General features: G+C 43.3%; 1 protein-coding gene across 4 annotated transcripts; it reads left to right on the top strand.

Annotated features, from left to right (window-relative positions):
- The first annotated feature begins 28,708 nt into the window (after positions 1 to 28,708).
- On the top strand, positions 28,709 to 49,304 carry Patz1 (POZ/BTB and AT hook containing zinc finger 1). 4 transcript variants are annotated; one of them, XM_047561996.1, is made up of 5 exons: positions 28,709 to 30,931; positions 32,379 to 32,442; positions 39,598 to 39,769; positions 46,235 to 46,307; positions 47,753 to 47,932. In XM_047561996.1, the coding sequence occupies exons 1-5, from the start codon at positions 29,661 to 29,663 to the stop codon at positions 47,784 to 47,786; spliced, it is 1,614 nt and encodes a 537-aa protein (XP_047417952.1). In that variant the 5' UTR covers positions 28,709 to 29,660; the 3' UTR covers positions 47,787 to 47,932. The 4 variants fall into 4 exon arrangements, with proteins under 4 accessions (XP_047417952.1, XP_047417950.1, XP_047417953.1 ...); XM_047561994.1 differs by having other exon boundaries at positions 28,710 to 30,931; positions 46,170 to 46,307; positions 47,753 to 49,304; XM_047561995.1 differs by lacking the exon at positions 46,235 to 46,307 and having other exon boundaries at positions 28,712 to 30,931; positions 47,753 to 49,294.
- The last annotated feature ends 22,451 nt before the right edge of the window (positions 49,305 to 71,755 follow it).

Below are 71,755 nucleotides of genomic sequence, written 5' to 3'. Positions count from 1 at the left end.
CCAGTGCCTCAGGTGTGCTAGGCAGGCTCTCTGCCACTGAGCTACAACCCCAGCCAGCCCAGGAAAGGTTTTATTCTTTTTTTTTTTTTTTTTTTTTTTTTTTTTTTTTTTTGGTACTGGGATACTGCCCCAGCCCTTCTTGATTTTTTGTTTTGTTGTTTTTTCAGTTTGAGACGGGGTCTTGCAAAATTTCTAAGGCTAGCCTCAAACTTAAGATTCTCCTTCCTCAGCCTCCTGAGTCGCTGTAATTACAGGTGTGCACCTGGTTGTTGTTTTGTTTCCTAAATAAGCATTTTATACCTTATCACAGACACTTTAGTAATTGAGAACTAAATACCTGAGTCTAGTTGATGGAATCAGAAGTAACAATATAATGATACATGAAAAACATCTTTTTTTTGCGCATATGGACAAGTACTCTATCACTAAACTATGTCCCCAGATCCTGTTATCATGATTTTTTAAGCAGAGCTTCCAAACAATAAAATTCCCAGGATACTGTATCAAGAGAGGGGGAAGCCCTCAATAAAGGAGATGAAGGATAGTTATTAATATGGTTTGCTAAATGTAAATGTTTTGCTTTTAGAAAGCATATTCTCAAGAATGTTCATATATGGGGCACAATCAAAATCCCTCCCTACAAACATTGTCTCTTAGAGGAAAAAATAAAAGTACATAAAAATCTTCACTAAATTAAAGCCCAGTATGGAAATAACTAAACCTCAGTAATACAAGATCCAACAAGGCAATTGTCAAAAAATAAATAACAAGGTATAGATTCAAAGGAAAAAGTGCTCATATCTGGTTTAGGTCAGAAGAGAGTTCAGAAAGAGATGAGCCTGGGAAGATGGAAATGAAAACTGATAAAAGAAAACATTCCTGTAGGGGCATGGTGGCACATGCCTGTAATTCCAGCAAACTGGAAGGCTGAGGCAGGAGGATCACAAGTTCCAGACCAGCCTCACCCCTAAGAAATTTAGTGAGACCTTGTGTCAAAATAGAAAATAAAAGGGGTTGGTGATGTGGTTCAGTGTTAACTTCTGAATTCAATCCCTGGTAGGAGAAAGAGGAGGAGGACCAGGATGAAGAGGAGGAGGGGAGAAAGAGGAGGAGAAGGAGGAAACATTCTAGCATTTCCAGCACACAGATGAGAAAAGACAAGGGAGATAGGGGTATAGCTCAGTGGTAGAGCACTTGTCTAGCATACAGTGAGGCCCTGGGTTTGATCCCCAGCACTGCAAAAAGAATAAAATATGTGTATGTATGTTTATGTGTGCATACATAGTACATACACACACATATATTTATACATACATATATAGAAGCAAAGCCAGGGCAGGGGAAAGCATATACTTGCAAAGTTCCCACTACAGACTAGAGAGAGACACTAAAGAGAGAAAATATATTCTATAGGGTAAGGAAGTCCTAAAACAGAAAATTATTCCTGAACAACAACATCCTACACACTTGATATCATGAAAATGGTTGACACTGTGTAATGAGACTGAAAGGCCCCAGCTCCATGCCTCAAACCCTGAGTCGAGGCTGAGCCCCGCTCCCGTCCTTGGCGGATAAGGTTTCCAGGCTACCGCACATTCCTCAGACAAATATCCCTCTTAAGCACAGGGGCCCAGCAGTCCTGTTTGTCCTTGAGACAGTTAGCAGCACAGTTACATTGATAAGCAGGAACCATGAAGAAAAATAACCTTACCCTTAGATGGCCAATAAGAAACCTGTTACTTACCCCGCGCGAAACCTGCCCCTTCACCCTATAAAAACCCTGTACCCCAAAGCCCGGTGTGCCACTTCACCGAAGCTCCGGCTGAGGTTTTGCTGCGCACCCGCAGGCGCCTGTGTACCTAATAAATAGCCTCTTGCTTTTGCAGCCAGTGTTCGCGTGATTTTCCTTGGACAGGGGGACGGAGGGTCTTTCAAGACAATAATAGGAATTGCTATAGTTGTGTGTTATGTAGTAATAATAAGCTGTATTTGGTATTTGCCTGAACTTGTAAAACTAAAATAAAGGTGCCTGGTGACAAACTTGCTGTGTGGCAGGATGACACTCCTGAACAATGCCGTATGAACCTTAATCTATGATTTGAGTGGTGGCTCCTAGTATAGTCATGTTCTGGTCTTTATCAATGAAGACCAGAGCATGACTAGGCTGAAAATCACTACTTAAACCTCTGGACTTTTGGAACAAACTGTCAGCAGCACCGTGACCAGAGGACTCCACATCGCTCTGTCTTTTGACTGCCCAAGCTGCTGTCCACTCCATCACTAATTACTGATCAACCGTTGTCACCAAGGCCAGGCGACTGACCACCTCTCCTGCGGTGACAATTGCCACCCAGCCTCCAGCTTATCAGACACCCAAGGACAGCCAAAGATACCTGAGGAACTGAGAGAAGCTATAGCTGAGAAGAACCCCCTCAGTCTTGCTGACTGACTTCTTGGCTAAGAGACGTTGCATTGAGTAAGTCCATGGGGATTGGACTCCAGGTGAACAAGCGAGTGAATCTTCAGTGTATTTGTGACTTGCTATTATTAGGAATGTTAAGTTGAGTGTGCATTGCATGAATAAAATCCACTTGTTGGAACCAAACTTGATTCCTCTCTTACTCACTTACCTGTCCATAATAGGTAAAAAGTGAAAATAATTCAAATGTATGTCGATAGATAAATAAAATGTGGTATGTACAATGGAATATTATGCAAAATTAAAAGAAACAAAGTGCTGATACATGTTCAAAAGTACTACAACATGCTCATGAAAATATGCTAAATGAAAAAAAAGATCACAAAGACTACATATTGTACGATTTCATTTCTATAAAATGTACAGAATAGGAAACTATTATATAGAGATAAAAAGTAGATTAGTGGTTGTCTAGGATTAGTGGGAATGAGGAGGTTGGGTATGACTCCTAAAATGGTACAGAAATTTCTCTTTCTCTTTCTTTTTTTTTTTTTTTTTTTGTACTAGGGATTGAACCCAGAGTTGCTTAACCACTTAACTACATCCTTTTTATTTTTTCTTTTTTGAAACAGGGTCTCACTAAATTGCCAAGGCTGGCCTTGAACTTGCAATCCTTTGGCCTCAGCCTTCCCAGTCCCTGGGCTTACAGTCAAGCACCACCATGCCTGGCTAGAAATGATTATTATTATTTTTTTGGACCCGGGGATTAAACCCAGGGGCACTCAACCACTGAGCCATATCCCCAGCCCTATTTTGTATTTTATTAGAGACAGGGTCTCACTGAGTTGCTTAGCACCTCACTGTTGCAGAGGCTGGCTTTGAACTTCAGATCCTCCTGCCTCAGCCTCCCAAGGCACTGGGATTACAGGTGTGCACCACCTCACCGGGCTAGAAATCTTTTTAGGAGTTGAAAATATTAGAAAATTGTAATATAGCTATACAATCTTGTAATATACTAAAAGCTGTTGAGTTGTAGTTTTAAAAAGTGCACTATTTTTCTTTAATTTCCAAATGGTCCAAATAGTAGAGATTACAAAGACTGGATTCTCCGAACATAATCCAATAAAACTAAATATCATCAGCAAAGAACTGGGGGGCAAGAATGTAACCTTCTGGAAATTCAGAAAGACTCTTTCAAATAGTAAAAACAAAAAATACAATTTCAAATTATCTATAATCTTATGAATAAAACAGTATGTACCAAAACCATAGGAATACTGCAAAACCTGTGATGAGAGTAAACTGTATAGTCATAAAAATTTTTATAATTTTTAAAAGGATTTATGAATTAAATGTTTGAATTAGTTAGAAAAGGAATTTTGTAAACCAAGATAAACTAGAAAGAAAATACTAAAAAATTAAAATATAAAAGTAATAAAATAACAATTTGTCAAAAAATTCTTGAAATGAATTGAAAGCACCAATAAAATAGAAAGGAAAGATGTCCTGACAAACCTGAATAGGGAGAACAGAAAGAAAGAAAAATTAAGTAGCAATCATGAATAAGAAAGACCAACTGGGCATGGTGGCACATGCCTACAATCCCAGCAACTCAGGAGGCTGAGGCAGGAGGATTGCAAATTCAAAGCCAGCCTCAGCAATTTAGCAAGGCCCTAAACAATTTAGTGAGACCTGTCTCAAAATAAAAAATAAAAAGGGCTAGGGATGTAGCTTAGTCACAAAGTGCTCCTGGGTTCAATCCCCAGTATGAAAGGAAGAAAGGAAGGGAAGAAAAGAAAGGACATAACCACTGAAAACAGCAATTTAAAGCGTTTTAAAAACAAGAAGAAACTGGCATGGTAGTGTTTACCTGTAATTCTAGCTACTCTGAGGCTGAGGTAGGAAAATCCAAAGTTTGGTGCCAGACTCAGCAATTTAGGGAGACCGTGGGGATGCAGCTCAGTGGTAAAGCACCCCTGAGTTCAATCTCGGTATCAATTAAAAAAGAGAGAGAGAGAGAGAGAGAGAAGGAGAGAGAGAGAGTTACAAAAAGATGTTGTATATAACTTTCTGTCAAATAATTAGAAAACCTAGGGGATTTCTTTTTCCTAGTCAAAAAAAAAAAAAAAAGAGAGAGAGGGAGAGAGACCCTGAGACAGAAGGATCTCGAGTTCAAAACCAGCCTCAGCAACAGCAAGGTGCTAAGCAACTCAGTGAGACCCTTTATCTAAATAAAAAACAAAATAGGGCTGGGGATGTGACTCAGTGGTCAAGTGTCCCTAAGTTCAATCCCCCAGAAAAAGAGAGAGAGAGATAAGGCATAAATAGGCCAATAAGTAAAAAATAAATGGGAAGACAGGCAAGGTGTCGTATGCCTATACTCGCAGCTACTTGAAAGACTAAAGCAAGAGGACCGTAAAGTTCGAGGTCAACCTGGGCAACTCAGCAAGACCTTCTCTCAAAATAAGAAAGAAAACTGGCTGGTGGGACAACGCCTATAAAGTTCCTGCTCATCCCTGTGGGAGCTCTCTCTTTTCTTCTCACTTAAATAAATCAGACTCCTTAAAAAAAAAAAAAAAAAAAAAAAAGTTGGGGGGCTGGGGATGTAACTCAGTGGTAGAGCACCCCTGGGTTCAATTCCAAAAGTATTGCCAAAAAGGGCAGGGGGCTGAAATAGAAAAAGTATCAATCCAGAATGTTCTCCAGGGAAAACACTCTTCAAAAGTAAGGAAATAGTGGCTGGGGATATAGCTCAGTCAGTAGAGTGTTTGCCTCTCAAACACAAGGCCCTGAGTTTGATCCCCAGCACCGCAAAAAGAAAAAAAGTAAGGAAATAAGGGTAAAGGGCACTGAGGATGTAGTTCAATTGGTAGAGTGCTTGCCTAGCATTAGTGAGGTCCTAGGTTCTATACCCAATACCATAAAATAATAATAATAATAATTTTAAAAAAGAGGTAAGGGCTGAAGATGTAGTTCAGTGGTACAGAGTTTACCTAGCTTGTGCAAGGCCTTAGGTTCTGTCACCAGCACCACTAAATAAATAAATGATATTTTCAGATAAAATTGAGAGAATTCCTTGCTAACTACCTAGAAATATTAAGGGAAATTCTCCAGGTTGAAGGGAAATGATGCCAGATAAAATTTAGATCTGTAGTAAATTTATTTATATTCAGTGCTGAGAATTGAATGCATTGCCTCCCACATGCTAGGCAAGTACTCTACCACTGAGCCACAACCCCAGCCCTCATACTTTCTCAAGTTCTTTAAAACAAATTATTTAGGGGCGGTAGAGTGCTTGCCTTGCAAGCACAAGGCCCTGGGTTCAATCCCCAGCACCCAAAAAAAAAAAAAAAAAAAAAAAAAAAAAATTATTTAAAGCAAAAACAACAATATTGTATTATGAGGTTTGTGTATATGAAATATAAAATTATAATAGCACAAAGAACAATATTGGAAGTATAAATGGAATGGTACTGTTTTAACAGTCTTACATTTTACAAAAATGGTACAAAATTAAACCTTTTAAATTTTCTAATGTTCGACAGCATAGTAGGAAAAAGATGGTTGACAACAATTAATTATTGTATATTTCCAAACAGCTGGTAGAGAGGATTTTCAATGTTCTCAACACAAATAAATGACAAATGTATAAGGTGATAGGTCAATTATATGACAGTACACATTCTATACATGTATTGAAATACTACACTGTACTGGGTGGGGTGGTGCATACCCATAATCCCAAGAGACTCAGGAGGCTGAGGCAGGAAGACCACAAGTTCAAGGCCAGCCTTAGGAACTTAATGAGGCCCTAAGTAACTTAGTGAGACCCTGTCTCAAAATAAAAAATAAAAAAGAACTGGGGATGTGGTTCAGTGGTAAAACACCTCTGGATTCAATCCTAGTACCAAAAAATAAAAAATAAATATTACACTGTACCCCACAAATATGTACAATTATTATGTATCAATTTAAATATATATATATACATATATGCCCAAATTAAGTATTACATATAAAAGATAGAGGTTTTTTTATGCTGTGAAAAAAAGATAATCCAACAGAGAAGTGAGCAAGGGAAATGAATGCTCAATTCTAAGAAGAGGAAATCCAAATGGTCAATAAACATGGAAAACTGCCTCAAGTGTCTACTACCTAGGAAATTCCAATTACAGAAACAACAAAGTAGCATTTTGTTCCCATCATATGAAGAAATGACAACTGCTGTTAATAAGAATCATCGTAGAAAAATTATAATTGGTGTCATCATCAGTATTAAGAAAAATGTGGAGGGCTGGGGATATAGCTCAGTTGGTAGAGTGCCTGCCTCCCATGCACAAGGCCCTGGGTTCAATCCCTAGCACCACAAAAAAAAAAAAAAAAAAAAGAAAGAAAGAAAGAAAAATGTGGGAAAAGGAGCAGTCTCATTCTTTGCCATTATGAGGGTAAATTATTAACAATCCTATTGGAAAAGAATGATAATATTAACTAAAACTTAAAACATTTGTGCCCTTAGACTCTGCATTCACATTTTGGGAAATCTATCTTGTAATTTCTGAATTAGTAAAACAATGGTTATGGCAGTATTGCTTGTACAAAAAAAAAATGCACAAACAAGCTAAAGTCCTTCAGTAGGGGAATGATAGAATCATTATGTATATGACCAATATGGTATATTACATAGTTTGTAAGCAGAATAAAGTCTTTATTTTGTTACCAGGAAGGATATATATGTTATTCTATTTTAGGTGAAAAAACAATTTATATGTACAGTTTTGACTAATATTTGTAAAGACACAAACACATATAAAATCCTGTATTCAAACTCCCAAGAGCTAAAACTGGAATATTTTAAGCAACAAGATAAATAAGTGTTGGGTTATAATCCAAAGTATATGTAATAAATATCCAGGAGTCCACACTGATTAAAATAAGTAATTGAATAGCCAGGCATGGTGGCACACACCTGTAATCCCAGCTACTCAGTAGGCTGAGGCAGGAGAATGAAAAATTCAAGGCCAGTCTGGACAATTTAAGGAAATCCTGCCTCAAAATAAACTAAAAAAGGGCAAAGGATGTGCTTCAGTGGTAGAGTGCTTGCCTACCATGCGTGAGACCCTGTGTTCAATCCCCAGCACTGCAAAAAAATAAATAATTGAATAAGTAAATGAGAGAAAAGAGACAAATCACCTGTGTGGAAGAATTCCAAATGATTCATACAGATACTCTACCTTTCAAGAAATATGAGTCCCCGATATAAGGTTCTTCGTTGTGACTTTTTCGCAAGGGGTAGGGTACTGGGATTTGAACTGGGAGCTTTACCACTGAGTTATAACCCCAGCCCTTTTTTATTTATTTATTCATTTATTTATTTTTATTTTGAAACAGGGTCGCACTAAGTTGCTAAGGGTTTCACTAAATTTCTGAGGTGACCTCAAACTTGATCCTCCTGCCTCAGCATCTTGAGTCTGAGATTACAGGCATGCACCACCATGCCCAGATCTATAAAGTGACTTCTAAAGTGTACAGTGTGAGACAGGAGCAATGGTACATGCCTGAAAACCCTGTGACTCAGGAAGCTGAAACAGGAGAATTGCAGGTTCTAGGTCCTTAGTAATTTAGTAAGACTCTGTCTCAAAATAAAAAGGACTGGGGATGTAGTGGTAAAGTGTCCCTGGGTTCATCCCCAGTACCATAAAAGAGTGAGACAAAGGGGGGGGGGGGGGGCGAGGAGTAGGGAGAAAGAGAGAGGGAGAAAGAGAGAGAACACAGTGTGAATGGGGGTGAGTTACTTTACAAAGAAATCTGACAAACACTACCTAACATCAACAATGATAAATCATTGCTATCATTTCAACTTTGAATGTTCCCAAAAGTTCCACTAGGCTTGGTCCCAAGTCTGTGGCACTACTGGAAGTAGGGGTTAGTGGAAGGAAGTTAGGTCATTGGGGTTATGCCCTTGAAGGAGATACTTGGACCCATGACTTTTCCTGGCTCTCTCTTTTTTTTGGCCTCCTCCAACACACACTCTTGACATTATGTAGTATAATGCCATAGGCCCAAAGCAACAGGTCTAACTAATCATGTACTGAAACCTCCAAAACCATGAGATAAAATAAACTTTTCCATCTTTTAGGGTGATTATCTCAGGTATTTTATCACAGTGATAGAAAGCTAACATACACAATAATGTAGACAGTATGAACTCTTGATATGAAATAATTAAAATGGAACTTTACCTCCGTGATCTTCCTCTCAAAAATCCATAATCAGGTGAGTTGTGGTGACACTTGCATATGATCCCATCTACTCCCAAGGCAGAAGCAAGAAGATTGAAAGTTCAAGGCTGATCTGGGTAACTTATTGAGACTCTGTCTCAAAAGATTTAAAAGGGGTGGGAATGCAGTTCAATGATAAAGTACTCCTGTGTTCAATTCCCAGTACCTCCCTCCGACTCCTCAAAAAAAACTCAAAGAAATAAAATAAAGAGAAGGGAATGTAGGTCCTTCATAGAGCATACGGGGTTCAATCCCACTACCAAAACAACAACCCATAATCCCAGTCCAATCATGAGAAAATATCAGACAAAACCCAATAGAGGGGTATTCCACAAAATCTCTCTCAAGTACTCCCCACAATTATCAAGATTAAACCAGGCGCAGTGATGCACTTTTGTAATGAAGTCACCTTGGGCAATTTAGGGAGACCATGTTTCAAAATAAAAAATAAAAAGGGCTGGAATATAACTCAGTGGTAGAGCATCCCTGGTACTCAAACAGTACCCAGTACTCAAACAAAAACAAAAACAAAAACAAAAAACAAGGTTGAAACAAGTTTGAAAGAAATTCCCCAATGCCTTTACCACAAACCAAACCTACAGGAGCTTAATATTGAACTTCCTAGCCTCCAGAATTGCAAGAAATAAATTTCTGTTTTTTTTGTGAATTACCAAGTCTCAAACTTATTTTCTTATGGTAGTGCCAATAGACTAGAACAATGGGTTATTTTAAAACTGAGAGGTAGGGGGGCATTGGCAGCCCCAGAGGAGCTAAGTCTTCCATTTGAATCAGACCTTGGTTTGAACCAAGAAGGTAATGGCTTCTAAGAAACATAAGTGACCACCTGGCATGGTGGCACACACCTATAATTCCAGCTACTCAAAAGACTGAGTCAGGAGGATCAGAAGTTTGAGTTGGTTATGAGTCCCAGTCTCAAAAAAAAAAAAAAAAAAAAAAAAAGACCTGAGGCTGTAACTCAGTGGTAGAGTGCTTACCTAGTATGTGTGAGGCCCTAGGTTTGATCCCCATATAAGAAGAAAAAGAAAACAAAACAACACACACACACACACCCCACCACCAAGGAACCCTATCATCTTCCCTATACTAGCCACTTACACTGAACACAATGACAGAAGGAAAGGAAAAAATTGCATGACCAGTAGTTTCTTTTCCTTTCAGTCCTTCCTTATTCATCAGGGAACTGGATTAGGGATATAGCTCAAAGGCAGCATGTGTGAAGCCCTAGATAGAATATTTACATATCAAGACATGAAATTAGGGACTGGGGGTGTGGCTCAGTGATGAAGTGTGTGCTTAGCATGTATGAGGTCCTGAGTTCAATCCCATCCCTAACACAATAAATACAAAAACAAATAAATAAATAAATAAAATTTAAAAAGCAATTGTTTTGTGCAGCATTTCCATTGTTCTAGCAAAAACAAAATACAGATGCAAATTACCAAACACAAATTTGGTGATTCCACATATAAGTTAAATTCTCTAATATTGACACTGAAAACCAAGGATATACAATGGGTATAAATATGAATAGAGTTAGGTGTGGTAGAACACACCTATCATTCCAGTGACTCAAAGACTGAGGCAGGAAGATCAGAAGTTCAAAGCCAGCCTCAGCAACTTAGGGAGGCCCTAAGCAACTTAGTGAGACCCTATCTCAAAATAAAAAATAAAAGGGGTTGGGATGTGGCTCAGTGGTTAAGTTCCCCCATTTTCAGTCTCCAGTACCAATTAAAGTTTTAAATAAAGGAAATATTTATGCTAATAATTTTACTTTTCTTTAATCAGAATGACATTAAATAGCAAATTAAAAATGCCATGAGAAGTCGAGGGAGAGACGACAGAAGAAAGTAAAAATGTTTATATGTTATTATTTTGTCAGCACATTCCGCCCCCACCCCCCTGCTTTTCATAAAAAGGGGCCTTGAATTTTCATTTTGCACTGGGTCCTGTAAATGATATAGCCATTTACAGGTGCAGCCAAAAGAAAAATCCTAGGAGCTCTGCTGCTGAGTGTGAAAAAAACCTAGCTGAGACAGCAGTAACATTTGCTTAGCTTTAGTACAAGATACTAATAAATGACAACATGTTAAAAGCTGATGATTGAATTTCTTAATTTTGCCTTTGTCCATTCTAGTTTGGGTTTTAAAAATTTGTTTTAAAAATCATAACATAAGGACTGGGGTGTAGCTTAGTGTTAGATATAATATGTGCTTAGCAAGCACATGGCCCTGGGTTCAAACACTAGTATCAAAACAAACACATAAAAACCCATAAGACAAACATACTCTCTGTAGTTAATTCAAACAATACCTAACGAGGTAGTAAGTGAAAATTTCCTTTTCTTGCTCAGTGAAATCTTCTACTCTCCCCAGAAGTAAATAGCAGTTAGTCTGTAGTTATGTGCCCTTTTCTAGGGAGGCAATAACTGAGCTCAGAGAAGGGAAGTGAGTGCCCCATAGTGGCTAAGTTAGTGTAAGGAAGGATTGGGACTTGTACCCAAATAGGATAAATCTGTCCCACAGATGAAGTTAGCTTGTTTCTCTCATGCTTTCAGCAGAACCATAATAACAAAATAAACATCACAAGTGTTTCTGACCCAGATTCCACTCAATAATGCCTGGTCTTGAAGACTGTGGGAAATCCCTACTGGATATTAATTTCCCCGTGGTCAATGGCCTTTATAATACTATTGTTATAAAAATGATGATTCCAAGCAAAGAGATGATCAATATCAGAATAGCAAAACTCAGTTTCTCTCACTGTACTCTCATAACAAGATTCTGACACCAGATGGGGGGGGTGTCCCCCACACATCAAATGATCAATTATATCAATTATCTTCTATGGAACAGACACCAGCAGGCTAATTCAATTCAATTCTTTTTTTTTTTTTTTTGGGGGGGGGGACACTAGGGATTGAACCCAGGTGCTCTGTACCACTGAGTTACATCTACATACTTTTATTTTTATTCTGAGATAGAGTGTCCCTAAATTGCTCACTAAATTGCTGAGGCTTCCCTCGAACTTTCTACCCTCCTTCCTCAACCTCTAGAGTTGGCTGGGATTACAAGGGCACACCACCAGGCCCAGCCTCTAATTCAATTCTGACTTTATCTACCTGGAGATATTGTCAGAGTCAAATGGTTGAGGATTCAGTCACACAAACTGTCCCCCGTTGTTAGATGCCAGTCACATATTTAGGTTGGTGTGACTTGCTGAAGTGGTTCACAGAATTCAAGAAAATACTTCACTTACATTTGCTGGTTTATTATGAAGGATATCAGAGAAGACATTGTTGAAGAGGTACATAAGGCAAGGCAAATGGGAAGGAGCCAGGAGCTTCCATGCCCTCTGGGAGCACCACCCTCCAGGAACCTCCTCGTGTTCAGCTATTTGGAAACCTGTTCCCAAATTCTGTCCTTTTTAGGGATTGCATAATTGATTAAATCACCAGCCATTGTGATCAATTTACCTTCAACTTCTTTCCCTTTCCCAGAGATCAGAGGTCTGGCTAAACGTCCTAACCCTCTAATCCTGCCTTGATCTTTCCAGTGACCAGCCCCCTATTCAGAGGCAAACCAGGAACTACCAGTCAACAATTAATTCATTAGCATACAAAAAGACCACTTATCACTTTGAAGATTCCAAGGATTTAGAAATTGTAGGAAAGGAAACAGGACAAAGGCCAAACGTGGTTATCCCTAGGTATCCTCAGAAGATTATTTCCTGGACTCACCTCTACCCCCAACTCAGGATACCAAAATCTGTGGATGCTAAAGTCCCTTATATAAAATGTCCTAGGGCTGGGGAGATAGCTCAGTTGGCAGAGTGCTTGCCTGTGAAGCACGAGGCCCTGGGTTTGATCCCCAGCATCACAAAGAAATAAAATGTCCTAGTATTTGCATGTAACGTACACACATCATCCCATATGCTTTATTCTTATTTTTTTGGTACCATAAATTGAACCTAGTGGTGTTTAACCACTTAGCCACAGCACAGGATCTCACTAAATTGTTTAGAGCCTTGCCGAATTGCTGGGGCTAGCTTTGAACTTGTGATCTTCCTGCCTCAGCTTCCCAAATCTTAGGTGTGTACCCCTATACCCAGCTCATTCCATACACTTTAAGTCATTTCCAGATTACTTATACCTAATACAATCACATGCTATGTTAATAGTTATTGCATTGTTTATGGAATAATGACAAAAAAAGATTTTTAAAATGTTCAGTATAGAGGCAAATTTCTTTGCAAATACTTTTTACTCAAAATTGGTTGAATTCAAGGATATGAAATAGATGAATACAGAGGACTGACTTTATATTTCACAATATCACAGAGATCAAGTACATTATTAATTCCTGTGATCTCAATTCTCAGCTGAATTCATGCAATTTAATGCTTCCTAATGCAGTCAGATGGAAATTCCAATTCAGGCTGTGTCAGAGATAACAGATTTCTAAATTAACTTGACTGATATAATATTGAGGAAGGGGGCAGAAACTACTGGGCAGAGACTATATTGAATATTGGATCATCTTTGGACCTTCCAGATCTAGCACAGTGTCTCAAGCAAGGTGATTGTTCACTGTGTTAGCCAGATTAAATTACTCAGTGTGTACAAAGATTTCTAATTCTGATGTTCTTAAAAAGATAAGACATCACAGTATTTCCAGGCCTTTAGTGGTAGCATAAAGCCCTTTATTTATGAAGACGCTTTCAAGCTTAGCAGCCATGCGGGTTGCGGTGGCTCATAAAACATTGAAAAAGGGATGGGATGTGGCTCAGCACTCATGGGATCAATCCCCAGTACTAAAAAAAAAAAAAAAAAAAATGTTAGCAACCATGGCATGATGTAATTGCACCAGGAAGAACCCTTATCTTATAATGTATGCACGGAGTCCATAAAAATCCACATTTTCTTTTCTTTTCCTCCTTCCCCCCGCCCCCCAATACCAGGGATTTAAACCAAGGGAGCTTTACCACTGAGCCACAGCCCAAGCCCTTTTTATTTTTATTTTTTTAATTTTTGAGACATGGTCTCACTAAATTGCTTGGGACCATGCTAAATTGCTGAGACTGGCCTCAAACTTGTGATTCTCCTGCCTTAGCCCTCTCAAGTCTCTGAGATTACAGGCCTGTGCCACCTCACCTTTTTTTTTTTTTTTTTTTTTTTTTTTTTTTTTTTAATGTATTGGGGATTGAACCCTGGGGTGCTTTATCATTAAGCTATATTCCCAGTCTTTTTATAATTTTTTATTTTGAGTTAGGGTTTTGCTATATTGCCCAGGCTAGCCTGGAATTTACAATCCTTCTGTCTCAACCTACCAAGTCTCAGGGACTACAGGAATGTGCCACTAAACCTAGTGATAATCCACATTTTCTGACAACTCTTCCATCTCTATGGATAAACCAGAGCAGTCATTTGACAGGACAGGACTCCTTCTTTTCTGCTGCCCACAGCGGATAGCACCAGGTTCAGCAGGGACCTGAGTTAGGCTCACCCAATTTTCTCTCCCGGGAATTTGATACTCGGGTTCTAGAGTTCCAATCAGTTTCTTTTGTGGCTGAGACGAGGAACATGACAAAATCTGGGGAGAGAGAAGAAAAAGTCAATCTAAACCGGGTATGGTGGCATATGCCTGTAATCCCAGCAACTCAGGAGGCTGAGGCAATAGAATTGCAAGTTCAAAGCCAACCTCAGCAATTTAGTGAGGTCCTAAGCAATTTAGCAAGACCATGTCTCAAAATGAAATATTAAAAAAGGGCTGGGGATGTGGCTCAGTGATTAAGTGGCCCTGGGTTCAATCCCTGGTATCAAAAGAGAAAAAAGAAAGAAAGAGAGAGAGAGAGAAAGGCCACTCTATAGAGGGCAGTAAGGGTGCTCAGAGGAAAGGAGGGCTAGTTCCTGGAATCTGTTGGCCTCATGTGATTTTATACCGTTGACCACAGCTGCCTGGATTCAGTGTGGTAGCGGACTCAAGTCCGACCATTTAGTTCTCCTTTCAGGAATTTGGCAATAGCTTTGGTCTTTCTCTGCAGCTGGAAGTACACAAAGGAAACTGGGGAATTGGAGAACTGGCATGTTCTGACTAGAGAAGCAGAGGGGATAGTCTGCAGCCAGAGAAAAACATGTCAAAGACAAACGTTGAAGAGAAAGACTTTCCTTCCTTGGTTCCCCTGTCTCTCTCAAATAAGGTCCTTCTTTACTTAGGAAACTTGGCTTGACTTCTATACTTGTCAGGATTCTCCAAAGAGGCAGAATCAATAGAGGATAGAGGGCTGTGGATGTGGTTCAGTGGTAGAGTACTTGCCTCACATATCCAAGGTCCTGGGTTTGATCCCCAGCACTAGGGGGGGAAGAAACTAATAATAGATAGATGGGGGAAAAATTACTATTACTGGAATCTTAGTACAGAGGCCTGACTCCAGGGGATCCCAACAAATGAGGTTTTGCCATTCCCACCCTCACCAAAAAAAAAAGAAAGAAAGAAAGAAAAAGAAAGAAGGAAGGAAGGAAGGAAGGAAGGAAGGAAAGAAGGAAAGAAGGAAAAAAGAAAGAAAAGAACAATAATGAAAAGCAGAAAAGGAACTTTAATCAATATGACCATATCAGAAAGGCAAAGTGAGATCAAGCACCTCAGCACTGCCTTTGGGGTACTGACATGGGCTTTAGGTTTAAATAGAGGGAGAATTGGGGCAGGAGTCGAAAGGTATGCTTAATTAAACAGTCTTGGTCCTACTGTGGTCTGGTTTATCATTACCTCAATGTGGCTCCAGAGAAGTTCTTATCACTTGAGGGGGTAATCTCTATTGCTGCTCAGGATGTTTACCAGACCCCTGATCCTGGAAGGAGGCAATTCAGATCCCATGAGATGAATACCACTGCTTAGTGCTTAGGGAGGCAGTCTCATCCTGGGGATCTGCTTACAAGGCTCTACTATTCCTAGAAAGTGTAGGACAATGACTAGAGACTTCAAAACATCACTCCAGGGTTCTGGAAGAAGCCAGAGTAAAAGTTGGCAGGTGAATGTTCCTTAGTTACTCTTATCTTGGTGTCCTCAGCCTTAAAGACAGACAAAATAAGTTAGGTAAATTTAAAACTAATCAACCTTGTATTATCAGTTTTTAGATGAACACTCCTTAAATGATTAATATGTCTTCATGCAGAGTTGAGTAGAAATCTGAAGACAGATACAAAATGAAGGCAGAGATGTCAAGCTTTATCCTGCTTTCAGTTCCCTTTTGGGCATCAGTAGTCCCAAATGAAGTCAGTGCTTTTAGCAAAAGCAGCTTCTACTTCTCTGTTATGTCATTAGGGGAGTTGACTCACATGATCGCAGAGGCCAAAAAGTCCCATGACAGGCTATCTGAAAGCTTAAGACCATGGGATGCCAGTATCATGGCTCATTTCAAGTCCAAAGGCATCAAAACCAGGGGAAAAGGGGCTGGGGAGATAGCTCAGTCGGTAGAGTGCTTGCCTTGCAAGCACAAGGCCCTGGGTTCCATCCCCAGCACCGCAAAAAAAAAAAAAAAAAAAAAAAAAAAGGAGTGCTCACTCTTATTTTTATCTTTTTATTTAATTTTTAATTTAATTTATTTTATTTTATTTTTTTTAGTTGTAGACGGACAAAATACCTTTATTATTTATTTATTTATTTGTATATGGCACTGAGGATTGAGCCCAGTGCCTTACACGTGTTAGGCAAGCGCTCTACCACTGAGCCACAATCCAAGGCCCTTATTTTTATTTCTTCTATTGCCATACTGGGGATTGAACCCTGGGGTGTTCTACCAGTGAGTTAAATCCCCAACCCTTTTTATTTTATTTTCAATTTTGAGGTAGGTTCTTGCTAAATTTCCCAGGCTTGCCCAGAGCTTGGGTTTCTCCCACCCCAGCCTTCAGAATTGAGTCACTGGGATTATAGGTAAGTGCCACCACACCTGGCCAGACTTTTATTTTATTTTCAGAAAAGTATGGAGAAAGGGAAATTCCTAATAGAGGAACAGCATAAGCAATGTATAAAGAATTGTGGAACAGATTTATTTATCTAAGTAAAGGACTCCAATCAGGAGGTGCCAAGTGACAAAGCCAGGGTTTGAATCTAGGCCTCTCTACCTTCGCATGCTTACTAGTAACCACTGAGCTTTGTGTAGGAATCTGAGTCCTCCTGGATTGGGGGCAGATGACTTCTTAATTTGTGTCTGTAAAATGGAGGAACTAAACTAGATGATACCTAAGGCTTGGTCTAGGTTTCCTTCCTGTGAATCCAACTTCTGATTCACTGCAATTTATTCTTTGGCCACCCTGGGTCTGATAGATTGGATAAGCCTGCCAACAGTCCTCACTGTTTGGGGTTTTCTAAGAATTCTAAAAAAGTTCTGAGTCCTTGGAGGCTATCCAGAGGACTTTACAGGCTCAGGCCCTATCTCAGAACATTACTGTGAAGGGGTATGACTTGCAGGCTCAAAGCATCTGATGCTGCTACCCAAGGTCAGACAGTTTATCTGAGCAGCAGAGAAGGACCCACCTGGGGAATCTGGGGAGCAATTTTCAGGTACTTAAAATGGCAAATGGGTGTCTCTGAGAATAACCATTTCAGGTGATAAGCTCCAGTTCACTGGTCTATTTCCTTTGGCCTCCACAATGTTTCTTGAAAAATTGTGGGCTAGTTGCCAAACATTTAAAAATGGAAAATTCCCAGATTTCTATATTCTCAGAAGACATGACATCACTGGGTGCACCATTTCCATGACTGACTGGATGCTGACAGCACCTTTACTATGCTGTCTTCTACAGTTCTGGAGTCCCTATCAACCCTCATACCCCTGGACCATGAGGCACAGGAGTTTGAGAGGCCTGATGTTAGGTCAACTCCCTTGTTTTACAGATGAAGTAGCAGAATCAAGAGCGAGAAAAGGGGCTGGGGACATAGCTCAGTTGGTACAGTGCTTGCCTTGCAAGCACAAGGCCCTGGGTTCAAATCCCCAGCACCACAAAAAAAAAAAAAAAAAAAAAGGGTGAGAAAAGGGCTTAACTAGAATCACAAAGATTAGAGAGACCCCGGGTTGGTCCCAAGTCTGAGCTCCTAGTCCTTTCTTTCTTTCAGAGCACGAACCATAAACCAGGAAATCCTTGTGCTTGATGTAAAGCTCAAGAGCCTATTTGAAGGCCAGGTGTCTTGCACAGAATAAAATAGCAGTTTCTATTGGACTGGAACCACAGAATCTCATGTAATTACCACCTTCTCTTTCTTCCCTGCCCCTTACCCCAGAAGTTTAAGAATCACCAGACATTGAGATAGACTACATTCTTTTTTTGGGGGGTACTGGGGAATCGAACCCAGGGCCTTGTGCCTTGACAAGGCAAGCACTCTACCGACTGAGCTATCTCCCCAGCCCCTAGACTACATTCTTGCCCATGAAGTTCCAGTTACCAGGAAAGAAATATGCTGGGGTCTTTGTACTTTACCACTCAGAATTTGACTATGGTTTCCCATAGAAAGCCTGTGCTGAACCCGGTGTGGTAGAGCACACTGGTGATCCCAGCAACTTGTGAGGCTGAGGCAGGAGGATCTCAAGTTTAAGGCCAATCTCAGCAACTTAGTGAGGCCCTAAAAAACTTGTCAAGACCCTGTGTTAAAATAATAAATAAAGGGGCTGAGGATTTAGTTCAATAGGTAGAGTGCTTGCCTCCCAAGCATAAGGCCCTGGATTCAATCCCTAGCACCACACACACACAAAAAAATAATAAATAAACAAACAAACAAACAAATAAATAAATAAAGGGCTAGGGATGTGACTCAGTGGTTAAGTGCTCCTGGACTAAAACCCCTATACAAAAACAAAAAACAAACAAAAAACCTCCAAAATCTACCAAAGTCATCATGGGGGTCCAACTCTCATCACCTCATTAACTTTAATACTTTCCAAAGTCCTCCAACCTCCAAATAATACTAATACAAATTTGAGGATTAAGAGTGACATACAGCTGGGTATAATGGTGCACACCTGTGCTTGTGATCCCAGTGACTCTGGAACCTGAGGTGGGAGAATCACAAGTTAGAGGCCAGCCTCACCCACTTAGCCAAGGCCCTAAGCAACTTAGTGAAACCCTGTTTCAAAATAGAAAATAAAAAGGGCTGGGGATGTAGGTCAGTGGTAAATCCCTTGTACCAAAAAAAAAAAAGGGGGTGCTGGGATTAAAGAGTGCTCAGCAGTAGAGTGCTTGCCTGGCACACTTGAGGGACTGGGTTCCATCCTCAGCACCACATATAAATAATAAAATAAAGGTCCATCAACAACTAAAAAAAATTTTTTTAATTAAAACATTCAAACTATAACAAAATATTTAAGGTGAAAAGAACGCGTCCCACAAACACATCTACCTGCAGTTCCAGTATTAACACTGCAATATATTCATGACACATTGGTTCATTTAAGTAGGATTGAAGCAAGATAAACTGGGCTGGGGATGTAGCTTAGTCTTAGAGCATTTCCCACTTCCCTTGCATGCATGGGCCCCCTGAGTTTGATCCTCTGCATGGGGAGGGAGAGGAAGCAAGATAAAGTTGTATGTACTCATTAGCATTATGAATTTTAAAATTACGCATCAATATGGGAAAAAATGTTTGTATGAAAATGCATGAACATTTTAGTCTTTGTTTCAGTGGTTGGGCTATGGATATATATATATTTTTTCTTTTTCCTTCTGGTTTTCTTCATTTTCTCAAATTGTCCTTTAAAAAAAATAACAACAAAAATGGTAAAAATAAGATCTCTTTCTTCCTTTTATTTTTCCCAAGGATCTGTGCTAGTTTTTTTATTTTTGTGGGGCTAAGTCTCATTCATTATAGGCAAGTGATCTACCACTGAGCTACATCCACAATCCTCAGGACTAGTTTAGTGGCCTCCAAGTCAGGCTGTCATGGATCACCTTGGTAGCAAGTCATAATAATAGGAACTACTTTTCTTTTTTTGGCACTGGGGATTGAATCCAGGGGGCTTTACCACTGAGCTACATCCCCAACCCTTTCTATTTTCTGTTTTGAGACAGGATCTAAGTTTCCCAGGCTGACCTGGAACTTGCAATCTTCCTGCTTTAGCCTCCTGAATCTCTGAGATTATGGGTGTACACTACTGTACTGGCCTAAAAATTAAAAAAGAAAAATTCATGTATTCATTCAAGTTACTAAGTTAGTAAGACCTGTCTCAAAAACAAAATAAAAAAGCCTGGGGACGTAGGTACAGTGCTTGCAGAGCATGTGAGAGGTTCTGGGTTCAATCCCTAATACTGTAAAAAAACAAAAAAAGTCCCCAACATTTGAACCTTTGCCTAGTGGGAAAGACAAATTAAGAACTACTGAGGGCTGGGGTTATAGCTCAGTGGTAGAGCACTTGCGTTGCATGTGTGAGGCACTGGGTTCCATCCTCAGCACCACATAAAAATAAAAATAAACAAATAAAAGTCCATTGACAACTAAAAAAAAGTTAAAAAAAAAAAAAAAAAAGAACTAATAGTGAAGTTGGAGATGTTGTGAAAGGAGAAAGGTAATAAGGGACTATTGGCGACTTTAACAAAAGGACTTCACTACTTAGAAAACATGGGGCAGCCTCTCCAAGGAATGCATTCAAACAGGGATCAATTTGTAAGCTGGAAAAAGTATTTTGTTTTTGTATTTCCTCTGTTATGAGTTGCCTACTTGTTTGTGCGTGTCTCTCTGTAAAATTTGTTCTAATTAGTTATTCATGACAGTAGAATGCATTTTGACACATCATAAATAAATGGAGTATAACTTCTCATTCTTCTGGTTGTACATGGTGTAGAATCATACTGGTTGTAATATTCAATTCATTCTACTATCCTTCCTACCCCCAACTACTTGTGTCTCTTGCCCATTTTTTTCTTTAAGTGTTCCTTTTCTAAACTAAGGTAAAATTCATATAAAAGTCACCTTTTTAAAACATGTATGAGTCAGGCCTGGTTGTGGCTCAATGGTAGAGCGCTCACCCAGCTATACGTGAGGCCCTGGGTTCAATCCTCAGCACCACATAAAATAAAGGTATTGTGTCCACCCACAACTAAAACAAAACATTAAAAAAAAAGATTCAGTGGCATTTAATGTATTCACAGGGTTGTGCAATGGGACATTCTTTTTCACAATATTTTATTATTTATTTATAGTACTGGGGAATGGAACCAAATGAGTTCCCATCCCCAGTACCCCCACTCCCCACAATAAAAAAAATCTTATAGTCATAGAGAATGCCTTTATTTTATTTGCTTATTTTTAATGTGGTGCTAAGGATCAAACCCAGCATCTCAATGCATGCCAGGCAAGCACTCCACCTCTGAGCTACAGCCCCAGCCCTTTTCTTTCTTTTTTTTGAGAGAGCCTTGCTAAATTGATGAGTTTGACCTAGCTCAGTCATCTGAGTTGCTGGGATTACAAGCATGTGCCACCTTGCCTGGCCTACCTAATTCTAAATGTGTGTATATATATATATATATATATATATATATATATATATATACATTTATATATATATACATATATATACATACTTTTTTTTGTGTGTGTGTGTGGTGCTGGGGATTGAACCCAGAGCCTTGTGCTTGTGTGCTTGTGAGGCAAGCACTCTACCAACTGAGCTATATCCTAGCCTTTAATTCTATATTTTTAATTGCCTTTTAAAAAAAATTTTTTTTAGTTGTAGATGGACACAATACCTTTATTTTATTTGTTTATTTTTATGTGGTTCTGAGGATCCAACCCAGTGCTTCACACATGCTAGGCAAGTGCTCTACCACTGAGCTACAACCTCAGCCCCCTAATTATTATTATTATTATTAATTGGTATTGGGATTAAACCAGGGGAGCTTGACCATTGAGTCACATCCCTAGCCCTTTTTATTTATTTATTTTTTATTTTGAGGCAGGGTCTCACTAAGTTTCTTAGGGTCTCACTAAGTTGCTGAAGCTTGGCTTTGAACTGGGGACTACAGGTGTGGGCCACTGCTCCCGGCTCTCTTTTCACTTTAAGGCTATTAATTCTTTCTCTGTAATATGTAGCTGATTTTCTTTATTTGGCAATCTGCCTTTCCTAGTGTGTGTGTGAGAGAGACAGAGAGAGGCAGATCATGGTTTATGATTTACCCTGTTTCCTGCCCCCATATCACCAGAAGCACCTTGACTCTTGCCTTCAGTTAATTAGGAACAAAAAAGAAAATCCTGGGGCTGGGGGTGTGGATCAGTGGTACAGTATATACTTAGAACGTGAAAGGTCCTGGGTTCAATCTCTGCGTGGGGGCGGATGGTGGGGGTGGAGTAAAAAAAAGAGAAAGAAAAAAAAAAAAAGAAAACTCTCATAAAATATAGAAAATATAAAATTGTTGTGTCAGTTGTGGTGGCTGGCACCTGTAATCCCGGCAACTCAAGAGGCTGAGGCAGAGCTGGGCACCACTGGTGAATGTCTGTAATCCCAGAAGTTTGGGAGGCTGAGACAGGAGGATTACAAGTTCAAGGCCAGCTTCAGCAACAGCAAGGTGCTAAACAACTCAGTGAGACTCTGTTTCTAAATAAAATACCAAAAAGGAATGAAGATGTGGCTCCCTGGTCCAGTGCCCCTGGCTTCAATCCCCAGTGCCCAAAAAGAAAAAGAAAAAAGAGGCTGAGGCAGGATCATCTGAAGTTCCAGATCAGTCTGAACAATTTAGCAGAAACCTTGCTTCAAAATGAAAAATGAAAAGGGCTGGGGAGGGTTGGGGATGTAGCTCAGTGGTAAAGTGCTCCTGGGTTCAATACTTAGTACCTGCTCCTCCAAAAAATTAATAAAATAGTTGTACATGAATTTTTTTGTTGTTGTTGTTCCTGATTGATTGAGAGTGATAAAGAGGCAGGAAACATGGTTGATGATAAACCACAGCCCACAGGGGCCCTATCAAGCCCTGAAGACCACAGCACAGATGGGTGGAGGCAGGGTTGGAGATATGAGCTCCTAAGTTTCTGCCTCCTGCAGGATCCTTGATGGAGCCCAAAGAGCAGGGCTTCCAGGGCCCACTCTTCCTAGTTACAATTGTCTAGGGTGGGTTGGGCCTGCGAAAGAGAGGCTCAGGAAAGAGCCTGACTGTTACAGTCAGGGAGGTCTGAGCTTTATTTAGATTTCACCCTCCATTGGTACAAGCTTGGATGAACCACCTGACTTAATAGTTACTTCACTTATAAAAAAGTAGTTCTGGGTGTGGTGGCATGTGCCTGTCATCCCAGCACTCCAGAGTCTGAGGTAGAAAGGTAGCTTGAGTCCAGGAGTGGAAGGTCAGTGTAGGCAACATTGTGAGACCCCATCTTAAAAAGGGAGAGAGAGAGAGAGAGAGAGAGAGAGAGAGAGAGAGAAAAGAAAAATTGTAAAAAAGGAGCAAAGATCATGCTCTCAGAGGAAGGCTGTGGGGACTAAATGAACTCCTGTATGTTTCATTCAGAACTACACTGTCAAAAAGTGGCAAAGTTGGAACTTGAACTTCTGTCTCTCTGGTTGCAAACCCTCAGCTGTGTCTCTGCTTGAGGTGTTATGCTTGCTCAAAGACCAGTCTTATTGCTATTGTTATTAGGGAGCCAACTGTGTAGCATTGAATAGAGTGAAGGAAGTGGGCTGGTCTCATATGCCTTCTAAGCAAGCCTGATTAAGTTAAGTAGGGTGGTTTCTTATTGCCTGGCAGAAACTAGGAGGACTCATTCATAGGCTTTCCTCCCTCACCTCCTCCCATCTGGTCCTCAATAAAGCATGGACGCCTGGGTGTTTGGGGAAAGCCTCAGGTAAAGGCAGAGGTCCCAACACAGCCTGACCTTGCTGCATGCTTTGGGTTTGCCTTTCTCCTCTGGCCATTCTTCATCTGTAAAATGGGAATCATCAGAGTGGGTACCTCACATGGTATAGAGGTTACCATGTGTACATGGTACAGGAGCACTCTTAGCATTTTGGCTGGTCCAGTTAGTGCTCAGCAATGTTTGCTATTACTAACAATGCCTTGTTCTGGCCCTAGGGGGACTTCAAAATGTTTTGAGAGGAAACACATTTTTATTAGACAATATTATAAAGCAGCATATAAAATAGGACCCAATAATATTCCAAAAAAGAAGAGAAGCGGCAACAGCAGCAACTGGGTGTGATGGCAAATGACTGTAACTCCAGGTCCTTGAGAAACTGAGGCAAGAGGATTGCAAGTTATAGGTAAGTTTGCTCAAAGACCAGTCTTATTGCTATTGTTATTAGGGAGCCAACTGTGTAGCATTGAATAGAGTGAAGGAAGTGGGCTGGTCTCATATGCCTTCTAAGCAAGCCTGATTAAGTTAAGTAGGGTGGTTTCTTATTGCCTGGCAGAAACTAGGAGGACTCATTCCATCTCTTATGAAAGAAAGAGAAAAATATTATATGTATAAAGAGAAAAGGAACAAAAAGAAATGTTGGTAGCACTTAACTCTTGGTGAAATTACAGATATTTTCTTTTCTTTCTCTCTCTCTCTCTCTCTTTTTTTTTTTGTCATCCTGGGGATTTGGAACACTTGGGTGCTCTGCCACTGAGCTATATGCCCAACCCTGTTTATTTTTTATTTTGAGACAGGGTCTTCTTAGTTTGCCCAGGCTAACTTTGAACTTGCAATCCTCCTGCCTGAGCCTCCCGAGTATCTAGGATTACAGGTGTGTATCAGCGTACCTCATAAATTATAGATCTTTATTTTTCTTCTTGGTGCTTTCATATATTTTCTATAATCCACATATCACTTTGGGAGTCAGGGAAAGAAAGAAAGAAAGGAGGAAAAGAAGAAAGAAAGAATTGAGAGCTGAGTGGTGTCACTTTGATCTGGGCTCTTGGAGATGATGGCCCATGGGAGAATTTGAACTGGGGAGGGGAATCAGGAAAATTCTTTTTTCTTTTCTGCCTTCTTTTTCTTGTTTTTATCGGTCTCCTCCTCTAGAATTTGGAATCCTTGAAGGTAGGCACTGTGGTCTAACTTGTTCACTGTTTTATTCCTAGTATCTTTAAAAAAAAAAAAAAAAAAAAAAAGCCTGGTGTTTAGTAGGTGCTCAATCAATATCAATGTAGTGAATGAATGACCTTGACAGCTCCCCTTTGCCGAGAGACAAGGATGTTCTTAGTCTGCTATCCAGCTGGTGTGCAGCCAAAACTGAGGTACGTGGTTTCCATGGCAACAGAAGAAGGTCCGACAGGCCAGCAGCAGGAGGCAGATTCAGGGATTGTGAGCTCTGCATGTTTTCAAGGTGTGGCCTAGAAATTGGGAACATGACAGTGGGCTCTTTCAACAGATGCTGAGAAGAAAAGAGCTTCATAAATTTGATTAACTCAGTGCTTTACTGAAGAGGTTTGTCAAATCAATCAATGAATACTCATTTAGGTTGTACAAGTCTTTTAAAGGAGTTGGGGGATGGGGACTTTTAGTACTGAAATTCCAGAAACTCTGGAAAATTTGACTTTATTCTAGAACCTGCTGAGTAACTTTGGACAAATTACTTAACATCTCTGGGTCTCAGCATGCTCATTCATAAAAGGGGAGATTTGAGCACTTTAAAACTACTTATACAAAGACCTGCAAGATAGAAGCATAAATGGTGTGGCTACCATTGCAAAAATTTGGTGGTTCCACAAAATGTTAAACAGAATTATCATATGACCTAGCAATCCACTACTATTATATATATCCCAGAGAAATGGATATTGTTACTTAAACAAATACCTGTGCATAACTGTTCTTAGCAGCACTATTCATAATAGCTAAACTACCATCAGTATGTGAACAGACAAAGATATGCACAGTGAGATACCATTCAGCTATAAAAAGGAATGAAGTACTGATACATGTTATAAGATAGATGAGTCTCAAAAACATATTAACAGAAAGAAACCAGATTTTTCCAAGCACAGTGACTCACACCTTTAATCCCAGTGACTCAGAAGGCTGAGGCAGGTGGATCTCAAATTCAAGGCCAAACTCATCAATTTAGCGGGGCCCTCACCAACTGTGAGACCCTGTCTCAAGATTAAGAGGACTAGGGATGTAATTTAGTAACTCAGGGGTAAAATGCCCCTGGTTCAACCCCAAGTACCAAAAAAGAAAGAAGCCAGACCCAAAGGTCACACATGTTGCATAACTCCATTTATATAAAATATTCAGAATAGGTAAATCCATAGAGACAGAACCCTGATTGGTGGTTGTCAGGAGATTGGAGAAGAGGGGAATAAAGAATGACTTTTTAATGGGTAGAGTTTTCTTTTTTGGGTACTAGGGATTGAACCCAGGGGTGCTTAACTACTGAGCCACATCCCCAGTCCTTCTTATATTTTATTTAGAGACAGGACCTTGCTAAATCGCTGAGGGGGTTTTGAATTCATGATCTTCCTGCCTCAGGCTCAGGACTGAGCCACCTTGCCCAGATAGTTAATTATATTCTGTGTGTGTGTGTCTGTGTGTGAGAGAGAGGAGACACACACACCACACATACACTGTAGATTTAATCTAGGGGTGCTCTACCACTGAGTTATACCTTCAGTCCTTTTTTCTTTTTTTTTTTTTGCGGTGCTAGGGATTTGAACCTAGGGCCTTGTGCTTGCGAGGCAAGCGCTCTACCAACTGAGCTATATCCCCAGTCCCCTTCAGTCCTTTTTAAACTGATTTTGAGACAGGGTCTTGCTAAATTGCCTAGCCAGGTCTCAAATTGCAATCCTGCCACAGTTTCCCAAGTTGCTGGGATTGCAGGTATGCACCATTTTGTCTAGCTGAATTATATACTTCAGGTTAATTTTGTGTTATGTGAATTTCACCCAAAAAAAAAAAAAAAAAAAAAAAAAAAAGATGTGTATCCCGCATGCATGACTTGAAGCCTGAAGTCACATAATGGATTACTTGGGAGCCCAAAGGATGGACAGGATGGAGAGAAGAGTTATGAAGTTGACAGGTCACCATAGGCCGATTCTCCAGTCATTGCACAATTACAATTGCTAAGTCACATGCAGAATAAAGCTCTGGGCTGGGGTCTGGACCTTTTTTGATCATTAAAGATTCTAGACCACTTAGGCAGCCTTAGGTTTTCTAATTGCAAAATAGGGCTGATGGGTGTTCCCCGCTTTCCTCAGAGCACTGAGTTCATCTTCACAGGGTGAACCCTTTGGAATACAGCAAGTTATGACATCCTGTTTTCTAAGCATGGAAGACTGAGAACCAGTTCCCAGTCCATAGCAGCCACTGATGGGGTTCAGAAGTCACTGGTGAGCAGGGACAGCCAAGTTAATCCGCTGGGATCCTGGTACCACCACCAACTGTATGGTCTTGGGCAAGTCACTGTCTACTTCCAATTTCTCCAGTGGTAAATGGGAATATCCACACCTACCTTAAAAGTAGGATGTGTTACACAGTGGACGCTCATAGTTATATCTCTGTCCTGCTTCTTCGTGGCTGCTCCAGCAGCACTTTGGAATACAAGAATAGCTAGCTCCCAGAATTTGCCCCCAAAAAGCTTTGGCTGAAAGGTAAAGGTACTAGCCTGAACAGTTTAAGCCGAAGAGTACAGACCTCCTACCTCAAGTCTCGTTCATTCTCTTCAACAGGAGTTTGACCTATACAAATGCCTTAGGGAAGGTGGAATGTGCACAGACTGAAACCAGAATTAGCCTCTGCGCAGTCATGATTCTCATCACCTTGGAGACAGGTGCTGTTGCCTCAGATGTAGGTGTACAGGTTAGGAAACTGACTGGACTGTGGCTCAAGTGACCGGCACCACGACACACAACCTGAGGGCTCAGGTATAGGATTCGAATTTAGATTTTCCAGTCGCGCCACGCCCAGAACCTCCAGGGCGCGCGTGGCTGGGAGCGAGCTGGGTGCGCAGCGGTGGGAATCCCGAGCGAAGTTGGAAGCCGGGCCTGTTCATTTGCATGCTAATACCCAGAATGCTTTTCCCCACACACCGCTTCTCTTAATGGAAGCGCTCAGTTTGGAACCGTGGAAAGTTTGGAACACATACTTCGCTTCGTCTTTGCAACTCTGGGAACTTCCCATCCGTATACCTGATACCTGCAGCCCCAGGATCTGAGCTGAGTGGCTCGGCGGCGGCCGCCTGCGCTTTCCGGGCAGACCAACCTTGGTGTTCAACCCTCGCGCGGTAGCATCCCGGGGCGGGCAGGGGACAAAGCGTCCAGGCCTGCCGGCAGGGCCCGTGGCCAGGGAGCCTGGCGTCTCTAGGGGCTGCGTGTGCTGGGAATGCTCTGGGCTTGGGAAGGCCCGAAGGCGCTCCCCGAACCCTTGAAGCAGCTCCACTTCCCTAGAGACTCCTGGGAAGCGCGGGGGACCCTGCTCTTGTCCATCACTCTATTGGTGCCATTTCCCTAAGCCGGTGACTTCCCGCTCCCCGGGGCACAAAGCTCGACATAAGGCGGTTTGGGGAGAGGCTGGCCGCTGGTCTCATCTCTCCAGCTCTCCCGGGCGCCTAGCCCATTCACTTTGGTCAGTGAGCTGGGTGCAGAAGCGGCTCTCGCAGTTTCGCCTGCCCCGGGCCAGTACCCCGGCCCTCTCCGGGGCTGGAGGCAGGGAGGCGGTCACAGGAGAGTTCTAGGGATTTCGAGCATCAAAGCGGGGTTACCAGGGTGCCGACGTCCGTCCAAACTGCGGGTGCTCACCGCAGGCTGGGGGGCCCGGATCTGCACCCTCTGCCTTCCACCCCCCGCCCGCTCGCCGCCACTCTCTGCGGGCAGGGGAGGGGCAGTAGGAGCTGGTTTGCTGGCTCGGCGCTACGTTTGCATTGGTCCGGGGGGGCTGAGACTGCAGCCCCCGGCCCCGCGGGCGGGGTGGGTAGGCGGGGGCCGACGGGGGCTCAAGCTGCTCTTGCATTGGCGGAGCTGGGGAGTGGGGAGGGGGGGCAGGAAGCGGGGGGAGCGGAGCTGCGGGGGGGGCGTATAAATAGGGAAGGGGGGACGTGCATCCTTGGCTCGGTGAGGGGGGGTCGCTCGGCACAAAGAAAGTGGAAAGTTTGCAGAGCGGGGCGGCCCAGGCTAGGGATCCGGGCGCGCACGTGCAGGGCCGGGGGCACCGGGGGCCCCCCACGCCGAGCTCGCGGTTTCTTTTTTTTCTGCAAGCGAGAGGGGGGGTGTTGTTGGTATCGCCCCCTCCTTCTCCTCCCCCCAGGGGTGAAAGTGCAAGAGGAAGTGCAGCCGCTGCCATCTTTCCTCCGCTCCGAACACACGGAGCCCGGGGCCGCAGCGCCGCCGCTCCGCCGCCGCTTGCGTCTGGCCCGGGGAAGGGCCCACCCTGCTGCCGCTGCCTGTCCGCTCGCTTCAGCTGCCGCCGCCGCCAGACTCCAGGACTCGGCCTGCGCCACCGCCCCCGTGCGCGCCCCGCCGCCGCCGCCTTCGCCTTTTGTTTCCTCTGCTCCGGCGCCCCCGCCCCGGCTCGCGCTTTGCAGGGGACGCAGCGCGCGCCCCCAGCGGGCCCGGGAAAAGCCGCGCGCGCGCCTGCGCGGCGGACCCCTTCTCCTCCTCCTCCCCGCGTGCGCGCGCCCCTCCTGGCCGCGCGCCGGCGCCGCCTGGCGGGCGGGAGGGGAGGTGGCAGGCGCGGTTGCAGGAGGGGCGCACCTCTTTGCTCGCTTACCCCCCGGAAGGTAGACTGAGAAGGGGAGGCGGGCAGGCAGAGAGAAGAGAGCCGCGCGCCATCCAACTGTGCTGGGGGCGGCTATGTTGGGGGTGGTGTGCCCCGTAGTCTAGACAGTACGATTCGGGTAGGGGGCGTGTGCGCTGGGCTCACCTGAGAGACTACAGAGCCCCAGGCGGGCACGTGTGGGGAGTGTGGACACATCCGCTGCGCCCCGCTTTTCGCTGCCTAGGGGAAGGGAGGGGGGCGGGCGGGTGCCGCGGCCCGGTTAGTGGGGAGGGGGCGGCGGCCATGGAGCGGGTAAACGACGCTTCCTGCGGCCCCTCGGGCTGCTACACCTACCAGGTGAGCAGACACAGTACCGAGATGCTGCACAACCTGAACCAGCAGCGCAAAAACGGCGGGCGCTTCTGCGACGTGCTTTTGCGGGTGGGCGATGAGAGCTTCCCAGCGCACCGCGCCGTGCTGGCCGCCTGCAGCGAGTACTTTGAGTCGGTGTTCAGTGCCCAGTTGGGCGACGGCGGAGCTGCGGACGGGGGTCCCGCTGATGTGGGGGGCGCGGCGGCAGCTCCTGGCGGCGGGGCCGGGGGCAGCCGGGAGCTGGAGATGCACACCATCAGTTCCAAGGTGTTCGGGGACATCCTGGACTTCGCTTACACTTCCCGCATCGTGGTACGCCTGGAGAGCTTCCCAGAGCTCATGACGGCCGCCAAGTTCCTGCTGATGAGATCGGTCATCGAGATCTGCCAGGAAGTCATCAAACAGTCCAATGTACAGATCCTGGTGCCCCCCGCCCGGGCCGACATCATGCTCTTTCGGCCCCCTGGGACTTCTGACTTGGGCTTCCCTTTGGACATGACTAACGGGGCAGCCTTGGCAGCCAACAGCAATGGTATCGCGGGCAGCATGCAGCCTGAGGAGGAAGCAGCCCGGGCCGCAGGTGCAGCCATAGCGAGCCAAGCCTCTTTGCCTGTGTTACCTGGGGTGGACCGCTTGCCCATGGTGGCTGGACCCCTGTCCCCCCAACTGCTGACTTCCCCATTTCCCAATGTGACATCAAGTGCCCCTCCACTGACTGGCAAGCGAGGCCGGGGCCGTCCAAGGAAGGCCAACCTGCTGGACTCAATGTTTGGGTCCCCAGGGGGCCTAAGGGAGGCAGGCATCCTTCCGTGTGGCCTATGTGGGAAGGTGTTCACTGATGCTAACCGGCTCCGGCAGCATGAGGCCCAGCATGGTGTCACCAGCCTCCAACTGGGCTACATCGACCTTCCTCCTCCCAGGCTGGGTGAGAATGGGCTCCCCATCTCTGAGGACCCCGATGGTCCCCGAAAGAGGAGCCGGACCAGGAAGCAGGTGGCTTGTGAGATCTGCGGCAAGATCTTCCGAGACGTTTACCATCTAAACCGGCACAAGCTGTCCCATTCTGGGGAGAAGCCCTACTCCTGTCCTGTGTGTGGGCTGCGGTTCAAGAGAAAAGACCGCATGTCCTACCATGTGCGGTCCCATGATGGGTCGGTGGGCAAGCCCTACATCTGCCAGAGCTGTGGGAAAGGCTTCTCCAGGTGAGAAAGGCACCCTCCCCCACCCTGCCATGACCTTAGCCCTGGCTCATGTAACAGTTTCTTGTAAAGATCTGGGGATGTGGGATTTGTGGCAGGTCACTAGACCTTAATAGGACCATCCCGGGTTACAGAAGATTGTTTTAAGGATGTTCATTTTGAAATGGTGTGGCCAAGAGCTGCTTTCTTTCCCTTCAGGCAAGTTCTCTGGCACTAGGCATGCCCTACTGTCTCCCAAGGGGCCAGTGGGAAGGGGCCAGATTCTTCAGGCCAGAGCCATGGCCTGGCCATTCTTCTCCCTGGGCTCCCTTTGTGTTTCCGGCACCAGGCGTGGGGCCCACTCTGGGGGCGGGAGGCTGGGCTCCTCTGGAGACTTTCCGTGCTTGAATAGCCGTGGAGGGAAGGAGTGGAACAAGTGCATCTGGGACTCCTTACACTCCTAAGGCACCAGATCCCTCAACACAGCCATCCTGGATCAGTACAGACTCCAGCTTTGTCCCTTACAGGATCCTGGGATTGAGAGACACAGAGCTGGGTCCCCAGAGCTGCTTTGTAACCTTGATCTGCTGTAACCTTGTGGCCCCAGAAACTAATCAAACCCACAGATCCCCTATATGTTCTCATTAGTTTTCAGGACAGAATGGAAGGAGGGCAGGACCTCTTTTTAGATTTACTTATAGTGAGCCTGGCAGCGAACTGAGGACTTGTCTAGGAGCAGAGGACTTTCAAAATTTTTTTTTGCTTTTCTCTTAGAGAATATTCAGAATAAAAGACTGGTTTTAACTTGAATCCTGAGGACCTTGTGTGTGAACTTAGGGTTGGAGAACTCCCTCAGAGGGGCCCCAACTAGGAACCAGTCTTACCGGTCAGGCAGCCCCTGCCCACCTGCTCAGGCGGGCATCTGGCTTACCAGCCTAGCTGGGGACTTAAGACTCCATTGCTGGTCTCTGGGGACTGAATTCCATCCGGGTGGCATTCATTGGCTACTGTGGCGGGAGAGGCTGGGGGATGGGAACACTGAGTTTCTAAGGGGCTTTAGTCTGGACAATGAATCACACACCCCCTCCCGGAAAGGCTGTAGCAAGGCAGCCCTGCCTCATTCTAAAGCCTCCACCTCCGGTCCTAGAAATCATTTGAGTTTCTACTGGGGGAAATTGTGGGGGGTGGGTAGGCAGGATCAGAAACAAATGTTCGCTTCCCTTCCCCCTCTAGAGAAAACTGGGGCAGAGAGCCTGGGCCTATGGAGCCAGACCCGGGTGGTGACTTGTCTTTGTCATGCTGGGGTAGGGGAGAGGATTCCTCTCCAGTAGTTTGTGTGTGTGTGTGTGTGTGTGTGTGTGTGTGTGCGCGCGCACGCGCAGGGGCTTGGGGGCGAAGTATGGTCTGGTCAAGTTTGTACCCCATATTTCGTGTCTTGTTTTTAAGTCCCTCTTGGTTGTCTTTTTTCCAGGCCTGATCATCTAAATGGACATATCAAGCAGGTGCACACTTCTGAGCGACCTCACAAGTGTCAGGTAGGGGCCGGGCCAGGGCAAAGATGGGCAGAAGGAGAATGTTGCTGTTCTCACAGCCTCGGCCATGAGCAAGCTGCTGTGTGTGCTGGGGCCGGCTGACTGACCACCGCTTTGCACACCTCCCCACTTTGTCCTTCCACCTTCCCTCTGCCCTCCTTTGTTCTTCACCCTGCTCTCCTTTTCCCATGGCTGATGTTCCTTCCTTCCTGGTTGCTTGGTCTTGGTTCCCACCCTGTCTCTGTCTTCATTCTGTTGCTTCGCTTTCCTCTCCTGGTTTTTGCCAGCTCCTTGGATGATGGGCCACATTTTACAAGTGTTGTCCAGGGGGACCTGGTACCTTGCTGGTTCTTAGCAGTTTGCAAGGGACTGCAGAGATTTTAAGTGACTCTGGGAGGTCCAGCCAATAACTTTCCCCCTTGCCTGACTTGAGTTGGAGGTCCTTCTGGGTCTCCTCAGCCTAGGGCACAGGCAGTGAGGGGGGCAGATGGTAGGGAGTGGGTCGTTCTGTCTCTGAACACCAGCACCTGCTTAACCTATCCTGAGCCACAGGTTCAAGCAGCCAGGCTGTTTGAGGGACTGGAGAGCAAGCATTTCCTTTTCCCTTGGGCTCTCTGCATAGTAGCAGCACTTAGGGAAGGCCAGCTGAGATTCTTACCCTTGTCTGCTTGAACAACATCTCAGGGCCCTGCTGGTGCCAAGAAAATTGAGTTTCGTCTCCTGACCACTGAACATTCCTTTGTGAATGGAAAACATGGTTCTGTCTTCTCCTTGGTTGTCTTCCCTCTCTTGGGCCAAGTTCTTGCCAGATGAGGGCAAGACAGGGTTGTGGACACTCCTATAACCTCTAGCAGGGACAAGCTGTTTCTCCTTAACCTGTTAGTGGTGTGGGAAGAGGGTTCAGGGAGATCTGTAGGGAAGAATGGATGTGCTATAGTAGGACCAAAAAACCCCAGGGGCCAGGCATGGACAGTGTTCATAGACTCTAGCTAGGTGGCCTCCCCCAAGGAGGATGACCCAGGGTGGGCTTGCTGGGATCTGTCTTTGCCTGCTGCCTTCTCTCTGTCTCTGATTTTCTCATCACAGAGCACATTCTGACTCTCCCAGGTAGTGTACTGAGCAGCCCTGGCAGAATAGGAGGAGCCCAGAGGGCAGTGGGGGCATGCCCGGTGGCCTGGGGGGGTAACCTGCACTCTCTGCCCTTTTTCCAGGTGTGGGTTGGGAGCAGCAGCGGCCTGCCGCCCCTGGAACCTCTTCCTAGCGACCTGCCATCATGGGACTTTGCCCAGCCTGCTTTGTGGAGGTCGTCCCATTCGGTTCCTGACACCGCCTTTTCCCTTTCTCTAAAAAAATCATTCCCAGCCCTTGAAAACCTGGGCCCAACACACTCCAGCAACGCTCTCTTCTGCCCAGCCCCGCCAGGATATCTGAGGCAGGGCTGGACCACCCCAGAGGGTAGCCGGGCCTTTACCCAGTGGCCTGTAGGCTAGCCTGGGCTTCCTTGGTGATGGTATATGATGGAGGAGAATGGGAGTAGTGACTGGCCTGAGACCCCAGTTTTGGGAGAGGCCAGTAAAGTGGTAGGTGGTTCCTACCCATTATGCCCAGTTCCTCCAGGGATGACTTGTCAATTTTTCCCAGCTCAGGGTCCCTAGATAGGGATAGCAGGGAGCACCCTTCTTGATCCCCCTTAGCCTCCAAGTTTCTTTCTGGGCTGTCTTGCCTGCTTCCCCCCACCCCTGCAACAGGTGGTACCCCTGGGCCTGCTGAAGGTTGGTGCTTTCCCAGGAACTAAGCCACTAGTTTATTTGCTTTTCCTCCCCTGACATCACTTCCCATAAGGCATAAGAAGTGGGATCTGGCCACTCTCCTCCCACTCTGGGAGTGACACTGCCTCCAGAGAAGCCCCTGGTGCAACTCCAAATGAAATCAAATGTGCTTCCCTCTCCCCTTCCCATTGAGATAGGTCCTGCTTTCATTTCTGACTAGTGAATTAGACTTTTGTGCTTTTGAGATTTTTTTTTAGCTGGTCTGCTCAGGAACTAAACTAACCAGTAGCTTTATATTGGCCCATTCCAATATATGGCTTTAGGGGTTGTTAAACAGATTAGATCCTTCGATCCCACTGGTATGTCCCTCAGCCCCTGCATGCTCTGCAGGGAGGAGTGATGATAAAAAGTTTTCATTCTAACATTTGAGGCTTTGTGTGTTTTGTCCTTGGTCTGTGTCATAACACTGACATCATTGTCCCTGGGTGTATAAGCCCCACTCCTGCCCTGCTCTTCCAGCACACACAGACCTGCTCACCCACTTCTGGCCCTGTTGCCAGAACTCTCATAATGGGGACCCAGCAGGTGAAGATGTGCTGGCTCTCATACTCTGGGCTTGGTTAAATAGCAGAGGCACCAGTTTGGCATGATGTGGTATGCTGAAAGCATCAGAGGTGAAGAGATGGCTTTCTGGGGTTGGTTCCTTGGGCCCTTGGCAGGCTGGGCACAGGCCATAACCTCTCAGTCCTTCCTGATGCCACAGATGAAAGGGCCAGTTACAGTCTGGTGCCATGGCTTGAGTGGAAAGTCCATCTGAAGGTAGGGGCAGGAAACCTCAAGCTTGGCAGGGATACACAAGTCTCCTTGAGGCTTGGCCCAATTCTTAACTGGTCCATAGACCCCAGGTACTGCTAGATTTATATGGGTGGGACATTTCACCCAGGAGTGTAACCTAAAACTGAGTGTGGGGAGCAGCTCAAGACTTCTCCCATTGCTTCCAGTGGCCTCACTTATTGGGCTGGTTAGAAAAGGAATGAACTGGGGTACTCTCAAGAAGAAGGGGGCTAACAAGGCCCATGGAGCTGAACCTCCATGTCTTGTCATCAGACTTTTCCTTCGCAGTGGAGGAAAGGCTGCTCAAGATGTCCCCTGAGGCTGCCAGACTTCAAAGACCACCAGGGATACAAAGGGGTGTGCACTAGTGTCCTTGGTACCGTTGAGCTCCATTCCCAAAATGGTCAACTCTCAGAAAGAAAAACTTTAGGAAGTGTGGGAAGTGAGCAAGACTGGGGCTCAGTGTTGAGTGGTAGTGACCAGAGATGATGACCCAAGCTCAGGAAGGCTGGACCAGGACCTGGCAGGTATGCCTTCTAATATGAGGCTGCCTAAAGCACTGACTGCTGGCAGGACAGGAATTTCAAGCACAAGTGATCAGCATTCTGCTGCTAGCTGGCTTTCTTCCCATCAGAGCCCTCTGTCTTTTTGTCTCCAGAACAGGGAGTGCTCTTCTCCTGAGTGACCCTAGCTTGGAGGTTCTTGGCATCCCCTTCTTTGAAATCTGTCTCTCACTCAACCAATTCTCTTTACTCCTGGGTGGTGTGACCAGGCTCTTTCATGTTTTGTGTTGTCTGAACTTCTGGCAGGCCTAGACTTGGACTTGTATACTTTTACAATTTCCCCAGAAAACCTCAGGGACTCCAGCCATAGAGGGTTAATCCTGGCACACAGAAGCCAACAATCACTTCAGCTTGGCTTTGTAACACAGTGAAAGTTTTTGTTGTGTGTGTGTGTGTTTTCTTTCCCCAGCAGCAGATTTACATTCCTAATTATGTTTGTTCAGACTAAAGTTAGCTTTCATTCCTTGAGAGATAATCAATAGAGGATGGGGTGGGGGAAGCCAGCCTGCTCTGGGATTTTAATTTTGCTTAGCTAATCCCCAAATGGACAATCCACTTGTGGATAATTGAGGGTTGGCTGTCCATCATCTTTAGGTAGAAAGGCATGACAGGCAAAGCCTTTAGAGGGCAGATCCAAAAAAAGGCTGGCAAGAGAAACAAGGCATCTCTTTCATACCCCTCTAGTGGCTCCCTCTCCTGGGAGCTATGGGAGAGAGACTGCTGAATGTGTGCTTTCAGCTCCCATTTTCTTATACCTGGTTGCCTCCTTCTAGTTCTGAGACTTAAAACATACTCCCTCTCACTGTTGGAAGGGTGGCTCAGGTCACTGCCTAGCGAAGCCAGCTCTTATCCCCGGGATAAATGGACAGGTACACCCTCTTTCTCAGTGGTGTTTATGGCAGTGGCAGCCCCTGCTCTGGTTTATAGGCTGGTGGGCTGGGTGGAAGTTTCTGAGTTTCTCCTCCCATTGTGCCACATCATCAGGTCACAAGGTGCCAGACCCAGATGGGCCCACCTGGGATCGTAAGACCAAGTATCCAGGATGCTTGCTTGCTTGCTTGCTTTCTTCCTTCCTTCCTTCCTTTCTTTTTTTTTTTTGTACTAGGGATTGAACCCAGGGCACTCTACCATTGAGCTCCATCCCCAGACCTTTTTATTTATTTTGAGACAGGGTCTTTTAAGTGGCTGAGGTTGGTCTTGGAACTTGTGATCTTTCTGTCTCAGCCTCCAGAGTCACTAGGATTGCAGGCATACACCACTGCACCAGGCTTGTAGGATGCTTTCTTTCTAAGTCACCTAAGTGCTGGAATTTCCCTATACCAATCCATTCACTTTTCCCTACCAGGGGAGTCATGGTTACACTGTGTTAATAAGCACCAGCACCTTTCACTCACAAAATGCTACCTCTACTGAATCTGATAATGAAAAGAGCACAGACTCAGGGCTGGTTCACATCCCAGCTGTCCTGTGTCCTCTCAGGGCCTCCATTTTCCTACCTGTAAACTGGGAAGGATAAGAAGATCCGAGTAGTTATGAGGATTGCTCCAATACCTGGCAGTGGTGAGGGTGTTTAGATTGCTACTCTCTTCAGTAGCTGAGGTTTGGGCTTTGGGCAAGTTCACTTTCTAACTTCTTCATTAATCAAACAAATAAACTGAACATTAAAATAATAACATAACAAACAACAGATAAAAGCAGTATTGCATTAGTATAACTTGTTTTGTTCAAATTTATAACTTTTAAAGACAAAGATTGGGAACAGCAAGGTTTGTACTTGAGCAGAGATATTTAGACGCAGATTAGTAAATGGTGGCGTCTTCTACCTCTACAACATTGTATGTTTTGGCTTCTTGCTTTGATTGTATAGTATGGAGGCAGATAAACATTTGTAAATGGTGACAGTGTTCAGACATCTTGAGATCTCAAGTCTTGAAGATCTACTTATAAACAGACTACTGGAATATCTCCATTCTAGTTAGTAAATGGGTAGTGGTTCTTCAGTGGATTAATAGTCAATCTGTAGACTGGAGATGTGGCTCAGAGTGGTAGAGTGCTTGCCATGCATGCATGAAGCCCTGGGTTCAATCCTCAGCACCACCACCAAAAAAAAAAAAAAAAAAAAAAAAAAAAAAAAAACGGTTGATCTGTAATGTGTAATGCCCTTAAAGGGAAATGCTGCTTTCTCTCATAGTTCTAAAACAGTAAGCACACACATACATAGAGAAAGGAAATGAGTGAAACTTGACTAGAACCCCTGATATACCTCCATGGAACCAAAATAGCTTGAACACCACTAGATTCACCTCTTCTCAGACTTTCTGACATTCTGCGTCCTCCAAGGCTGGGGTTACCTTTCCATGTCTCAGCAGAGGAAGGGATGTTGGGGAGAGATAGTACCTGATACTAAGTTCTTCAGGTACTGAGAAATGCCTGGAGACCTGGGACCTGGGACCCAGGATGCAAGTGCCATCCTTCAGCCCTTGGGTCATCTATCCCGGGACTTGACTGTAGTTGGTGTTCATGCTGTCACTTTCCTTGGCTATGCACTACTAAAAGAAGTGACCACACAACCTGCCTCAGAGGGCTGCTATAAGGATGAACTACATGAAACAGATGCCTCTAACAGGTTAAGGGGCAGGACCTGCTCAATGTCTTTACTATTACCAGCTCTTCCTCACTTTAACATTTCACAGATGCTTACAAAGTCTTGACCCCTTGGCCCTTGTTCTGAGGATTCTCACATTGATGGAATTTTATGGGCTGCTGCTTCTCTTTTTCTTTCCTTTCTCTCCCCTGCCCACTGACTCTTTGTCTTTATTTTACTGGGGATTAAATCCAGGGGCACTTTACCACTAAGCTACATCCCCAGCCTTTTTTTTTTTTTTTTTTTTTGGGTACCAGGGATTAACTCAGGGACACTTGATCCCTGAGCCACATCCCCAGCCCTATTTTGTATTTTATTTAGGGACAGGGTCTCACTGAGTTGCTTAGCGCTTCACTTGAGGCTGACTTTGAACTCTGACTTTGATCCTCCTGTTTCAACCTCCTGAGCCACTGGGCCCACCCTTTTTTGTTATTTTAATTTTTGCTAAGTTATAGAGGCTGGCTTGGAACTTGTGATCCTCTTGCCTCATCATCCCAAGCTGTTGGATTACAGGCATGCGCCATTGTGCTCAACTGATGGGCTGCTTTTTCAATTCACAGTCATCAAATTATTATGAAGAGTCAACTTTGTGCTTTGTCTTGCCTTTCCTTTCCATTTCCCTGCAACCAAGATTAATGTCCCTTTTTTTTTTTTTTTTTTTTTTTTTGTGTTTGTGTGTGTGTGTGCTGGGGATCAAACCCAGGGCCTTGTGCTTACGAGGCAAGCACTCTACCGACTGAGCTATCTCCCCAGCCCCTTAATGTCCCTTTTGAATAAAATGAATAAGTTGAATTCTTTGTATAAAACAAGAGGAAAGCTTGGGATGGACAACAGAAAGTGTGGTTTAGATGCTAGTAATTCATCTATAGTTCACTTATAACCAGTACACCTGAAGTCAATGCTTAGTGATTAGAAATGTTGGGTGGGGTTGTAGCTCAGTAATAGAGTGCTTGCCTAGCATGTATGAGGCAGTGGGTTTGATCCTCAGCACCACATAAATAAATACAGGTTTTATGTCCATCTGCAACTAAAAAAATATTAAAAAAAAAAAAAAAAGAATGAATATCTTAACACCTAACTTTGTAGAGGAGTGTAGAACTTAGCTTGCCATGTTCTGGGCATGTTTATGGTAAAGAATCAGTAATTCCAACTCAAGTGTTCTATAAGGAGGCATCATGGAAAATAAGAGCAGCTACTTGGCATTCTGGGTAGAGAGTCTGAGCCAGACTCTAAAGTTCTTTTTAAAGAGAGTCCATGCTCTGGCCAGAATGGTTTTTGCTTCATGTTTTGCTTGGTCAGGTGAGGAATTCGGGGTTTCATCTCATCTCATTTTCCTTTCTGCTCTCAGACCTGCAATGCTTCTTTTGCCACCCGAGATCGTCTGCGCTCCCACCTGGCCTGTCATGAAGACAAGGTGCCCTGCCAGGTGTGTGGGAAGTACTTGCGGGCAGCATACATGGCAGACCACCTAAAGAAGCACAGTGAGGGGCCCAGCAACTTCTGCAGTATCTGTAATCGAGGTAATCTCCCCACTGTTTCTTCAATTCCAGAGGATGGGCCTGAGCTTGTATGGGAGGCCCAGGGGTGTCCTGACCACCCTGCCTCAGACTCTACTCTTTGCACAGCCCTCCCTTCCCACTGAATAATAAATTCCTTCATCACCCAGCTAGCTGTTTGCAATCCCTTCCTTCCTAAGAAGCTCGGGGTGCTTGGAATGGAAGGTCCTGGGAGACCTACAGATGGGAACAGGAGAGAGGTGATTCCCAAACTTGGAACCATAATACATCTGCTGCTCAGGTGGCAGGATGGATGCATTTTGCAAACACTACTTAACTCCCAAAATTGGAAGGGGAGTCATTGGTTCTGAGTGGGACATAAAGGGGTCCTGCTTCAAAGCTTTTGATGGTTGATTAACTGGCATATGAGAATCAGCCCCCAGGGTAGGAGGTCAAATCTGGAGATGAACAAGAAGCACAAACTTTCTAGTAGAGTTGGTCAGAAGAGAGCCCAAACTCAGATTGTGGCCTTGATGAGAGGAAAGTAAAGGTGTTCTGAGCAGGGCAGTGTGCTTGAGGATGAGGTTGGCCTAGGTAGTGTCTAACTGTGGCAGCCGTTGAGGTGGATGAAGTCAGACCTGTCCTTGAGGCTCTGCTGGGTCTAGTTGACTGTTGGAAGTGTTGGGAGTTTGTGTTTGCAAGCACAGCGTCTGTGGAGGAGGCTTGCTCCCTGTCTGAGCTAAAGGAGGTTGGGCCAGCTGTCTCTGTGGGTGTGAGGATGCTTCTGTACTACATTCTTGCTTTGGCCACGTGAGGATGTTGCTGGGATTCTGTATCTTCTGGAGCACTCTTATTCCTATATTTTTGGAAGTCTGGGATATGGCTTAGAGGGTTGAACCAGGAGTCAGGGGCTCAGGGTTGAGTCCTAGCCTCTCACTGTGTCGTTTTGAGCTCCCTCCCCCTTATCCTCTCTAAGCCTCAGTTTCTTCTCTTAAATGGGGTCAAGAACAATCCCCTCTCCCATCTCCACAGGGTTGTCGTGAGCATCCAAGAAACAAGGTAAGTGAGCATTTTCTGAACCCACAAGGAACTACACATTTGGGAGACCCCGTTCATGCATTTTGTAACAATGGTAGGAAAAATACCGCTCGAAGACATTCTGGTTTGGAACAAGCACAACACTTCTGCTGGTCTTGGCTGAACTCCTTGGGTTCCTGTGCTGTCTCCATGTGTGCTGAGGTTCCTGGTGGAGGGAGATTGTTGAGTAGCACGGTGTTCTTGGTATCCTGGAACTGGGTGCCTCCCTGAGACTGCACACCTGGGGTTTGCCATGGAGGCAACTGGTTGTTGATGTTTGTTCCACTAGGAAACCTGCTGTGAGAGTGGGTGAAGTAGTAATTAAAGCTACTTGGGCTGTCTGTCCTGTTTTCTGACATGTCACAGCCCATTTCTGGTAGGAGCTTCCCCTAGAGAGCAAGCAACAGGGTTGTGCATGCAGGGAAAATTATCAGGACAGTTTTGACCAGGACTGCCTAAGCCCTAGAAAAAGCTGGTTGTTTATCTTGCTTCATGCTAACCTGGCTCCGTGACAGTAACCCAAATAACTCTAAACCTGCTGTAACGCGCTGTCAGCAGGGCTTTTATCAAGTTGTCAGTGTTGAAGTTCCCAGTCCCAGAACTAGGGTCAGAGACCAGAATGGAAAAGGATACCAATGATAAAACCTAGAAAGCCCAGCCCAGACTTTAGAGAAGGGTACGAACTTGATAAGAGACCCAGGATCCTTGGGAGTCCTACTCAGGGGAAGAGCTGAGAGCAGCAAGGAGCAGCAGGAAAGTTGCCCAGTTAGGAGATAGCTGATGTGGCCAAGCCAAAAACTATTGTATGTCAGGATTTTTTTCCCCCAAGAGCTAGCAAAGAGGACTTGGGCAACAGCCACAAGCTATGTGATTGGAGTGGGGAATCCACAGGAGTAAACCAGAGTCCACCTTTTCTCAGAAAAGCCAAGACTATATCTGGATTGCAGGCTAAACATCTTTGGGTCCCATAGTCAAAGGAGGAAGTCCCATTTCTCCGAGAAGACAAAAGAAAGCTCTGGTACAACCCATGCTGGGTACTGAGAAGGAAGAGAAAACAACTATAGTCTTTATCAGAAGAGAAGGAGCAGAAGGCTACCTCTGGACTCAATTCAAGGGCAAAAAAAAAAAAAAAAAAAAAAAAAAAGAAACAAAGAAAGGAAGAGGAAGAGACCAAAAAAGAGAAGAGAGAAGAGGAAAGAAGGGTGTTTTTCTAGGAAGAGGAAAAGGTTCTTTCTGGACACCAAAGACACTGAGAGATTGGAATCAGAATGCAGAGAGCTCTGTGTCATCCCTTGCTCTACAGCCACCAAGACTATGAATACAAAGGAGTTGTCTGAAGAAATGAATGTTCTTAGGGGATAGAGTGCTTGCCTCACATATGCAAGGCTCTGGGCTTGATCCTCAGCACCGCAATAACATTACAAAATTTTTAAAAATAAAGTTTTTATTTCTGCAAGAGTTCAAGCAAAGGATAAATATTAGCTAGCTGGTCAGAGCAGTTAAGATTGAATTAGGTGGCTGGGAGCAGTGGTGCACACCTGTAAACCCAGTGACTTAGAAGGTTGAGGCAGAAGGATTGCAAGTTTGAATCAGGTGTGCTCTGAGATCCTTCAATCTCGACAATTCTTGAACAATCAATTTAACTCCCTATAGACCTGCCTTTTTTCAGACTTTGCTACAAAAAATACTGGCTGTGAAGAATGGGGAAGACAGGAAGATAGGCTGTGGGCCCTACTCCCACACTTGAGTCAGATGCAAATTTAGGTGACAGATGATTCTGTCTTTATCCTAGATACATATCAGGACATGCACTTTATCATTTGTAGAAGAATGGATAGCATATTATGACTAGAAAAGGTTGTTCCCATACTCTCAGGTTGAGGAAATCAGTTGAGTTGAATAGTGGGAAAGAAAAAAGGTCCTTGCCTTGTGATTTTCTTCTTTCTTTTAAAATTTCTTTTTCTCTTTCTTTCTTTCGATCTGGTGATTTTCTTCTTTCTTTACAATTTCTTTTTCTTTCTTTTTTCTTTTTCTTTTGGTACTGGGCATTGAACTCACGGACACTTTTCCACTAAGTTATATCCCCCCCACCCTTTTTAAAAAATATTTTTTAGATGTTGATAGACCTTTATTTATTTATGTATTTTTATGTGGTCGAACCCAGTGCCTCACACATGCTAGGGAAGCACTCTACCACTAAGCCACAACCCCAGCCCTCCCCCACCTTTTTGGTTTTTATTTTTGTTTTCATTTTGAGATAGGGTCTCCCTAAGTTGCTGGGGATGGCGTTGAGGTTGTGATCCTCCTGCCTCAGCCTCCCAAATTGCTGGGATTACAGGCATGCACCACTGTGCCTGGCTTTTTAAAAAAAAATTCTGTAGCAGTATCTTTGTATAGATACATATGTGCTGGGATGGGGACAAGGGATAGGCTTATTGGGAATCTGCCTTTGACAGAGACATTTGGATTCAAACATCATTGCTTAAAAGTAGAGGAAGGCTTTTCCCCAGTCCGGTGGGGATGGACACAGACAACTTGTCATTCCCTTGAATTGACAATCCTACTGCACAATTGAGTACGGCTCCTCCAGGGTTTGGATAAAGATAAAGCAATCTCCATTCCCTGCATGGATGTGGAATCTGCCAGAGGAGAATTTACTTCTGGAATGTGAATTGCAGGAACACCAGGCAAGAGAATACAACTGAGGAGCAGTGGTATTTTGCTAATAAACTCTTCATCTCTGGAGAGAGAGGGTGGTTTTTTTTTGGTTGTAGCATTAGTCACATGTGTGTTCAGCATTTCCATCACATGGATCATGGATCAAGCTCACTCTGGCTATTAGTTAATCAGTGGTGAATGGGCTGGTGAGTTTAGAATTATGGCTAAATATGTCTGACTTGAAAGCCATGTTTTGCTCAGAAGCTCAGTTTATTTCATCCCAACACTTGGCTGCCAAGTTGATCTGTGTTTAAATTTTGGGCTTTAAGTGGCAGCTGTGGATCCATTCCTGCTGCCCTGCCAAGTGGTTTTGCTATAGATAGTACAATCTGCAGCTGGGGTAAAGTCAAAGGATCCAGCCACATGTTTCTCAGACTGTCTTTCAGGAAAAGACAGAAAGTTTTTATTGAGCATCTGCTATATTCTGGTATAGCTCTCCCTACAAGGAGTAAATATAATAATTCCTGATGTTTTCCCCTCCTTGCCCATCTGATCTGATTGTAGTGGACCAGCTCTGGCATGTCATGGGTGGTACAGGGGTGGGGGGCATTCATGTTATTTTAGAGGACCACAAGGGATTAAAAAACAAAGAAAAAATTTTCTTCTCAAGTGGTATATTATCATAATGTTCTGCTATCTTGAGCTTTTTGCCAGGGGCCAACGTTTTCCTGTTTCAGCTTGGTTTTGGAGGTTCCCACAGCACCAACTCAAGGGGCAGGGCTAAGAGCCATTTCCCCATAACTTTGTCTTGTTTTTGCCTTGAGCCTCCCTTTTTGAAATGTTTACATGGGTGCAGCCAGTCTGTCCTCTGGTGACTGGCCCCAGGCCAACCACTTTAAGTTGCCACCCAAGACAGCTCACTCTACCAGGCAGGACAGGATACCAGCACTTGTTCATGCAGATCTTTGAAGTAGCTGTACTGGGAAAGGAAAGAAATTTCTCTTGATTTCACATTTCCTTCCAGAACCACTAACTACTGCTGTTGGGAGTGTGTAAGCTTTCCACAGGCCAGTCCTCTTTCTATCACTTTACTTCCATCCTAACCCCCCAGTATGGCAGAATATTGGTGATAGTGAAACCTACTGACAAAAGGCCGAAGGATGTTTCTAGCACCCAGGGCTAAATACAGGACTCATTAAAGAGTCTTGCCAAATTCTGGTGGCACATGGTCATGGGGTTAGAGTGAGTCCAGGCCTCTTGTTTCATAAGAATTTCCAACACATAGGGTGTTAGGAGAACTCTGTGGAATAGTACATGCAATATGATAGGCCCTGGTATACCACCACCATTTAGTATGGTTCTAGTAGCATTCAAAATGCTATGTCATTCAGACTTTTTAAAAACAAATTTTGGGCAGACATTATATAGTACACTCTATCCTCTGACCCTTTAGCAGTGAATCTCACTGTGATCTTGTGATTGTGTAATTTTAAAAGGGAATGAAAGCACCTGAGAATGTGTTGACCAGATCTGAATGAATTAAAGGGACACCATCAGAGCACTTGCACCCCAAGTGGGCCTTATACTAAAAAAGCTTTGGTTCCTGCTAAAGGCACTTTTTTTTTTTTTTTTTTTTTTTTTTGGTGGTGCTGGGGATTGAACCCAGGGCCTTAGTGCATGCTAGACAAGGACTGTACCAACTGAGCTATATCCCCAGCTTGCTAAAGGCACTTTCTGATCCTTGACCACAGTGGAGTTCATGGCATACCTCCTTCCTGTAAAACTAAAGTTGAAATCCTTTTACCTGACCTAACTAATTCTGTATCCTTGGACTTGTGGCTGCTTGTGGAAGTTGGTCCAATAGCTGCTCTTCCCAGCCTGAGATATCTCATGGCTCAAATTGACCAAAGCACCTGGGAGTAACCTGGAACAACTCCAAGATGACTGGATTGCCCCTCCCTCAAAACAAAGACAAATAGAGATCATCCTTTTTTCTTCTTCTCCTAAGTGAATCTGGTGGATTAACCAAAAGACCACCACAGATAAGGGATGACCATGCCTATTAAATATAACTTCCTATTTTGTTGTTGTTCTTCAGAAGGTCTAAGCAGTTACTAAACCCAGTTATTCTGAAGGCAGGAAAGTTAGCAAAAGAGAACATATCTTAACAGGTAGAAGGAGGGGAATTATTAGAATCATTCCTTGAGGATTTCATTTTATTGCTACCTGGTTTGATATTCAGTTTCCCTGTAACAAATGTTAAGTACGCATTCTGCTGGCTGGAGTCCTGGGGCTTTCCTAGAGTCCCACATATTTGTCTGACCATATTTCTAGCCATGGTCCCTGCAGTTGACCTGGAATATGGGACATCCACTCAAACTGAGGCATCATACAAGCCCAAGGGCAGTTGGGAGCAGGATCTGAGGCCATCCCACCAGGTGGCCGGCTGCGCCCTTCAGTGAGCCTTTCAGAATGGGCTTTTCAGAGAAGCTGATTCATGGACAGTACCACCGTCAATCCTGAGCCACGTGGCTCATATGGCTACACCTGTTTTTGAGCCAAGGAGGGGGTCCCTTCTAGGTGCAGCTGACCTGGGAAGGCTAGCCAGAGCCGCCAAAGGAGAGGCGCTGGGGAGCAGAGAGGTCTGTCTTGCTGGCCGCGGGATCTCATCTCCTTTTGTCTTGTTTAGGTTTCTCCTCTGCCTCCTACTTAAAGGTCCATGTTAAAACCCACCACGGTGTTCCCCTTCCCCAGGTCTCCAGGCACCAGGAGCCCATCCCGAATGGGGGAGCAGCGTTCCACTGCGCCAGGACCTATGGCAACAAAGGCAAGCGACCCCTTGCTCTGCACTTTGCTTCTCTGCGCAGACTGTGTTGTGGGGGCGCTGGGCCGGGTGTGGGGAGGCGGGAAGGCTGCCGGCTTTCTGGCTGCCTTGAGGAGGCTCAGTGACTGAAGTGGCAGTGGCATCCAGGATAAAAGTCACCGTGGGTATCTCACTCCAGGGTACTGAGTGAAGCTTTAGGGCACTGCCAAAGTCCAGCCCCCGCCTCCTCTTCCCCAGCCCTCCTTCCTCCCACCTGGCCAGCCCCTACCGTCTGGAGCCCTGCAGGGATGTCCCAGGATCAGGGCAGGAAGAGAAGCCCTGCATGATGAGTCCCACTGGGCCTGTCGGTTGCCTGTTGCCCTGTAGGATGGTGTGGAGCTGCAACTGAATGCTTTTTCCTTTGTTGACCCTGTGAGCTGGTAGGAGCCAGTGACTGGCTTCTCCCACAATAGAGGTTGTTGGTTGCTCTGAGTGGCCCTTTCTGGAGAGGCTTGGGCTGTGTTCGTGAGATGCATGGCAATAAATGAGCTGCCTGATCACCTCTGACTTGGAGTTGGTTTGTGGAAAGCTCCCAGGCCCACCTTTACTGATTGACTCAGGTTGTTGTGTTCTGTGTCATTGTTGTTACTCTCTTGGAATGAGGCCAAGGGCTTGGCATATGGTAGAGATGGCATGCTCCATGCTCCCATCACAGATCTCCCATCCTGGAATGGCTCTCTGGACCCAGGCAGGAAACTGATAGTTAGTAAAAGATTCTGGTGTGGGCCTTGCAAGGCAGAGCAGTGAGGGTTATCTCTTGGTCTATCTTGTCCTAAGCCCTGGGTAGAGACACCCAGGAGACTGAATTGTTCAGAGTGCTTTGGCTACATGGTCCTGGAAGGGTTTGGGCAGGAGGAAGGAGATGAGGTCAGGGCTTGTGTTTGGATTGGTTTTTGTCTGAGCCATTGATGGAGTTTAGCTATCTAGGTAGAGGACTTCACAGTTCTGGTTCTGCCTGCCTTGCAAGCGTTGCAGCTAGTCTGGTGCAGGAGATGAGGCCACTGTTTCACCTGCTCAGCAACATCAGCATAGTTGTACCCCAGGAAGCATCCAAGAGAGCACTTAGGAGTTGGGGGTCTTTGAGTCATTCTGGGCAGAAGCAGTAAAGGTCCCCTCTTCGTATCCCTTCCTTGAAGCAGGCTGAAATGATGGTGAGTCATACATGTGCACTTACTTGCATGAGGAGTCCACAGTGAGGGAGGCTGGCAGCCCCAGGGCCCTGCTGTGTCACCCGCATAGGCACTCCAGGATCCCAGACTGACCAGCCTAACCTCCATGGGTTCTGTTAGGGCAGTGGCTGGCCATCAGCTACCCTCCAAAGGCCTGTGAGCAGGCCTCTCATGACCCCTCCAGAGGGGGCAGCTCCAAAGCTTGGCCTCATCTCTCCCCTGTGTTCTGTTTTTTCATAGAAGGCCAGAAATGCTCACATCAGGATCCGATTGAGAGCTCTGACTCCTATGGTGACCTCTCAGATGCCAGTGACCTGAAGACGCCGGAGAAGCAGAGCACCAACGGCTCTTTCTCCTGTGACATGGCAGTCCCTAAAAACAAAATGGAGTCTGACGGGGAGAAGAAGTACCCATGCCCTGAATGTGGGAGCTTCTTCCGCTCTAAGTCCTACTTGAACAAACACATCCAGAAGGTGCATGTCCGGGCCCTTGGAGGCCCCTTGGGTGACCTGGGCCCTGCCCTTGGCTCACCATTCTCTCCCCAGCAGAACATGTCTCTCCTTGAGTCCTTTGGGTTTCAGATTGTTCAGTCGGCATTTGCATCATCTTTAGTAGATCCTGAGGTGGACCAGCAGCCCATGGGGCCTGAGGGGAAGTGAGGCAGATACTGTGTCCCCACAGAAACAGTCATCTGGGGACTGCTGAAAAATGCTGTGAATGCGGAGGGAAGTGATGTCTTTGGGTTCTGTAGCTGAGAGATTTTTATTCGTTTTTAACTCCCCCCAACCCTACTCCCTCTCTACTACCCATTCCCCCAATGGTCTTTAGAAATAGGTTCTCATCTGATACTCTGCAGAAATATCTGCAAGTCCCTATATGGGACAAGGGCAGAAACACTACATAGGCCTTTAAGGCAACACCAGTTCTGATTTCTCTAATGGGCAGAAACCAGAATCCTGGTGCTCAGTTCTTAGTGAATCCCAAACCCAAACCCAAACCCTATGACATTTTGGGACCTCAGAGTTTGGTTCCATCCCACTTCTCTAATTCCTCATTTCCTTTTCCCATATCCCTCAAAATAAATCATAGTAGGGTCTCTACCCACTCATACAACCTTGATACCCAACTGTTTTTAAGGAAGCCAGAAGCCTATAGCATCCCATGGACCATGGGGTGAGTGTTCTCCAAGAGCCCCACTGAGCTTAGCCCTTGGCCTGGAGGACATCAGATTTTCCTGAGCCTTGCTGGAGGCTAGAGTTTCACTGCTAGGACAAGCTCAGCTATTGAGGACACCCCCACCCCAAATTCCAGTTCTTACATGATTTTAACCATTCAACTTGCTGTTGGGTTTTAATTCTCTAATTATTATTATTATTATTATTATTTTTTAGGACCAGTTGTAGTGAATTGCTACTGAAAGCTATCCCAGGTGATACAGAGCTCTTTGTAAACCGCAGTCACACGTTAGGGTTAGTATTAAACTTCGTTTAGATGTACTATAATTAACTTGGCTAGTTGATTGTTTGAAGTCTATGGAAGAAATAGTTTTATGCAAAATTTTAAAAATGCCAGTCTGGTCAGGAAGGTAGGGAGTTTCAGTGCTGTTGAGTCAGGAAGACAGGAGAGGCAACAGGTAGGGACATCATGTACCTTGGTTGTGTCATACATGAGCAAACCCAGGTTGACCTTGTGATGTGAATTGATCTGATCAGACTGTATTAAAATGTTAGTACCTTATTCTGCCTGCTCCCTTGAGTCCAGTTTTTCGGCTGGGGGCGGGGGCGGTCTGTGGAACCTGGAGGTAAGCAGTCTACACCCCTGTACCTGGGGTAAGGACAGGATCCCAAGATAATTCTCTTCTTCACTGTACCAGTTCCACTGGGACTGTTAAGTGGATGTACCTATTGAAGACTTAGGTGCCAGAATTCATCCTTTTTTTTTTTTTTTTTTTTTTAATTTATATTTACTGCTTATGTGCCAGGCCCTGTGCTGAACAATATACATCTGTGGAATTTAATAGGAAAGACAGTTGACAAGCAGATTTAAATATGAGTCAGGATGATGATAAGTACAAGGGGAAAAAGTGGGCAAGGTACGGGGATAGTAATAGGAGGAAGGTAGGTAGGGTAGTCCAGGAGGGTATGAGGCAGATATTGGGACTTTGGGAGAGAAGAGCTGGACTTAGATGGGACCCATCATAGCAGTCAACTAGGAACTAAGGAGGAACATGGGCAGAAAAAAATCCTCATGGTCAAGGGACTCTAAACTTCGCAACTTGATGTTACTCAAAAGGTTGTGGTATCATTAATGATGAATGTATGCAGAAAAGTGGGAGAGAGAAACAGCAAACAAAGCAATAAATAAGCATGACAGAAAATTAATGGAAGCGAGCAAGAATCAGGAGTAAGGGAGAAGCAGACTTAAGGCACCCTAGACATCTTAGAAAGTCTCAAGGAAAAGGGAAATCCTTGAATGAAAACAGCATTTAATTTCTGAGCAAGAAGAAAACAGTGAGTTTTGGCTCCTCAGCTCCATCTGTTTGCTGTCAACCCTAGGCAAATCTCTTGAGTCTGTTTTCTCATCAGTAAAACAGGCTGGGAAGAGTAAAAGAGACCATTTTCATGAGCTAACAGACTTTGTACCTAACTCTGAGCACAACCTATGAGGTTAGTTCCATTACTAATGCTCTCCAGATGATAAATAGACTCTAAGAGATGGAAACATTTCCTTTGGGTCACACAGTAAATGGATTCAAACTCAGGTCTGTCTTGACTCTAGAGACTGTATTCCCAAGATGCCAATGATAGTTCCTTAATGCACACGTAAGTCCATAGTGCTATGCTCAACACAAAAGAGGCTCTTATTCAGCTAGGTCCCAAGGAAGAGGGCCTGAATTATGCAGCAGAAAAACCCACTGCGGGTCAGAGGAAGGGGCCCCAAAACCCTACGTAAGCATGCTTCTCATATACTGACCCTCTGGGGTGACTTGGACTCCTGGGTCACGGTGCAATGAAGGCAGACTCTCCCCAGGCAGCACTACCATATCACAACCAGCACTGCTCAAGTGCCTGGGCCAAGAATAGGCCAAGACTGGGGCACTGCACTTACCTTCCATGGCAGTGACTACCATCTCTGTCCCTATAGAGGTAAGGGAGACCCAGTGGTATAAGGGAAGCTGGTGAACATTATCTGCAGAGAAATTTGACCACTGATAGTCAAGAGTAGATGGGATCTGGGGGCTTAGCAGGGGTGGGGTGGGGTTGTGTGTGGCCAGTCTCAGGATAAACTTTTCGAGGAACTTTTCACAATTCTAGCAATATTCCAAAGCCTGGGCTTCTTTATCTGAAGTGGGGATAACAGAAATGAGTGAAGCTTAATAATATGTATCAGGAACTGGGTATAAAGCCAGGCCTCCCAAGGGTGAATAAACTAAGACCTTACTCTGGTCCTCTCTGTTCCTTCTCTCAGTAGCCTTGGGGAACCCCAAAACCACTACACACAAGCTTGCTTCCTCTAGATTTTCCAGGTGTTGACCCCATGCTTCCCACTTATTCCCAAGCACAAGTCTCCACTTGTGTTTTTATTTTTTATGTATCAGGCCTTTATGATAACCTCATAACAATAATGTGTTCCTAATAACAATAACCATAATAATGACACATGTAGTCAAGTGAAGGGTGTCAGGTCCCTTCTAAATACTTTACATGTGTTCACATTTGCCCACCAACGTAGGCACTATTTTTATAACTAAGCAATTTTCCCCAAACACAGCTGTAGGCAGCACAGTGTGGATCTGAACCCAGCAGTCCAGGTATAGGACTTCCCTGCCACCCTGCACAGGGGACTACCATGGCTTGTCCCTAACTGTCCTATCTAACTGCAGTTCCTAAGCACAACTCCTCATCCTCAGAAAATATCTTTAGATTCACAACCCTAACCACTGCCCAGTGGCTAAGTCTTACTTTTCACAGTCCTCCTTAAATTAACTACTGACCTTCTTCAGTACTCTGTGTCCACTTCTTTAGGTCATCATCCTGTACCCTGGCTCACGGTGGCCTCAGGAGACAGCCAGCCTGGGGCAGGCCCTGACACCACCACTTTCTAACTCCACCATTTTGGCAGGTGCCTTTGTTTCCTCACACAGAAAATGAAGATTAACAGTTCTTCCTCACTCACTGTGAGGATAAATGAACTGATACTTGTTAAAGCACCTTAGGAAATACTTATAAAATCCATTTTGTTTTACCTATACTTTCTTTTTAAGCTAACCATATCATTATTATGGAAAGAGTAAACAAGAGCAAGAGTCAGCAAACTTTTTCATTGTTTTTTCTTTGTAGTGCTTGGGATCAAACCCAAGGCCTCATGCATGCCAGGCAAGTGTTCTACCACTGAGCTACATCCCCAACCCAGCAAACTTGCTGTAAGAGCTAGAAGGTGCACATTTTTGTCTCTGACACGGGTACTGAACTCTGCAGTTGTGGTGTGAGAGCAGCCAGGCACAGACAATACATAAATGAATGGGCATGGGTATGTTCTGGTAAAATTTCATTGATGGACTCCAGAAACTGAATTTTATAGAATTTTTATATGGTACAAAATATTATTATTTTATTTTTTTCAACCATTAAAACTGTAAAAATCATTCTTAGCTCAGAATGTACAAGTGTAGGAGGGTTGGATCTGGCCCACAGGCCACTGTTTGCAAACCATCCACAAACGTGGCTTCTCTTCTGCTTCTTTAGGCCCTGCCCTGGTTTTGGATCTCGGGCTTCAATCAGATTCAGGTTCCAGCCTCCCACAGGCTCACAGTTCATGTGAGTTAAACTGATCTGACACCTAAAGCTTGTGATTTCTTGGTCTGCCCGTAGATCCATTGATGCACGCAGAGTGCAATGCCATGTCTCCCAGCCAAGGGCATTCTAAGGAACTCCAAAGCCCACACAAAAAAGGGTCGTGTGCTCAGAACTAAACTGCCTGACCAATTCACTTTCTACCCTGTTTTCTGGTTTGGGTTTTTTTCTCTAGTATTAGGGATTGAACCTAGGGGTGCTCTACCACTCGCTAAACTACATCCTTGACCTTATTTGTTTTGTTGTTTATTTATTTATTTTCGGCACTGAGGATTGAATCCAGAGATGCTTTTCCACTGAGTCACATCCCCCCCCCATTTTTAAAAAAATTCTTTTAGATGTTGATAGACCTTTATTTTATTCATTTATTTATATGTGGTACTGAGAATCAAACCTAGGGCCTCACACATGCAAGGCAAGCACTCTATCACTGAGCCACAACCCTAGCACCCCCCAGCCATTTTTATTTTTTATTTTGATACAGGGTCTCACTAAGTTGCTCAGGGCCTCACGAAATTTCTGAGACTAGCCTCGAACTTGTGATACCCCTGTCTCAGCCTCCCGAGTTGCTGGGATTACAGGTGTGCACCACCATGCCTATTTATTTTAAAAATATTTTTAGGGGCTGGGGAGATAGTAGAGTGCTTGTCCTATAAGCACAAGGCCCTGGGTTTGATCCCCAGCTCCCAAAAAAAAAAAAATTTTTTTTAAACAGGGTCTCACTAAGTGATCCAGACTGACCTCCAACCTGTGATTCACCTGCCACAGCCTCCTGAGTAGCCAGAATTACAGGCATGCACCTCCACACTGGCTCATTTTGTTTTCATTGATGTCAGATAAATAAGGAAGGACAGAAGGAAGAGGGTAAGCAGGGAGCTGGAAGAAGGAAGGATGGGAGGAGAACTCAGTAAATGAGCTACTGACTGAATGCCTTTACTACCAGTTCTGGTTCTTTCTGGGTGCTTACCTACCTTCTGCTTTCTGGCTTTCCTAAAAAAGGTTGTTCTCTAAGGCACCAGAGAAAAATGGGGGCTACCCCATTTTTAGGAAGTTAAGTTCAGAATTTCATAGCTTCTTCGCTTTGCAGGAGGAAATTCCACAGCTACGCCCTCTCCTACTTTGAATGCAATGGTTAGCATGCACCCTATAGGTACCTAAAACTCCTAAAGCTATCACCAGAGTCTTGCAAATCCCTCCAGGCCCTTGAAGGAAGGAGGCTGATGAGATTCCCTTCAGTTTACATAATCATGCCTGGCTATTGAGCACCTGGCAGCAAGGCCTCCAAATTCTAGTCCTTATACATGTCACTCTCCCCTGCGTTTCCCCAGGAGTAGAGGGTGCCTGTTAAATGGTGTGACAGGGGAGGAGGAGGGCAGAATGATTAATGTCTGCATCTGCATCTGTTACAAAACTACTGTGAAATAAATGGTCAAATATTTATCTAAGAGACTAATCCACCTTAACAAAACAAGTTTTCTTTGAGGACAGGGTTGTGCAGAGGTAGAACCCTCTGAAAAGCTTCTTTGTATCACTATGAATGGTCACACCAGGAAAATAACTTTATCCTTGAGGGAAGAGACTGCTGCCCTCCTAAAACTGGTACCCTAGCCCATACTCGGTCTATATCAGGCAGAGCTCAAAGCCTATGGCAGCCTTGAGTCTTGAGACTGCATGATTATTGACATCTTCCTCCCTCCTTTAAGGTCATTCTCTCTCTCTCTTTTCTTTTACTTGTAGATGGATAAAATACTTTATTTACTTATTTTTAATGTGGTGCTGAGGATCAAACCCAGTGCCTCACACATGCTAGGCAAGCAAATACCACTGAGCTAACCACAGCCCAAGGTCATTCTTTTCTGATATTCTCTCCTTTTGAATCAAAATCTGTGCTTTGAGCCTGATGAATAGTTTGGTGCTTATGTCCAGGAGCACAAACTCCATGAGCAGTAGAGCCTGTATTTAGTTTTTTTTTTTTTTTTTTCCTAATATTTTTGTTGTTGCTGATGAATTTTTATTTTATTTATTTATTTATATGCAGTGCTGAGAATCGAACCCAGTGCCTCACACATGCAAGGCAAGCACTGAGCTACAACCCCAACTGTTTTTATTTATTTATTTTTAAAGCTTTTCTTTGGATGATGATAAACTATTTGCTTACTCATGCAGTGTCCTCCCATTAAAGTCCTTATGTCTACGTGAGCAACTCTCATTCAGAAGCTTAGATTAGATTGCCTCTTGTTTATTCAGAGCTTTCCCTGTCTACCCTGCAAGGCAGCTGACATTTATTACATCATTATTTGCCAACTATGGTGCCAGGGCCTTATATACATCAATAATCCTATGAAGTAGGTACTATTTATTCTGAGAACCAGAGAAGTCAAGTAACTGCCAGCATCACACAGCTATGAAAGACACAGCCAGGACTCAAATCCAGAATTGACTCCTCTGTGCTACCTTGCTGTTCTGCATATATTTCTTTCTTTCTTTCTTTCTTTCTTTCTTTTTTTTTTTTATAAGTTTGCATATTTTTTTTATTGTAAACAAATGGAATACATGTTGTTTCTCTGTTTGTACATGGAGTAAAAGCATACCATTTGTGTAATCATAAATTTACATAGGGTAATGTTGTTTGATTCATTCTGTTATTTTTTCCTTTCTCCCACCCCTCCCACCCCTCTTTTCCCTCTATACAGTCCTTCCTTCCTCCATTCTTGCCCCCCTCCCTAACCCTAGCTCTACCCTAACACTAACCCCTCCCACCCCCCATTATGTGTCATCATCCACTTACCAGCGAGATCATTTGTCCTTCAGTTTTTTGAGATTGGCTTCTGCATTTATTTCTACTTTTGCAATATCCATTTATTTGTTTGTGTATGTATGTATGTATGTATGTGGTGTTGGGGATTGAACCCAGGGCTTTGTGCATGCAAGTCAAGTGCTCTACCATGAAGCTACACCCCCAGCCCCAGCATCATCTTTTTATGGTTCTATCTCCTCACAGGATACCACGTTTCTTTGCAAATGGGGTTCATGCAAACGTAATTCATCTCTCTATTCTCATTGCCTAGAATGGTGACTGGCACTTAGCAGTCACTAATTCATTCAACAGATTTTTTGTTTTTCCTTCAGTACTGGGGATTGAACATAGGAACACCTTATCATTGAGCTACCTCCCAACCCTTTTTAAATTTCTTTCTTTTGAGGCAGGGTCATACTAGGTTGCTGAGGCTGGTTTTGAATTTGTGATCCTCTTGCCTTAGCCTTCAGGAGTCACTGGGATTATAGGTATGTGCCACTGTGCTGGTTCAGATATTCTTTCCTGAGAGGCTACTATGTGCTGAGACTTAATGCCCAATTTCAAGGAGCTTTGGCATACAAAACAGTATAGGACATGAGACATATTAAAAAAATAAATGTCTATAATCCAAGAAAGAATGTGATATGAGATGAGGGAAAATTAATGTTCTGGTGATTTGGAGAAAGGTAAGATGCCAGCCAGGACTGAGAGGTTGGTGGCATTAGAGTAGGACCCTGGAGCATACTTAGGACTTGGATATGTAGGCATGGGTGTGGGAGTTGAAGGGGAACTCACAGAGGGAAGACAGACTTGCCCTTGAAGTTCAAATGCCAACTGACATTCAAAGTGACAAACCAGGGCTGGGGAGATAGCTCAGTTGGTAGAGTGCTTGCCTTGCAAACACAAGGCCCTGAGTTCAATCCCCAGCACCACAAAAACAAAGTGACAAACCATACCATCAAGGGAGAAAGGGCCATGTCAAACTGTAGGAGCTTCTGGAAAAAAATAGCTAGTCATAAGACTGTGAAGGGCTGGGCAGGATAGACCATACTGCAAGTTGTGGGCCACTTTGAGTTAGCACCTACTGGATAAAAGAATGAATATAGATACTCAGATGTTACCTGTCTTCTTCAAGGTTGTATTTCACAAGAACACAGTCCTGCCCCTCAGAACTTCTGTGTAAAGCCAGGGTCAGAGTCCTGGAGGAAAGACGAGGCTAGGTCACTGGGAAGAGGTGGAACCCAGGATGAGAAGACATTCACTGCTTGGGGCCCCTTCTCAGGTCTCACCTCACCCCAGGTCCTGAACACTTTTGCAGGGGTAGGGGGAGTTACCAGGGAACCCAGGGGCATTTAACCACTAAGCCACTGGGCACAACAGCCACATCCCCAGCCGTTTTTATTTTTTGAGACAGGGCTTTGCTAAGTTGCTTAGGGCCTCGCTAAGTTGCTGAGGCTAGCCTTGAACTTGCAATCTTCCTGCCTCACCCTCTTGAGTTGCTGGGATTAGAGGTGTGCACCACCATACCCAGCCTGAAAATATTTTTAAATGCTTTTAACTGAGTAAATAAATAAGAGACATCTGGGAACCCCAAATTAGGCCTCATCCATGGAAGTCACAATCCTTGTGGCTTTCACTTTTCCTCAAACCATTGTTTAATATCAGTAGCCTGAGCATCTGTCCTCCTGACCTCCCCTTTATGGGACTGTCCTCAATGGTGAAATTAGAATGGTTTTGGCTTATCCCATAAAGGGTGGGAGGCATCTCCAATATCTCCAATGAACTTCAGGGACTCCTTTTTTCTAATTTCTCACTTTAGTGGAATTCCCTCTCTCATTAATAGATGGTCACTTTTTTCTACTGGCATGAGCTCAGACATGGAACACAGAGACTTTTTTCTTTATTTTCTCTGAAATAAGTGTGTACGCAGATGTTTACCCAAATTTGAGGAGTTTAAATGGAGAGGTTTAAGTCAAAGCCCATACAGACACACCAACACGCTTTCATCATTCGTGTCATAGGGAATATTGATACCGCTCTTTACCGGTGACAGTCCTGCTTCCTCAGGTGTTGAAGTATAACGCTGGAGAAGCACGCCGGGGCAAATGTAGAGTGGAAAATGCAGCTTTATTAAAGAAAAGTAAAAGCAGACTTCTCCCGGGTGGAAGAAGGGGACCCAAAGGCGGAATCCATGGGATGAGCAAATCTTGTCCTTTTTATGGGTTTTATTCTCCCATTCTTTCCCCCTTATCTCTTTTCTTCCTGCCTATATGACTAGGCCTGGTTTTGCATTAAGTGAGAAGCAATGGGCAGGGGGAGGGCCAGGGTGATTCAGGCAGATAAGGGCCGAGGGGGCACCAATTAGCAACCCCTTCTTTGCACTCCTTGATAAAGGCAGGTAAATTTGGCAATTAATGGGCTCCGGAGATCCTTGACATTCCATTCTTTCAGGGGCAGTCTCCAACTTCCAGAGGCAGATGGCTTTATGGCCTCCATTTCCTTGATCTGACCCGATTCCCTATTTCTATACTAACTGCCTGTCCCCAATTCTGGCTTCATTATCTCCCTGGCTAGACTGTTCCTCAGTGTCCCTTTGGGTAGCTGGTCATTCTCACTTACTCTTTCTCCTTCCTTACTTTATTGACCCCCTTATTTCCTTCATCCTTGGACTTACCCCACCTCATTCCCAAGAATCAAAATTCCTCTCACATTATTTTGCAGAGTACTTATCTCTAACTCTGAACTATCAGGATTAGAGAAAAGGAGGAACAGGAGTCCTCTTTTATTTTCATATCAGAACATACTATTAAGGCATTTTCTGAGCAAAGACAATTTCCCAAGAGGAATCCTGCAGTCAGCGTTTCAGATAACCATCTTTGTCTTATCTCATTTTAAAAACAACTACTTTTTTTTTTAAGCACACAACTCTGATTCTCATGACCATGATAGGTGCAGTCATCTCCATTTCACAGATAAGAAAATGGAGGTTCACAGATTTAGCACAGAATGAAAATCCCAAGATTTACAGTCTGAATATCTTGCTTCTAAGACTCACCCTTATGCTGATAGTAGAACTTTTTGGAAAATAATTTGTTAGAATTTATCAAGTTCTTAAAAATATCCACATCCTTTGAAGTAGTAATTCTACTGGTAGGAAGCTATTCAACAAAGTGATGCTAAACAGCTTAATACACAATAATGTTTGTAAAATGTGGAAGTAGCCTAAACAACTTGTTAATATGTAGTGATTTAAAAATGAAATGGGCTGGAAATGTAACTCAATGCTACAGCACTTGCCTAGTATGCACAAGGCTCTGGTTTGAACCCTAGCATCACTAAAAACAAAGCAAAACAAAGTCTCATAAGAGTTATCTTGGGCTGGGGAGATAGCTCAGCTGGTAGAGTGCTTGCCTCGCAAGCACTAAGGCCCTGAGTTCGATCCCCAGTACTGCAAAAAAAGAGTTATCTCCATTTGGTATTTAAGATTTATTTTAAATGTTTACATATATAAAAAAATATTTTTTTTTTCTTTTGTGATGCTGGGGATCAAACCAAAGGCCCTGTACATGCTAGGCAAGCATACTACCATTGAGTTACATCCCCAGTTCTAATACTTTTTATTTTAGTAATAGTGATTGAACCCAGGGGCACTTAACCACTGAACCACATCCCCAGTCCTTTTTATATTTTATTTTGAGCGAGGATTTCTCTAAGTTGCTTAGGGCCTCTGTAAGTGGCAGAGGCTGGCTGAACTTGTGATCCTCCTGCCTTTTGAGTCACTGGGATTACAGGTGTGTGCCACCATGACTGGCTCACTAATACTTTTTCTTTTTAAAAAAATTTTTAAAGTTGTCGGGGCTGGGGAGATAGCTCAGTTGGTAGAGTGCTCGCCTCACAAGCACAAGGCCCTGGGTTCAATCCCCAGCACTGCAAAAAAAAAAAAAAGGTTGTCAACGGACTTTTATTTTATTTATTTATATGTGGTGCTGAGAATTGAACCCAGTTCCTCACACATGCTAAGGCAAGCACTCCTCCAACTGAGCTATATCCCCAGCGCAATACTTATTTTAAAATATCCATCTCAAACCTCCCTTCAGAGTTCTTAGAGTATACCTCCTCCCGGAGAAGCAAGACCTGGCCATGCCCCTGGTAAGCTTGAGTAGAGGGTGGGTGTTATAGCTTGGATCTGGATGTCCCCCCAAAGGCCAATGTGTTAAAGAATTGGTCCTAGGACTGGGGCATAGCTCAGTAGTAAAGCATATATCTAGCATGTGAAAGGTCCTGGGTTTGATCCCTAGCACCATCAAAAAGAAAAAAGAGAAAAAGAAAGAAAAAAGACTTGCTCCTCAGATTATCACTGTTGGGAGGCTGGTGGAACCTTTAAGAGGTGGGTTCCACCAGGGGGTCTATAGACCACTGGGAGCATGCCATTGAAGGGGATAGCGGGGGCCTGGCTCTTCTTTTCCTCTTTCACTTCCTGTCATGAGGTGAGCAGATATGTTCTGCCATGTGTTCTTGCCATGATATGCTGCTTCAGGCCTAAGCAATGGGACTAATCACAGACTGAAACCTCTACAACTATGAATCTAAATAAGCTTTTTTTATTTGTAAGTTGATAATCTCATGTATTCATTGTAGTAACAGAAAGCAGACAGTAGGGAATATGATCCGTCTACTACTTCCCCACCTATTCCTCTCTGCAGTCAAGGTGATCTTCCTACCTGACAGACTTGAGGAAATGGTGGTTTCTGTCAATTGCTACTACTCTTCAAGATTAATTGGCTGTTGTCTTTCTGTATGTGGTAGCATCCAGAAACTTATTCTTTTGTGCGGAACATTTCTCAGTCTCAGTTTCCCTCCCTGTAAAATGGAAAGAACAAATGACCTTAGGTGGGTGATGTTGAAACTGGAAAATGTGTATGGGAATATTAATAACTGCAAAGCATACATAAATGTTTATTATTATCATTTTTTAGAAGAGTCTATTATTTGACATGTCTACAGTTATTTCAAATGGATACCTCCATTTAAGAGAGGATATAGGCTGGGAGTGGTGGCACATACCTGTAATCCCAGTGGCTTTGGAGACTGAGGTAGGAGGATCACAAGTTCAAAGACAGCCTCAGCAACTTAGCAAGGCCCTAAGCAATTTAGTGAGGCCGTGTCTCTAAATAAAATATAAAAAGGGCTGGGGGTGCTGGAATTGTGGCTCAGTGCTAGAGTGCTGGTCTGGCGTGTGTGAGGCCCTTGGTTTGATACTCAGCACCCCATATATATAAATAAAATAAAAGATTCATTGACAACTAAAAAAAATATTTTAAAAAAAGGGGGGTTGGGGATTGGCCCAGTGGTTAAGCACATCTGGGTTCAATTCTCTGGTACAAAAAAAAAAAAAAAAAAAAGAAAGAAAGAAAGAAAGAAAGAAAGAAAGGGGGTAAAAAAAAAAAAAAAAGAGAGAGATGGAATAGGGCTGAATGTGGAGGCACATCCCTATAATCCCAGTGACTTAGGAGACTGAAACAGAAGGATCACAATTTCGAGGTTAGTCTCAGCAATGTAGGGAGACTTTCAGCAACTTAATGAGAACCTGTCTCAAAATAGAAAATAAAAAGGGTTGGGGAGTGTAGTTCAGTGGTGAAGCGCCCCTGCATTAACTAGAGAGAGACAGAGAGACAGAGAGACAGAGAGAGAGAGAGGAAAGAGGTCTTTGTTTTTTGTGTGTGTATTTTAATGGGGATTGAACCCAGGAGTACTTTACCACTGAGCTACATCCCCAGCTCTTTATTTTTTGAGACAGTCTTATTAAGTTGCCAGGCTGGCCTTGAACTTGTGATTCTCCCTGTCTCAGCCTGTGTAGCTGTGATTACAGATGTGCCACCATGCCCAGTTTCAAATAGGTATTTCTTCACTCGTAAGGTCTAAAACAACTGGTGATTGTCCCCTCAGACCTGCTTTTCTCCTATTCCTCATTTCAGTAAAGGACCACGCCATTCTTCCAGTGATGCAGGCCAAAAACTTTGGAAATAGTTCTGGCCCTTTCCAAGTCACACTTTCAGCAGATTCTCCTGTCTATACCTTTAGACTGTATCCCCAAGTAACTATCTTCTCATTTTCACTATTACACCATACAAGCCACATCACCTCTCTCTTGCAAATATCCTTTACCTGATTTCCCTTCTCCACACTTACCTCCCCCAACTGGCCTCTACACTGCAGCCAGAGTAATATTTTCAGACCTAAATTGGCTCACATAACTTTTGGTTCCAAATTCTCCATGGTTTTCCTTCTCACTCAGGGAGAAATCCAAAGTCTTTGCCAAGGCTCCATATGATCTGACTCTTGATTACTTCTCTTATCTTTGTCCTACCATTCTCCTTTTCACTTACCCAACTTCAGTCACATTGGTCTCCTTGCTGTTCCTCCCACAAACCAAGCAAGCTCCTGCCTCAGGGCCTTTGTACTCTCTAGTTCCTCTGCCTGTTATACTCTTTCCAGATAACCACAGGGCTTACGCCCTCACTTCAACAGAAAAGGTTTCTCTGGCCACCAAATTTAAATCATCACATTCCTGCCCTGTCCCTTTTCCCTGGTTTATTTTTCTTATTAGCACTTAGTGCCTCAGACATATTATATCTATTTATAGTCTGCCTTGCCTATTAGAATGCAGGATTGTCCCCAGGTCCCAGCATAGAAATGAATTCCTTGCAAACATTTTTAAAAGCCTTTAAAAAAAAAAAAGCAGTTTTAGATTTATGAAAAAACTGAGAGGAAGGCCCAGGTGTGGTGGCACACAACTGTAATTCCAGATACTCAGGAAGCTAAGGCAGGAGGATGACAAGTTTGAAGCTCACCTGGTCAAATTAGTGAGACCCTGTCTCAAAATAAAAAGGGCTCAGCAGTAAAGCATCCCTAGGTTCAATCCCAGTACTGAAAGAAAAAAAATGAAGGGGGAAAAAAAAAAAAAAAAGAGGAAATGACAGAGATTTCCCATATTGCCCCTGTCCTTGCACGTATCCAGCTTCGCCTGTTATCAACATCTCCCAATGGAGTGATACATTTGTTACAACTGATGAACCTACACTGACAAATCATTATCATCCAAAGTCTATAGTTTATTACATAGTGTCCTTTCTTGGCATTGTATATTCTGTGGGCATGATTATAGTAAAATATAGAATATTTTCGCTGTTCTAAAAATTATGTTCTGCCTATTCATCCCCCACTGCTAGCAGTCACTGTAGCCTCCCTCCCTGCCCCTATGCTGGATATTGAATCCAGGGCCTTGTGCATGCTAGGCAAGCACTCTACTATTGAGCTATATCCCCAGCCCTGCAACCTTTTCAAATTGGCTTCTCTCACTTAGTAATATGCACTTAAGTTTCTTCCATGTGTTTTCATTTCTTTTAGCAGTGAATAATTTTCTATTGTTTTGATGTACCACAGTATATTTAGTCATTCACCTTACAAAGGCCATCTTGCTTGCTTCCAAGTTTTGGCAATTATGAACAAAACTGCTATAAACATCCATGTGTAGGTTGTTGAGTGGACATATGTTTTTCAACTCCTTTGCATAAATAACAAGGAGCATGATTTCTAGATCATATGTCTGGGTTTTTATGAAACCACCAAACTGTCTTCTAAAAGTGACTGTATCAGCAATTGTGTATTCATACCATCAATGAATGAAAGTTCTTTGTGTTCCACACTCTTACCAGCTTTTGGTGGTATTAGTGTTATCAGTTTCCTAGATTTTGGCTATACTAATAAGTTTGTAGTAATATTGTTATAATTTTCATTTTCCTGATGAATATGATGTGGAGCATTTGGGGGTGGGCATTAGGGATAAAACCCGGGGCACTTAACCACTGAGCCACATACCCAGCTCCTTTTTTTTTTTTTTTAAATTTTGAGACAGGACCTTGCTAAATTGCTGAGGCTGGCTTTGAACTTGAAATCCTCCTGCCTCAGCCTCCTGAGTTGCTGGGATTACAGACACCACCACATCCTGCTAGAGCAGCTGGGGAGGTGTCTGTTAAGGTCTTGGGCCAATGTTGTTTTGGTACTGGGAATTTGAACTCAGGGGTGCTTTACCACTGAGTTAGATCCCCAGTCTTTTTATGTTTATTTTGAGACAGGGTCTCACCAAATTGCTGAGGCTAGACTTGAACCTGGAATCCTCTTGTCTCAGCTGCCCAAGTAGCTGGGATTACAGGCATGCACCACTGCACCCAGAATCTTTGGCCAATTTTTTAAGAGGGTTGTTTGCTTATTGTTGAGTTTTAAGAGTTATATTTTGGGTGACAGTCCTTTATCAGAAGTGTCTTTTGCAAATATTTTCTTCCAGTCTGGTTCATCTTGTTCTTTTGACATTGTCTTTTACAGAATGAACAAATTTTAATTTTCATGAAATCCTCATTCTTTCCTTCCTCCCTCTCTTCCTCTCTCCCTTCCTTCTTTTTACAACACTGGGGATTTAAGCCAGTGGTAATTTATCCCTGAGCTACACTTCCAGCCCTTTTATTTTATTTTGAGACAGTGTCTCACTAAGTTTCCAATGCTGGCCTGGAACTTGTGATTGTCCTGTCTCACCCTCCCAAACTGCTGGGATTGTAGGCTTGTGCCACCATACTTGGCTAGATTAATTTTTTTTTTAAGTGGATGGTCAGTTATTCCATCACGGGCTTGTTGAAAAGACAATTATTCTATTATTTCTGTCCTTTTGTCAAAGATCTGTTTACCAACCAGTGTGGTTGGTATATGCCTATAGTCTCAGCCACTCAGGAGGCTGAGGCAGAAGGATTCCAAGTGTGAAATCAGCCAGGGCAACATAGTGAGACCCTGTCTCAAAAAGCAAACCAAACCAAACAAAAATCTCCAAAACCTTAAACAAAGACAAAAACAAAAACAAAGATGACACAAAGAGATTGCTTTGAATCCATAGATCAAGTTGGGAAGAACTGACATTAATAATACTGAGTCTTCCTATCCATGAACATGTAATACCTTATATCTTTATTTATTTATTTGTTTGATTTTTTTATCAGAGTTTTATAGTCTTCTTTAATACATATCTTAAATGTAGATATTCTGTTAGATTTATACCTTAATATTTCATTTTTGGGGGAGCTAATGTAAGTGGTGTTTTTAATTTTAAATTCCACTAGTTCACTGCTGGTATATAAGATAGCAGTTGAATTTTGAATATTAAACTTGTAAAAATACAAGTTTAATTAAGTTTAACCTTGCTATATAGTTGCTTATTAGTTCCAGAAGTTTTCTTGTCAGTTCTTTTTGATTTTTTACAGTGATAATTGAACCATCTGTGAACAAAGACAGTTTGATTTCTACCATTCTAATCCATATATCTTTATTTCCCTTTCTTGTCTTATTGCATTAACTAGGACTTCCAGTACAATGGTGAAAAGGAGTAGTGAGAAGGCACATCCTTGCCTTGTTCCTAGTCTCAGTGAGAAAGCTTATATAATGTTAACTGAAGGTATTTATAGGTATTTTTAAAATCAAGTTAAAGGGGCTGGGGTTGTGGCTCAAGGTGTTGTGGTAGAGTGCTTTCCTAGCATGTGTGAGGTCCTGGGTTGGATTCTCAGCACCACATATAAATAAATAAATTAAATGTTCATCAACAACTAATGAAAATACATATTAAAAATCAAGTTAAAGAAGTTCCTTTCTATTCTAGAGAGAATTTTTTAAACTATAAATGGGTATTAAGCAAATATTTCTTTTTTAAAAATATTTTTTAGATGTTGATGGACCTTTATTCATTTATTACAACCTCAGTCCCTGAACAAATTTTTTTTTTTTTTTTTTTTTTTTTTTTTTTTTTGTGGTGCTGGGGATTGAACCCAGGGCTTTGTGCTTGTGAGACAAGCATTCTACCAACTGAACTATATCCCCAGCCCCAAATATTTCTTAATAATGATCATTTCGTTGCTCAAGTCCAATAGTAATACAATCTTGCACTAGGGTTCTTCTGAATTCAGTTCCCTTCCTGTATCATAGGGAAAATCACATGCTCACCCCTGTGCCCTGAAGGAAACAAAAGTCCATTTTCCATGTGCACATTAAGTGGAATCACACTGGAACTTGGGGTTTGGGATTGAAGAGAAGAGACAGGGCTTTGTCTTTAGTATCCAACCATCATTAGCCCTGATGCCTACAACTGGCTTGAATACAGACAGATTAATTCTACCACAGCATGCTTTCTGGGAAACTGTGTTTTGGAAAAGACAAATATATAAACAACCAAGAAATGTGATCTAGAGTGTGAGTAGGTGTGGAGAATTTATTATTTTTACAGTGGATTGAAGAAGGCGGCCCCAGGAGAACCTCCACTCAGAGCATCATAGAGTTGTTAATGGCATAAGAGTTGGGAGCTGGGATCACATATCTAATACAAGATCATGAACTCTGGAGATATTCTCATTTACATTCACCATCACTCTTGCCTCAATTTTCACAGGAGCCCCAAACAAAATTCTGTTACTTCTCTGCCTGCGCGGTGACTATGTTTGATTCGAGGCTGTTTTGTCTTAAAGGGAACAGAGGAACCCATCTCCATTCTCAATATAGGGTTTGGTCCCCACATAATGATAGCTCATTTATGGGTTCATGTGGTCAGAATTATTCTGGTCTTATAGTGCTACAGAACAGGGCTACAGTACCCATCTCTGTCCTCCTGACTTTAGTTGACAATGGGCCCACTTTCCCTGCCCCTTATACAGGAAGCTACATTTCCTAGAACTGTTTTCAACAAGCTGTTCTCTTCCTCCTCAAACTTGCCTGGACTGACTAGGGTTCTGTTTTCCCTTCCAAGAAATTGGTTTTGGCTCCAAACTCTGCCACAAGGATACCTGTATGCATCTGGCCAGTAGAGGGAGCTAGAAAAATTGAGATTCTTCAGCTAGACAAAGGGCTATTTCTCAAGAGATCCAGGTAATTTTCTCCTCATTTAAGATATACAGAACCAAATGCATTGCTAAAATGTCTGATTGTGAGGTTCAGATAAATGGCAAGCCACATGGAGTTCATCCATTCAATTAGTTAATTAATTAATTATCTATATAGCAGTACCAATGATTCAGCTTTAGTCATCAACAATTTATTGAGCACCAACTACATGCCAGGCTAGGTATTATGTACAGAGTAATTAGGAAGCCTGCCAAAGTCCCTAAACTCACATGTTATAGTGATAAACTAGGAGAATTGGTGAGTAGAGATCTAGGTACCTGGGTCAAAGTGAGTATATATGTCAGGTTCATGTGACTCTAAGTGGGACACACAAAAGAATAGAATTTGAGGCCAGAAAACACTGATTCTATCCATTTAAAAAAGATAAAAAATGTTGGGCACAATAAAACTGCTAACACCATTCAAAATGAAAGCACATCAAGTATCTAAGGGAAAGAACATCAAGAACAAGTAGAGTCAGGTATGGTGGCACACATCTGTAATCCCAGCAACTCTATGAGGCTAAGGGAGGAGGATCACAAATTTGAGGGCAGCCTCCCAAACTTAGCAAGACTCTAAGCAACTTACTTAGACCCTGTTTCAAAATAAATAGGTTTGGGGATGTTGCTCATTGTTTAAGCACCCCTGGATTCAATCTCCAGTACCACAAAGAACAAAACACAAAAAGACAAAAAACAAGCATTCTAATTTTTAAAAAAGATCTGTACACAAAATATAGTGTGCATTATGATTGATTGTGCTTGTTTAGAAACAGATTCACTGCAGCACTACATACCCAATTAAGATTGCCATTATTTGCATTGTCATTGTTCTGGTTTTGGTACTGGGGATTGAAACTGGGTGTACTCGTATCATTGAGCTACATCCCCAGCCCTTTTTATTTTTTTATTTTGAGAAAGGGTTGAATTAAATTGCCCAAACTTGATACTTCTACCTCAGCCTCCCAAGTAGCTGGGACTACAGGGGCGTGTCACCACACTTGGCTGAAGTGCTACTACTGAAAGAAAGAGGAAGAGAGGGAGAGAATAAGGAACAAAGGAAATAACAAATAATAATGAGTATTTGGGAGCATGTGGAGAAATTGGAATCCTTGAAGCAATCTGGGTGCCCACTGATGGATGAATAAACAAAATGTGAGATATATATATATATATATATATATATATATATATATTTGTTGTTGTTTTAAGAAGGAAGGAAATTCTGACATTTGCTACAATATGGATAACCCTGAGGACTTTATGCCAAATGAAATAAACCAGTCACAAAATACAAATACTGTACGACTCCACTTAAATGAGGTACTTACGTAGTTGCCAGGGTCTGGAATAGGAGGAAAAGGAGTAGTTGCTTAATGAATATTGAGTTTCAGTTTTGTGAGATGAAAGGAGTTCTGGAGATTGGTTGCATAGCAATGTGAATGTACTTAACAATACTAAATATACACTTAAAATTGGTTATGATGATAAATTTTACACATATATATCATCACTTAAAAAAATATTTACTGAAGTACCAAAGCACTTCCCAGCTTCAAATATCTAGAGCCACCTGACTCTCCCCTTTCCATGGGGTGTACACACTAATTTTGCTTAGCTGCATGTGCCTTGGGAGTAACAAGAAGCTATGAAAATTGAGAACTTAAATGTAAATTAATGAAATCAATCAGAAATCTTATACTTGCAAACCTCATTCTATGGAATTTAATTTCACCTTGTGCAAATGTAATTTCATTTATTCCATAATATATATATTTTTGGGGGGGCGGGTACTGAGGATCGAATTCAGGGCCTTGTGCTTGCAAGGCAAGCACTTTACCAGCTGAGCTATCTTCCCAGCCCTATTCCATAATATTTTTAATAGTTACAAAGATTAAAGAGTTTTGTTACCAAAAAAAAAAATCATCTACCAAGGATATTGTGAAAAGGACACAGAACCTTAAGTGGAAGAGAGATAAATCAACTTGATTTCTCAAAAGGAAGAAGAAACTCAAAACATCCCCTGCGAAAATACTGAGCCTTACATTCTCCTTTCTGTTGCTCAATAAAGAAGGAATGTTTGGGGCTGCAGTTGTAGTTCAGTGATAGAGTGATTGCTTAGCACTGGGTTCGATCCTCAGCACCATATAAAAATAAATAAATAAAATAAAGATCTTATGTCCATCTGCAACTAAAATTTTTTTTAAAAAATGAAGGAATGTTTGGTAACAATGACAGGAAAGAAATCAATGGAAATGGGGAATGAATTCTATTCCTAGGAGCACTGTGAGGTAACTGGGTACCATTGATCTAGGCCCATAATTTCTGGGAACTCCTCCTTTTTAAAGATAAGCAACTACATATAGAAACAGCATTTATAAATTCTTGTGTAGCATGAAAGAGGTTTGAAAGACAGGTTCTTTCTCATGTGTCTCTTCATCAGTATGACATCTCAGAGATAGTAATTTATAATAAAACATACAGCAGATTATAAAGCTGATGCCACTCCTGACCTCTGGAGAGCTCTGGTTTAAGGAAGAATTTTTCTTAGCAGGCTTTCTGCCCCAGAAGATCAATTCATATTTGAGGCTGGGATTGTGACTCAGTGGTAGAGCACTTGCCTAGCATGTGTGAGGCCCTGGGTTCAATTCTCAGAACTGCATATAAATAAATGAATAAAATAAAGGTCCATCAACAACTAAAAATATTAATTAAAGTAATTTAAAAAAAAGAGATCAATTCACATTTGGCAGGGAGTATTGGTTCTGAGCTGAGGTAGATGGGAATAGTCCAAGTTTCCGTGACAAACTAAAACCAATAGCCTGTATTCCTTGACATCTGGGGGGCTGGACTTGATAACTAATAAATCTGGGTACAGAAGAAATGGTGCAGTTGGTCACATGTTTGTAATTCCAGTGACTCTGGAGGCTGTTGTGAGTTCAAAGCCAGCCTAAACAACTTAGTGAGCCTCTGATCCTGTATCTAAACAAAATATAAAAAGTTCTGGGGATGTGGCTCAGAAGTTAAGTGCCCCTGAATTCAATTCTGGTACCATTAAAAGAAAGAAAGAAAAAAGAAAAGCTTTCTGGAAACCAACTCAGGTGAAATAAGAGGCTGCCAAAACCAACTGCAGTAATTATTTTAAATGACAAGTATGCTGCTTCTGCAAATGATCCATATGGAGGTACATGATCAAAAAAAAAAAGTGAAAAATGAGAATGCAAAATGTTGATCACTATTTACAAATGTACTAAATATCAGAAGCATATTTGGAGTAAAAAAAAGTAGAGCATTCACAAAACTAAATAATAGAAACAGTGTGATACTGGAATAGGATATGTGTTTGTGTATTTGTGTGTGTATGTATATATATCTCAAAATGATAGAGAATCAAGGGCTGAGGTTGTGGCTCAATGGTAGAGCACTTGCCTTGCTTGTGTGAGGCACTGGGTTCCATTCTCAGCACTGCATATAAATAAATGGTCCATCAACAAATAAAAAAAAGAAAGAAAGAAAAAATAGAGAATCCAGAAATAAATTCACAATTCTGTAGCTAAGACCACTCAATGGGGAAAGGACAGTCTTTCAACAAATGGTGCTAGGAAAACTGGATATCTACATGCAAAATGTGATACCAAAAGCACAAGCAATCAAAGAAAAAAACAGACAAAATGGAGTTCAAGTTTTAAAATTTCTGTGTATTGAAGCATGATCAAGATTGCAAAAGAGAACACATAGCTGGGGAGAAAATATTTACAAATATTATATCTGATAAGGGTCTAGTTTACTGAATATATAAAGAACCCTTACAATTCAACAACAGAAAGACATGCAACTCAAGTAAAAAATGGGCAAAGGACAACAATAAGTATTTCTTCAAAGAAGATAAACAACAAGCACATGAAAATATGTGAAGTTCTGGGTTTGATGGTGCACACCTGTAATCCCAGTAACTTGGGAGGCTGAGCCAGAAGTTTCGAAAGTTTGAGGCCAGTCTCAGCAATTTAGTGAGACCTTCAGCAACTTAGCAAGACCCTGTCTCAAAATAAAATATTTGAAAAAAAAAAAAATGGGGATATAGCTCAGTGGTAGAGAACCCTTGGGTTCAAGTCTCAGACCTAAAAAACAAAAGAAGAAGAAAAGATGTGCAGCATATTTTCATTATTTATTATGAAAATGGAAATCAAAATTACAATTCAAGTCAGGTAGGGTAGTGCATACCTATAATCCAAGCTACTCAGGAGGCTGAGGTAGGAAGTCCGAGGCCAGTCTGTGCAACACAACCAGATCCTGTCTCAAAACAAAAACAAAACTATGGCAAGAGAGCAGGAGGTTGTAAGCTCAGTGGTAAAGAATTTGCCTAGCATATGCAAGGCCCTGGGTTGGATCCCCTGAACAGCAAAACAAAACAAAACAAACAAATTTACAGTTAAGACTTCACACTAAGATGATAATAATAAGAAAAGGGAAAATAACATCTATTGGCAAGGATATGGGAAATTAGACCACTCATATGTAGCTGATGGGAATATAAAATAGTGCAACCACTATTAAAAAGTTATGATTTGGATCTTGAATGTTTCTCAAAGACTATAAATATACACACATGCATGTATTTTCGGAACTGGTGATTGAACCCAGGGGTGCTTAACCGCTGAGCCACATCCCCAGCCCTTTCTATTTTTTATTTTGAGACAGGGTCTCATGAAGTTGCTTAGGCCTTTCTAAGTTACTGAGGCTGGTCTTGAACTTGCAGTCCTCCTGCCTTTGACTCCCAAGTTGCTGGGATTACAGGCATGCACCATCACACCTGGAAGCCATATTTTGAAGGCCTGCCACTAGCTTATGATGCTATTAGGAAGTGATGGAACCTTTAGGAGGTAAGGCCTAGTAGAAGGAATTCAGGTCTTTGGGGGGTTTGTCCTTGAAGGGGATATGTGTACCTGACCTCTTCTATTTCCCTGCGGCCATGAGGTGAGCAGCTTTGCTCTAGATGCTTCAGCCATGATGTCCTGCCTTGCCACAGGCCCTAAAGCAGCAGCCAGCTGATGGTGGACTGAAACTGTTACCCTGCCCTAATCTTATACTGCCTAGGTGACCTAGCTGAATTTCTAGCTCACTTTCTGCCTGAAAGGCCAGAAGTTCCTTTTGTGATAGACTAGCCAAAAATAGTTCCTTCTAAGATGGTTGCCAGAGTGAACATCAGACAACTGATTTCATTATAATTTCATTTAATGCTAAATGACACACACTCCTAGCACCATGGCAGCTGATGACTGTTATGAGGACAACTGGAAAAAAACATAAAAGAGGTGGCAGGGCTGGGGTTGTCACTTAGCAGTAGAGTGCTTCCCTAGCATGTGTGAGGCACTGGGCTTAGCCTCAGCACCGCATACAAATAAATGAAATAAAGGTATCGTGTTCATCTACAACTAAAAAAAAGAAAGAAAAAGAAAAAAAGAGTTGGCCTCTAAATTCCTAGAAAATCTCCATCCATTCCTAGAAAACACATGAATATTTAACCTATCCCTTTATTTAGCCTATCCCTCTCCTCTTATTTCTTTTACCCTCTATTTATAATTTCCTAACCCTCAATGAATTGAGAAGTTGATCTGTGAGTCTTTGT

Source organism: Sciurus carolinensis, chromosome 8, assembly GCF_902686445.1.
Source record: "Sciurus carolinensis chromosome 8, mSciCar1.2, whole genome shotgun sequence".
Lineage (NCBI taxonomy): Eukaryota > Metazoa > Chordata > Mammalia > Rodentia > Sciuridae > Sciurus > Sciurus carolinensis.
This window is presented reverse-complemented; position numbering and strand designations above follow the sequence as displayed.

Bases quoted from the DNA above. Each gene is read 5' to 3' on its own strand.
- Patz1 (XM_047561994.1), top strand. From the start codon at position 29,661: ATGGAGCGGGTAAACGACGCTTCCTGCGGCCCCTCGGGCTGCTACACC. The intron at 32,443-39,597 runs GTAGGGGCCGGG...TTCTGCTCTCAG, and splicing joins AGCGACCTCACAAGTGTCAG to ACCTGCAATGCTTCTTTTGC. The intron at 39,770-46,169 runs GTAATCTCCCCA...TGTCTTGTTTAG, and splicing joins CTGCAGTATCTGTAATCGAG to GTTTCTCCTCTGCCTCCTAC.